Source organism: Vigna unguiculata, chromosome 3, assembly GCF_037176805.1.
Source record: "Vigna unguiculata cultivar grain cowpea cultivar isolate G323 ecotype 2 chromosome 3, ASM3717680v1, whole genome shotgun sequence".
Lineage (NCBI taxonomy): Eukaryota > Viridiplantae > Streptophyta > Magnoliopsida > Fabales > Fabaceae > Vigna > Vigna unguiculata.
Window position 1 is genome coordinate 68,574,716 of NC_140794.1, and position 72,089 is coordinate 68,646,804.

At 29.7% G+C, this 72,089-nt stretch overlaps 4 protein-coding genes, 1 long non-coding RNA gene and 3 pseudogenes across 8 annotated transcripts; 6 read left to right on the forward strand and 2 right to left on the reverse strand.

The window, feature by feature from the left end:
* The first annotated feature begins 1,581 nt into the window (after positions 1 to 1,581).
* On the forward strand, positions 1,582 to 2,235 carry LOC146888033 (uncharacterized). The gene is made up of 2 exons (XR_014993713.1): positions 1,582 to 1,756; positions 1,855 to 2,235. It is a non-coding gene; the product is annotated as an uncharacterized LOC146888033 (long non-coding RNA).
* A 3,312-nt stretch (positions 2,236 to 5,547) lies between these two features.
* Positions 5,548 to 11,451, reverse strand: LOC114179597 (F-box/LRR-repeat protein 4-like). 3 transcript variants are annotated; one of them, XM_028066001.2, is made up of 8 exons: positions 11,033 to 11,451; positions 10,758 to 10,949; positions 10,159 to 10,565; positions 9,706 to 9,891; positions 7,435 to 7,627; positions 6,872 to 6,948; positions 6,631 to 6,766; positions 5,548 to 6,247 (listed from the first exon to the last, which is right to left on the reverse strand). In XM_028066001.2, exons 1-8 carry the CDS (start codon positions 11,282 to 11,284, stop codon positions 5,951 to 5,953), a joined length of 1,740 nt encoding a protein of 579 aa, XP_027921802.1. In that variant the 5' UTR covers positions 11,285 to 11,451; the 3' UTR covers positions 5,548 to 5,950. The 3 variants fall into 3 exon arrangements, with proteins under 3 accessions (XP_027921802.1, XP_027921804.1, XP_027921801.1); XM_028066003.2 differs by having other exon boundaries at positions 6,616 to 6,766; positions 9,706 to 9,819; positions 11,033 to 11,449; XM_028066000.2 differs by having other exon boundaries at positions 6,616 to 6,766; positions 11,033 to 11,448.
* Positions 11,452 to 19,346: 7,895 nt separating this feature from the next.
* LOC114179736 (Alcohol dehydrogenase transcription factor Myb/SANT-like family protein) lies at positions 19,347 to 21,061 on the reverse strand. The gene has a single exon (XM_028066160.2). The coding sequence runs from the start codon at positions 20,644 to 20,646 to the stop codon at positions 19,714 to 19,716; it is 933 nt and encodes a 310-aa protein (XP_027921961.1). The 5' UTR covers positions 20,647 to 21,061; the 3' UTR covers positions 19,347 to 19,713.
* A 3,834-nt stretch (positions 21,062 to 24,895) lies between these two features.
* LOC114177835 (UDP-glucosyl transferase 73CC6 pseudogene) lies at positions 24,896 to 26,612 on the forward strand (annotated as a pseudogene).
* A 5,485-nt stretch (positions 26,613 to 32,097) lies between these two features.
* Positions 32,098 to 33,830, forward strand: LOC114177834 (UDP-glucosyl transferase 73CC6 pseudogene; annotated as a pseudogene).
* Positions 33,831 to 43,490: 9,660 nt separating this feature from the next.
* Positions 43,491 to 45,265, forward strand: LOC114176882 (UDP-glucosyl transferase 73CC6-like). The gene has a single exon (XM_028062067.2). It carries the CDS (start codon positions 43,674 to 43,676, stop codon positions 45,093 to 45,095), a length of 1,422 nt encoding a protein of 473 aa, XP_027917868.1. The 5' UTR covers positions 43,491 to 43,673; the 3' UTR covers positions 45,096 to 45,265.
* An 8,101-nt stretch (positions 45,266 to 53,366) lies between these two features.
* Positions 53,367 to 54,971, forward strand: LOC114179717 (UDP-glucosyl transferase 73CC6 pseudogene; annotated as a pseudogene). The gene has a single exon (XR_014994042.1). The product of XR_014994042.1 is annotated as a UDP-glucosyl transferase 73CC6 pseudogene (transcript).
* A 10,108-nt stretch (positions 54,972 to 65,079) lies between these two features.
* LOC114177257 (UDP-glucosyl transferase 73CC6-like) lies at positions 65,080 to 66,616 on the forward strand. The gene has a single exon (XM_028062531.2). It carries the CDS (start codon positions 65,295 to 65,297, stop codon positions 66,465 to 66,467), a length of 1,173 nt encoding a protein of 390 aa, XP_027918332.2. The 5' UTR covers positions 65,080 to 65,294; the 3' UTR covers positions 66,468 to 66,616.
* Positions 66,617 to 72,089: the final 5,473 nt, after the last annotated feature.

Genomic DNA, 72,089 nt, shown 5'->3' on the forward strand with positions numbered 1-72,089 from the left:
AGATACTTCATCAATCCTTTTTATATTTGTCAAACTAAATCCATTCTATGTTAATTTATTCACTGTTAAGTCATAAGTTCTACGAAAAAAATTGTAAGAGGGATTCAACTAGATTTTAGAATAACAGGAATTAGTGTAACACTTTTTCATGCTTTCTTCTATGTTATAAGATACACACGTGTTGGGATTTTTTTTCCAATGCAGCATTATTTTCCACAAAAAATACATAAATAGCATATTGTGCATTTTATTTATTAATATAACACGATTTTCGTTCAGAATTTGATTTTTGAATAATTGAATTTTGAACATAAATAGTTTTTTTTCCTCGAAATCACTCGAAATTCGATTTCGAAAAAATCAAATTTTAAGCTGGATTTTTAATTTTTTTTGGTTTTTATTTTATTAAAATTAGAAGGAAAAATAAAACTTTTTATTTGTTTAGTTTTAATTAATGGAGAAGGAAAAAATATTTTAAAATGTAGAAATTGATGTAGTTTTTTTAAATAATTAAATGTTTTAAAATATATAATAATATTTTAAAATAAAATACGTTTGTATTTTGAAAAGTGTATTTTTCAAATAAAATAAAATAATTATATGCAATGTATAGATTATTAAATAGATTATTAAGAAGTTTATTTTGAAAATAAAAGAATCAATAATTGATTGAAAATTATTTGTTGAAGGAAAAAATATTTAATTGTATAATAAATCAAACTAAAAATAATTATTTTAAAATAATTTGATTATTTAAAACTTCGCACATCAAATTTGAAATATATAATTAGGACTGTTGCTTTGATTTTTATTTATGGATAAAAATGTTTATGAGAGTTTGTTTAGAGTAAATACAATTTTCTATAAACACTTAGTAAACAAAAATATAAGAGAAATGAAATAAGTGTCTTATTTAATTTATTGAATATATTTTTAATATATGTATGAATTAATTTTAATTTATATAAAAAAATATTATTTTTAATTTCTTTATTTATAAAAGAAACATAAGTCGGATTTAACTGACCATTGTAATTATAGACGAATCTGATACATAAAAGAAAAGAGAAAAAAAAAAGAATTATTTAACTACAAATCATGAATGTTTAATTTACAAACTTTCAACAACAAAAAAACTACAATAAAATATTTTATTTTACAATATAATTTTACAATGAAATCTTTTTTTCCTTCAACAACAAATTCTCAATCAATTATTTATTCCTTTATTTTGAAAATATAATTTTAAAAAAATCTATATTGAACTAATTTATTTTACATTATTTTACAATGAAATCATTTATTTGTTATATAAATAGTAAAATTTTAATATTTGTAACAATAACATAATTGAAATTAATAACAAAAAATACTACATCAATTTTATTGGTTTAAATAAGCATCGTAAAATTGATACCACAAATAAGCTAATAAAAAATTATATTGAAAAAAAATAACCACACACAAACAAAAAACATTATAACATCTTTTTTATAATATTTTATTGATATATATATATATATATATATATATATATATATATATATATATATATATATTCTAAAAAAGCATCAAAATTAGTTTATGAATATTTCCTTTTATTTTCAATTCCCAGAAGTTAGGTTTTCTCTTCCTCTCCCTTCTCCCTTTTCCCTTGAAAGATTTAATCTCTTTCCTTGTTTTCTTGAAGATCTAAAGTTCCAGAAGTAACTAAATGAAGGGTTCTCTCATATTCCCTAATCAATTTCATTATTCGGTAAGTTCAAATTCTTCTTCCTCTTATAAGAGCATTTTTATATTTTTAATGCATGTATTTTTTTTTTTCTGATTGCATGTTGTTTTTTTGTTTTCTAGATGAATCTTCACCTAGTTTTGGATCTAAAATCAAGTCTTCATCGTTGATTGAACCTCTGGTTGCATAAATAGAATAGTACATGGTAAAGTTACGTAAGGAGAGAATAATGATACGAGTCTTCTTTAAGACAAGGGAAACTAGTTATTTTACAAATTTGATGTTTTTGCGTTGAATTATAAAAGAGGGGCATATTTTTGTGGGAATGTTGCTGATGCTTGAGAAACTAAAATATAATGAATAATGTTTATGGTGGTGATGGTGATGGTTTTCTTTTGTATAGAGAAATTGAAGACGGTTTAAGAGAAAAAGAAATTGGTTTATGTTATGAATTTTTGAGTGTTGGTGAATTTGCTGGATTGGATAAAAGGAGTTGTGGCTGACATTGTTTATTGTTATGAAATTGGTATAAAAAAATGCTAGGAATGTGGTTATAGTAGAAGATAAGAGGAACGAGTATGATTTATATGAATTGCATGAGTAAATGATTCTTTTGGGTATGTTTGTTTGAATGATTATGATGTAGTGAGGTGATTTTACTTATGTCCTTTATATTATATGAAGGAAGAGCTTAAATAGATTAGAAGCATATAGAAAATCAAATTAAAAACTTGGCTAGTATTTAGAGTTTAGTTTGATATATGAAGAATGTGTTTTATGACTCGGGAGATTTGTAGTTAAAGGTAGACGGGAGTGAGAATTATATAAAATCAAATTGAACATTGATATTACCCTAAAAATCGGTTTTTGTTACAAATATTATAAATGATTAATTTTAAAACCTTGCTTAAAGTAGTGATGTGTGGTTGAGTCCCAGTAGTTATTTTCATTTCATGAAAAAATACAGGGTGTCAAAGTGTATTGGAGGGAACTTTGGGGGTAAAACTATTCTGACTCAATTAGTGTTTAACTCACATATAGTACGACATTTAGGTGGTGTAAGTTGAAAGAGACTACCACATAACATATTATATGATATGAGAAAAGATTATACTTAGAGAGCTAGTGAGGTTAACCCTATCATGACTTGGCTTAGAGACATTGGTCGTGAGTGATGGAATATGAAAAGAGGATTTGGTAACAAGCATGACACGTGCAGAGTTTCATGAGTCACCTCAATACACTAGTTTTTCGAAAATAGAGTCTAAAATTATTTTTTGTTGTTTGAACAACATTTCACCGATCTTCTGGAAACAAAGTCTAGAATTATTTTTGTTGTTTGAACAACATTTTACTAATGATTGTTTGAACAACATTTCACCCGTGGATGTTTGAACAACATTTCACTAATGGATGGCTGAACAACATTTCATTAATGGTTGTTTGAGTCATTGGACTAATACCTGATATACGATTTGATGATTGTGAATTGTTTACACCTTTGAATTTGAATTTTATTAACTAGATGTTTGGATACAAGTGACACTTAAAATTTATACCCGTTCTTTATTTATAAATTATTTTTTTTACTGAATTTTGTTAATTGAGATGTTTGGATAGAAGTGACATTTAAATTTTATATACTTTCTTCATTTATAATTTTCTTATGTATATTTTTTTAATGAATCAGCTTACCTGAGAGATTTAGCACCTGTAGTATTTTGGGATGGATGTATCTAAACAAATCTTCATTTTTGTGAAACTCTCTAAACTGCTAGTGTTTTATTTATAATGACCTAATTGACATAGTTATATATATATATATATATATATATATATATATATATATATATATTATCACATGAAATTATTATGTAATTTTAGACTACCGCGTACTCATGATTTTAATAAATTTTCATACAGGTATTTAAATGTTTAATTTATATAATAATAATAATAGTAATAATAACTTGATTTTTATATAAAATGAGTTAGAAGCATGATTATTTGGATAGTTTCATTGATAGTCTAATGCTTAGAGATAGACAAATAAATATGTCTCCGTGGGTATAAGTATAGGGATTCCTCGACTTTTTCAATTGGGTATGAGATGTAGATATTTCTGTAGATATTTCTGTCATAATACTCGTCCCTGTCTTATTTCCATCCCCTTTTAAATTATTAAAATATTCACAATTAATTAAGTAACCCTATATATATACTTTATATTTTTTATTTCTTCTAATTATTTGGTTTGTTATGAAACTCATTTGTATCTCCAATATATTTCTCATCTTATCATAACATTTATGTAATTATGTTAAAATGGTGTATGTCTATTATTTTTTTTTTATGTTTCACATTTGAATATTTCTATTATTTTTTAATATTTTTATTTATTATATATTTTTATTTCACATGAGAATGTTTAATACTCTTAATTTAAATGTTTAATAGCATAAATTTTTCATTTACTAGGTAATATAAAAAAAATCTTATTATTATTCATTTTTGTTTCATTTGAATAACTATTTTGTTTTGCTAAAACAATTTTCATTATTTCTCAACTATTGAGTATATATGTTGACATTTGAAAAGTTGTCTTAGATCTCTAAGGTATTTTTCATCTTATCATACCCTTAATTATACATTTTTTTTTTGCGATTTCTTTCAATAGTGTCTCAAATTGTTTCTAAAACACACATTTGTTAATTTTTTATTTGTTGTTTATTTTCATCATGTAGAATACTATTTCGATATATTTTATCTAATTATTTTTTATTTTCTAACTCATTATCAATTATGCTGTAATGTTTTTACTATAATTGTATAAATAACTTTTATTTACTACAATATACAAATTTAATGTAATTGTCATGAATATTTTTTTTATCACCATCTACAATATATTGTAGTTCAAAAGATACAAGATCTATGTCAAAATTTTATTATTATGTTTATTATTTACCTCATTTTGATAAAGTAATGTATTATAACTTTTATTAGTGTATAAAAAATATATTTATTAGAATTTAAAAAATTGAATTAAACAAACATTTAAAATATATTTTAATTTGAATATTTATTTTCCTTTTATATTTTTTTAAAAATATTATTTAATTTTATCAACTAGGTTTCGTCAATGTTTGGAAATTTAATAAATGTTTTGCTTCTCATGAAATTTTATTTGGTATTCTTATATAAAATGTAAACAATTATAATTTATTTCAAAGTTGATATCGAAGAAATAATCTTCATCCTAATATTGAATATTTGATAATATTATGTTTCTTTTACCATATTTTTTTATTATTTTATAAAAATTAATTAAAATTAATATTGAAGTAGTAAGAAAATGAATATGAGTACGAGACTATACCCGTTACCCAATAAAAATAAATATGACACAAAAATTTGATATCCGTTATATTTGAGTATAAGGATAATTTTTTTTGTGAAAATGGGTATGAAATAGCAAACATCCCTATTGCTGATGTTACAGAATCTCTAAATATTTTACATTTATTTTTATTATTTTCTACGTTGAGGACTCATCCCAGTTAAACGGGACTACCAAGAATCCCTGTCACAAAACAAATCAGTAACTTTTAAAAATAGATTTTCAACTTTCAAATTAAACGCCGCCTCTTCTGTAGGTTGTATCTATATTTCAACAAAGTTGCTATGGCACAATCACGTAAAATGTTCGAATAACATAGCATTGCTAAAGTTTATTGATCCTGAACGCTGCTGTAGTAACCAGATAAACTGCGGCGTCTGGATGGGGTTAGTAGGCGAGTATAGGAAGGGAAATATTACAGAAACCATGCACAAATCCATACTTCAACAAAGAATCCGAAATCCAAGAAAAGAACAAGATCTCTCTGAGGACAATTGAGGCTTATTACTTGGAGAAGTAACATGAAATGAAACCTCTGGTTTAGCCTAACAAGATTTCTCCGTAACGTCTTAAATCAAATATCAGTTATCCTCTTTATATAATATACCCAGAGACCATGCTACTGTAAACATTTTTTATCTAAACCTTTGGTTTCTACACTATTGATACTCTCATAATTACAATTCCTGTAAAGGAGGGCACCCTAACTTGCCTCATCCTCCGCACCCATTAGGCTAGACTGAATTGCCAGTAGCATTTTGTTATATTCACAAATCAAATAGAAAAAAGCTCAAGGTCAGAGATATAATGTATATGATCTAAAGGTCCACGCACAAGTAGGCAATTATAGAGCCTGCTCGTCGCTTCGTCCGTTGGCTAACCTTCCACTTCTCAACCAGGACTTTCTTTATGTTGGGACAGCTAGAAACAACGGTGGCCACTCCAGCTGAAGTTATACCAGAGCAATAAACCATTTGACATGACTCCAGCATCGTGCAACTCTTGACAAGATGCGTCAGGCCAACATCAGTAATTTGACGGCAGTGTGAGAGCACTATTTCTTTAAGTAATGTGCAGTTTTCACCCAACTCAGCCATTGCCATATCGCCCAGATTCTGAAATTATAATGAGAAATATTGAAAAAGTACGAGAAAGTAGAAAGGAAGATCATAAATTTCAGTAGGTTATAGTGATTAGCAGGTTGACTAATTCTCATATGTATAATGATATAGTTAGCTATTCCATATGGATATTACATGATTATGCAATGTTTAACCCAAAATTGTTTACATAAAACATCCATGTTAATACATAACTTTGATATATGGTATACGCGGTTCCTAACTGTGATGGAGTTTGTTATGCACAAAAGTGAAACTATGGCGAAATCAAGAAACCAATCCATGCTATTGAAACAAAAAATATTATGGAAACTTAAACACGTGTTTTTGGTATACAAAAAGGAACAGAGACGAGCACATACCTGCAGGACACTCACATCTAAATGACAGAGTTGAGGACAGCCCCTTGCGATGGATATCACTCCAGCATCTCCTATTTGATGACAACCACTAACATTCAGAGAACGAAGGGAACACCCCTCAGCTATTGCAGTAAGGGCCCCATCCCCCACCCTAGCAATTGAAAAACAGATATTAAGGTAGACATTCTCCAGAATAAACAATATTTTGTATGTTCAGAACAATCTAAAGTTCTCACTTCTAATACATTTTACTTACCTGTCGCAGAATCGAATGCTAAGATCTATTAGAGATGTACAATGCTTGCCAACAGCAATGATTCCCTTGTTCCCAATCTAGTAACAACAAAAAGGGAGCAACGAGCAAACATATAAAACTTATCCTAAAAAACTTAATTAATGAACCGTAAAAACTAGGTTGCATTATATGTATCACGGTATATAATAGGGATCTGACATTCACATATATTTTTAAGTACTACCCATTCAACCATTTTTCCTATATTCCACATCTTTTCTCGAGAGGGAAAAAAGCAAGTAACTAATGTAACCATATAAGATGAGGGACAATGTTAAAAATGAGTAAGGCAACGAAATAAATCATGGAAACACGTAGCTAAGATGCAAAATAACAACAGATAGTATGTGGCCTTAAATTAGCTAAGATGCAAAATGACAACAGATAGTATGTGGCCTTAAATTTAAGAGGAACAGTACATTAATTCGCTTGCTTGATTAATTGGAATAATATATCTTGGGAACAAATGAATTGATTTCATTCATGCCAGCTTCTTAAAAACAACATGATCTTGAAGTTGTTACCTTGTAACATCGACGAATATGAAGTTTCTTTATATTCCGGCAGCCACTAGCTATACTACACATAGCATCATCACCGATGCTTGAGCAATCTACCAAGTGAAGAACTTGCAAGAATTTGCACCCCTGCCCCACCTCAAGAAGGCTAACATCTCCTATTCTATGGCAGTAAAGCAATGCTAACTCGGTGAGTTTCCTGTATACATTAAAAAGTTGGGATTGGAATCCTATTGCAAGACAATGGAAATAATTCAAAACTTTTGCAACTTGTGCCGTCAATAAAGGATAACCCGAATATCAGGAGCTAGCATTCCTATGTAAATATTAATAGGAAAGAAATGTGAGTTAGTCAGCTACTGTTAGTATGGATCAAATACCTATAAATTAAGTATGACTTTGTATGTTTCGGACAGACTGGAAGAAGAATAACTGAAGCTCTTGGTTTCTCTCGTCCCTTGATTCTCTCTGTTCAGCTCTCTTCTTCCCTCTTTCCTTCTACTTCTTTCTCCTTCCCTCCTAAATCCTGTATCAATGGCATCAAGAGCCTCACTGTCTAGAACTACTGGCCCAGAATCTTTCAACTCGTGAGCACAAAAACATGATGACAGGCAACAATGTGTGAAAGGGAAGACTGTATCATTCAAATTGATCAGAGGCTTACAGTGGTCTTTTAAACTACAAGAAATGGTGAAGAGAATTTCAAATCTGCAAACTTGATATGCAAAAAGCATGATGCCTAAATCAATCTCAGACATGGTCACTATCAAGAAGATTACTTTCGAGACAGACAATATGATTGTAATAAAAGGGTATTGATGTCCAACCTAATTTACAAAGATGAAATTCCCAAAATTTCAAAGGGGAGATGTTCTCGCTTGGATAATCGAGTCTGAAGGATTCTTTGAGCTGGATGAGACTACCAATGACATGAAAGTTAAGATGGCAGGCACAGGGCTGGATGATAAAGCATATGAGCAAGATTCAGGCTAGGACCAGTACATTGATATCTTGAAGGTCATTTAGAAATTGCGCATGAGGCCAACAGAGAAGATTTGATGCCTATGTGACAACAAGCCACCTACCTGGCAGAATTTAATGATGAATTTAATGCACTATCTTGTAAACCTGGCCTGTTTGAAATGTTTAAATGGCTGGTCTGCAGGAGGAATATGCTGTTGTAGGCTGAGAGGAAAATGTTGACCAAAAGAACATGAGAGTTGCAAGGCTCTTGGCATGGTAATACCTTAGCAATTACACAAAAAATAAGTAGAGGTCCAACAAGAACACGTCAGTGGGAAGTGAGTCCCAGTCAACAGAGAAGTCTCCAACAGATATTCAAAATTCTTCAAAAACGTTGGAAGCTTTAATTGCAGAAGACAAAGCACAAGCCAAAATTTTTACTTTTACTCCAGTAGCAAGGATACTAAAAGGATCATCATTGATCATATGAGCAAGAATGCTGTATGGTCATTTAGTATCCATATACAGCAGCCACAATAGCTCAACTCTACACATTACATTAAAAGGGGTCCTATTTTGGAGTATTTTTTGAAAAAGCTCTTGAAAGCTTTAGAGATTGAACAGAAGTTATCTTCCTCTTACCATCCCATTTAAAGTTTAAAACCCTAGAGGGCTCAGATCCTCTTTTGGGTATGGATTGATAAGTAAATATGAAAAGGAAAGGAATGTAAGTTAGTTTATCAGCTTCTGTTAGTTAGGATTTTATGCTTGTTAGCAGCTGCCAGTGAATAAAGCATGACTGTTGAATATTTTGGACAGAATGGAACAATAATAACAAGTAAAATGTAAGCTTTCTGATCTCTCTTTTTCTCTCTATCCTTTCTGTTCTTTAGTTCCCTCTTTCTTTCTCTGTCTTTCTGTTTCTCTCTCTTACATTAGAAGCCTAAATGTGTAATATCACTATTCCACTAAATTAACTGAAAAGTTACACGTACAACCCAATCCTTCATGAACCAGAACAAGAAGGAACAGACCTCAGTGGATCATCAATAAACACATGCCAGGGTTGGTTAATAAATTGGCATTGCAAATTCATCATCCACAACAAACTTTCTGCCTTCTATGATGCTTTATTGAGTGACCAGTTAAAGAGAGATCAAATGCATTAAAATGACCCTAGCTAGTGGAACTATCAATATGATAAATTGTTTGGCATACTCTAAATTAAATTTATTCGTTCCAGCTATGTTAGATAACTCAACTCAATGGATCCATAACATTTTCACAAGTAACTTAGCTCAGAGAAAAACATACTGGCAAGATCTCCCAATGTATTCTATCCCCAAAGTTCCAATGTTGTGACATCCATTGACTTCAAGATGTGTAAGTTCCTTGCAACCAGTAGCGATTGCTTCCAGACCCTTGTCGCTTAAAAAATAGCAATCAATTAAAGTCAAATTCTTTAACTTCTTACATCCATTCCCAATTGCACGCAACCCCCTGGACAAAAGTCATTATTGTAAAAGAATAGCTAAATAAAGCAAAAAAGAAATCTTACAAGGCAAAAAGAAATATGCAATGATCAGCATTTGAGAAATGATTACCCCCCCCCCCATGTGTGCTACAAACTGATTGCATTTTAAACAATGACTTTCAAATTGGACAAACTTCAGTGAGTCTAAAAATATATAATAATGTAAGGACATAAATTTACGATGAGGGGTATGATGGACAAATAAAGCAAGAATTTGTAAGAGAGCAGCTCACTTATCAGTAAATCTCTGAAAACTGTACAGTGCCAATAACTCCAGAGACAAACAGCTAGTACCTACGGCTTTCAAAGCATCGTCTGTGATATTAATACATTGAAGCTTTAGAACCTTCAAAGCTGGACAACCCTGAGCCACAGCGAGCAGCCCTTTATTGTGGATGAACTCAGAATCCAAGGACAATGTCTCAAGGGAGCAGCAATTTGATCCTACAGCCTCCATCGAGATATCAGTTATCTTAGCACAGGCCGCCACACCAAGAGATTTCAAAGATTTTCCCACACCAACTGCTAACTCAACCAAACCCGAATCAGTCAAGCCTTCGCAGAAGCGCAGATTCAAATCTTCAAGATGCTTGCAACACTGTCCAACAGCAGTCAGGCCCTGATCCCCGACATAACAACCCTAAAGAAAAACCTCAGTAATTATAACTGCAAATAGGGCGTGTATATTTGTAGATATTGAGAGATACTGAACAAATAATGCATTCATACGGAAAACAGACATCTAATCTAAATACCGGTGATTAATTAAGCACTTATACGTGTGAAACGGACACGGAAATGGAATTAACAGAAAAAACTCATGAAAGCTTACTTGTAAATCTAAGGCTTTGAGGGAACTGCATTTCCGAGCAAAGGACGTCAAGCCATCGCTAGAGACATTGGAACACCAGATTAAGCCCAATCTGTGAAGGTTGGGGAAGCCTTCTCCGAGTGAAGACAAACCAGCATCGGATAAACAGACGGACTCGAGATCGCTATCTTCCTCCGCGGTTCGTTTTCTTCCCTGAAGAAAACAACGAAATTCAATGGGAATTGAAATGAAAATGCAAATGCAGAAATGGAACGAAATGAAATTATTGAACGGACGAGTTGGAGGGGAATGGAGAGGCGTTCGTCGATGTAGAGGTTTCTGAGACTGGAGAAGCGGGTGGGGAGGAGGTCGAGGAAGAGGTGAGCGGCGCCGATTCGGAGGGTGGCTCGGGTTCGGCGTTCGAGGCGGAACCAGCGGCGGCAGACGAGGGAGCAGGCGTCGCGGGTGGACTTAGTGTGGAGATGGGAGAATATTTCGACGATTAACTCATCGGGAAGCGAGTTGTTGATCCAATCGTGGCCTCGCATGGTGTGGGTGATCGGTGGAGCGGGGAAAATGGGTTATTGGGTCATTCAGAAACTGAGACAGATGAATGTGTAAGAGAATAGAATAATAGTCATGGAAGAAGATGCGAATGGCATTCTTGGCATTTGCTCATTGCAACAAATAGAACGGCGTAAAAACTGGGCCTCTCCACTCCCAATATGTCCTTGTTTGTCCATGATGGTTGGGAGGTCACTCTAATATAAGTACACCATTTAAGCCATGGTAAGAATATTATAACTATATAAATTATAGTTGTTTTTTATTATTTTTAGTTTGTCTAAAACATTGTATAGTAGGTTAAAATGGAAGTGATCACTTTTTTAAATGGTTTTGGTTACATTGCATTATATGATATTTTCAACTAGATATGAGAGTTGAGTTGTTTTGCATTTATTTAATCTAAGAGAGATGACCATCTCAAAGAAGATTAAGAACGAGAGTTTGGGTTGGTTTTAAGTCAATTTATGCAACAAAACTTACACATAAGCGATCAGATTTGTGCTTAAATAAATGTATAACATAAAATTGCATTGCTCTACATTAAATTGTAATTTAAGTGAAAATATTTTTTTCAAATAATAAAAAAATTGATTTTAAAATTTTGTTTTTTAGTTAAATGAATATAATTGTGAGTATAGTCAATAGTAAACCGGAAATGTAATTAATTTATTGTATTTACTTAAGTAAATTATGTTATATGGACAATATTCATGAGAATGTATAATAAATTATATTATAATCAAATATCTTAACTTCATAAATAATCTAATATAAATAGTCTAAGTCATATCGATTAAAACATTGAATTGTAGGACAGAAGGATAATTATAATATTATTGAAACAATTGTCGAAATCTAAATAATTATGCATAAAATATGTTTGCATATGAATATAACTTTAAACTTACTCTTGATTATGTAATATGTGTTTCTATAGTAAGATTGGACTAAAGGTTAGACTTTAACAGAAATACTTAGTATGAATATTTCGAAAGACTTTAATAAACATTCATCATTTTATTACATAAAATAACAATCAATAGAATTGACTTATAAATTTATATCGATTTGATGAATTAAAATCGATAAGTTGTAAGTTAGATGCATAATATAATATATTTGGTATGAATGATAAGGTTAGGTTATGTACTTAATATATGTTTTTATACATATTACAAAGGTTTTGTGTGTATTTGTATGTAACATATAATTTTGTATGTATTATAAGGTTTTGTACGTATTACCAAATTTTGTATATAATATATATTTTATATGTAGTATAAGTTTTTATATGTGATATACTTTGATATAAATTATATGTTATAAATTTAATTTATATAATGAATATTATTATTATTTATTTCGATTGCATTATAAATAAAGAATATTAATGCAAATATTTATGTAAATGTTTGAATGAATTAAAAATTATAATGATATATTGTAATTAATTATATGGTGATGCGATGAATCTTTACCCATATGGATCTTCTTACATATATATGATTAAGTAAGATGAAATATTTTATATTATATTTCCCAAATTTTCCATAGGAATTGAGACAAGGAACATAATCTAATAATTTTATCTTTTAGTTAGATTAGTCTAATTGAGCAAGACTTTAGTCCACAATAAAGTTTTATGTCACTATATTCATTTATTAAGACATGTTTGTATTGGTAAAACACAATAGTTGTATCATCTAGTGAGTCTAATTTAGTAAGACTTTGGCACACAAATAAGTTTTATGTCACTATATTCATATGTTTGCATATTATTTTGCTATAGTCTCAAATTATGATAATGAGCATGTATTTTAAAAAATAATTTTGCGGTTTCTCAATCTGTGAATCTTTGTGATATCCATGATGGTATTCCCAAACTAAAAATGGGATAATTATAAGTTTTGGTATACTAAAACTATAATCATCCTTATTATTAAGACCAACACTCTCGTTGTTGATCTCTATGAGAAGTGGGATAGGTTAAATTGTCTCTTTGTGACATTAATAAAGACAAACTTTTATACTAGCATTCGGCCTTCTGTTGATCAGCATGACAACGTCAGATATTTGCTAAAGGTTATTGATGAACAATTCATCACATCTGACAAATCTCTTACCAAAGCTATTGTCATGTGTTTTTCATCCTTAAAAATCACTGGGACTAAAGGAGTGTGTGATCAATCATGTATGTAAGGGACATCGTGACTAAACTAAAGGTCTTAGAGGTTACCATGTTTGATTCCCTTCTAATACATTGTATTTTTTATATTTTGCCTTATCATTATACTCCTTTTAAAATTGCTTATAACACATAAGAATAAGTGATCTACTAATGAATTAGTGACGATGTGTGTTCAAGAGGAAGGAAGATTGCTAATGGAGGAAGGTCAAACGGTGAACTTGACTACTTTTCTTAAGAATAAGAAGAATCAAGTTAATCATAACCATAATGGAAAGATGTTTGTTAAGGCAGGTACAAAGAAGGAGTCCAAGTGTTTCATTTGTAAAAGTATGGACACACAAAGAAGGATTTCACAAAGTTTAAGAATTGACTAGTAAAGAAAGGTAACTATTTTTCCTTTGTTTGTTATGAATCTAATATGTCTAGTATTAATCATCACAATTTATTTTGGAACTACAATCCATGTTTGTAATGTCATATAGGTATGCAAAATCTAAGGAGACCAATGGAAAGTGAACATAGTATCTATTCAAGAAACAAGATGAACTCACATGTACATGTGGAGCGGGAGGCAGGATGTTAGAAGGGCAGGCGGGGTCACGGCCTCCCCTCCCCAAATATTTTGATTTTTTTTACATTATTTACATTTTAGAATTTTTTTAAATTATATTCATTTTTTAATTTTTTTAAAATTGTATATATCTTTTAAAATTAAATAATATTATATTAAAAATTAATAAAAATTAAATTATGTATTTTTTTATTTATTTTATAAAGTATAATAATAAAACATAAAATCAAATATATAAAGAAACAAAATTATTAAGATATTTTTTATTTTCTCTTCTATTATCTTTTGAGTTTTCATATGTTGTATTCATCTTTCATTTTTTTTTTGTTACTAAAAAAAAGGGTAGACAAAAACTCATGATTTCTCTCCTAATTTTTTCATATCTTCTAATTCATTCTTAAATAAATAAAAAATGTAACTTTCTCTTGTCTCATTTAATAGTAAAATTTTTGTTTAACATTTAGCATTATTTTTTATCTCGTGACCTTTTTGTATATTCATTTTTTATTAATATAGAAGAAGAAGCAATGTACTATGCAATTTTTCATAATCGATTTTTAATTGTAACTTGATTATCATAGTTTTTTTAGTAATTATGTTTCTCAACTTTTGATTAGATTATGATAAATTATTTTTTAATGTCAAACTTCTTTTTTAAATAGGTATATTTATGAAAAACAAAAGAATAAATTTATTTTTAAAATTGATAAATAAACTGTCGGTGAAGATGAAAACATGATAATATGGTTGCTCATCGCATAATAATGAAATGAAAGCTTGTGAAGACTTTTTGAATCAAATGTACGTTAATAAAATGGAAGATAAATATTTTGCAGATAATATGGTTATTTACATAAAAAAAATGAAAATTTTAATTATGATTCAATTATATGAGCTCAAAAATATGAAAAAACGATAAACATTTTTTTATATGTGTAATTTCTTTGATAGTTGTAGATATACTAGATTATGTATTCATTTTTATTGAATTAATCCCAATAATATTAAATATATAAATTTTAAGTTCATTATTTTGGCTCCTTCAAAAATTCTGGTGAAGATCCGCCATTGATGTGGAGGCCATTGGGATATGCAATTTGGTTTTTAATAGTGGTTTTATTTTGTGTTTAGAAAAGGCCTTTTGTGTTCCTAGTTTTAATAAAAACTTAATTTCCATTTTGCAATTTGCACATTTGGGTGTTTCTTTTAATTTTATGAAATATGGTTTTACTTTGTTGAATAAATCAAAAGTTGTTGGTTTTGTGAACTATACGATGGTATTTACTCCATTAAATTACAAATTACACTATTTATAGTTAAATGCATGTTTCTGTTGGGTTAAACAATGTGTTGTGAATAAAAATTCCTCTATGTTACAACACCGGAGATTGGAATATATTTCCATTAAGAGAATCAAGCAATTAATAAATGATGAAGATGAAGTACTTAGTACTTTACATTATGCTGACTTTAAAACTTGTGTAGATTGCATTAAGAGTAAGCAAACTAACAACTCCAAAAGAGGTGCTAAAAGAAGTTCAAACTTACTAGAAATTATTCATACAAATATTTGTTGTCCAAATATGGATGCAAGTAATTTGAGATACTTCATCATCTTTATAGATGATTTTTTACGATACATGTATCTTTACTTACTTCGTTCTAAGGATGAACCTGTGGATGCCTTTAATGTTTTCAAGGCTAAAGTAGAGTTACAATGCAAAAAACAAATTAAAATTGTGAGATCAAATAGAGATGGATAGTTCTAGTATAGTGGACAAGCACCTAGTCTATTTGCGAAATTTCTTCAATAACGTGGGATTGTTGCCCAATACACTATGCTTGGTTCTCCATATTAGAAGGGTGTGACATAAAAAAGAAATCGTACTTTAATGGATATGGTGAGAATCATGAGGAGTCATGCAAAGCTTTCGAAATTCTTGTGGATTGAAGCACATAAGACAGTTGTGTACATAGTGAATTGAGTTCTCACTAAGGTTGTTTTAAGAAATCCTTTGGTTAAGGTTTAGGGTTTAGGGTTGTGCACATATTTGTTTATTTTGAGAAATTTCGTTTGACCCCGAATAAACATATGGTTTATTCATTATAGTTAATTGTTTTTGATAAGAGACTTTATATATTGTGATACATGGGAGATAATACTCATTTTTGGAGGATTTGTTACCATGATTAGGATGTCAACGGGTAGGGTACGAGTAGTGGCTCTCTGGTACCCTATCCGCAGGATAAATATTTGCCTTATCTGTACCTATATCTGTGCGGGTATCCGTTATGTGAGTACCCGCATATTTTTTTAATATCCACATGTACACATGGGTATTTACAAAAGAAAAATTTAATATTTAACAACATATTTTAATCATAAATTCAAATAAAAATACAATGCACAACATTCATAAAATTCAAACAAAGTGCAAATAACTCATTTAAATAGTATTGAATGACAATTTACAAAGAAATAGAGATTTTTTGAAACCAATTGATAAAAAGAAAACCCATTTAAGATCAATGTGTTAATGTTTTAATCATGTCTTTAAAAAAAATTAATTTAAATCAGAGTATAGCGGGTACAAGGGTATGAATACTATGGTACATGTATTTGTCTCGTTAATATGCGAGTATAAAAAATATTCATACCCATTACTCGCAGGTATCCATTTACAATATTCATCTCCTACCCGTTGCAGGTTTTATCTGCGGATACTTAAGAATAAATTTTTTTTTAACCTCCCTACCACAATCCTTGTATTGATTGGTAATGAGATAAATAGACCAAGTAGGAGAATGTTGGAAATTTTCTAAATATGTGATATGTGAGATAATATAAAATATTCACATAGTCAATTACTTTCATAAATGTGGTTCATTTGTCAACCAATTTTATAATTGTTGCATAAATATTTGATATAGTAATCCCATATAATTGACAATAATGTATTATGACAACTTTGAAAAAAATCTATATAATTGACAATATAGTGATATGTGTTTTTGGTCATTAAATTTGCTTATACCATCAAAATTAGAGAATGAGAGTTTAAAATAAAAAATTATATCAAAAGATTCTCATGACAATTTCAATAACAAAATATTAGTCCTTAATTCTTTTTTATATTAGTTCTGCATAAGACCTTTATTGAATTTGTTATAAATTAGATAATAATTGGGATTGTTGTAATAATAGTTAGTTTTAACTATTGAAGTTATTTTATTATTTATTGAATTTAAACATGATTTTTATTAATATTTAAACTATCGCTTAAAAGTTAGGCCCATGGTCAAATCTCAAGAAATAAAACAGAACAAAAATATATTGTGGAGAAATCCATTTGGAATAGATTTTGGATGTAAACAATAAAAAAAGGCATATTAGATCTATTTGGAAGTTTTCTTTTTCATTTAATTTTATTAGAAAAATCTCTTTAAATATTCTTAATGGGCACTTTGAAATTTCTTACAACTCTTTTCAAAATATTAAGTTAAGAAAAAAAATGATAAAATATTCTATTCTACAAATATTCTAATTTTTATTTTTTCTTACTTGTTGACTTTATTATTAATGTGGAGCCAATTAAAATTTATTTTTCTTTTCATGTTAAAAAAATCACTAAGATGCCACTTTTGTTAAATTTTTTTTTTTAAAGAAAAAAATAATTAAAATATAATTCTCATGTTTATCAATTAGAAATTTATTTTCATAACGTCCTTCATTTTAAAACATTCATCTTTCATTTAAACTCAACTCAAACATATTAAAAAGTTTGACTGAAAATCAATTTAATCAATTTAACCCAACTAAACTCATTATTCACTGGGTTAAGTATTAAAGTATTAAAATTTGTTTCTTAAATTCATTAATGATTAACAAATACCAACTATAGTATTTTTATGTATTGTTAAGTTGAAATACATATTACATGACGTTAAAGTGTTAAGGAATTATGTTCATTAAGAACTTTACATTACTTGTGTAGACAAAATATATCATCTATATCATCACCCTTCCATGGAAATCATATTATTTATTATAATGAAAAAGAGTAATTAATTAAATTATTAAAAATATAAAAATATTATAAGAATCAATATTAAAGGTAAACATAATTGTATAGGTAAAATATCACAAATAATTTTTACGAAACTTAAACAAAATTTTATAAATTATCAAAAAAAAAAAAATAGTCTATTACATTTCCAATTTGAAAAAAAAATGTGTTCATTCAAAATAAATATTCAAGAAGTGTTAAACTTAGTTGAAGTATAAATAAAATAGTTGACATTTGATTAGAGATTAAATAAATCAAGTTTATAAAGAATTTAAAATAAAACCATTTGGGATGATAATATACATAGGAATTCCCCCATTTATTTATTTATATATTAAGGGAGTTGTCTTATCACACAAATTATTTCCTCATTTTACTCTTACTAATAGTTTTTTATAATATAAAATTTACAAAAACACCAACTAAAAATATATTAAATCATAGTGGAGAAAACAAAAAGATAACTAATTGTCAGTAAAAAAAAAAAGACCCAAAAATAAAAACTAACCACCGCATTGTATATAATCATATTTTAATGCATGTGCTAGTCACTTAATATTACCCAAAGTACAAAATCAAAATATTACTGATAAAAAGCACTGACATTTTTTGTCAGTTGTATTTAAAAAATAATTCAAATCATTATTAAATATTATATAAAAAATAAAATGTTTAAAACATTTGTTAATTGATCAACGTAAAACAAAGAAAATATTATATGTAAAACACATACATACATAAAAAAGTTGATGTCAATAAAATATAAAGATGGAAGATATTTGTAATCCTCACTTAATGAAATATAAAACAGTTAATGAATTTTTTTTTTTTTTAACACTAGAGAGCAAGTCTCTCCAAAGAATTCAAACTGAACGGGTTTTCTTCTTCTGATGAAGGATGTTGTTTTGAAATTTCTGACTGCAACTTTTTATCAGATTTCTCATTACTTCCCTAGTTATGTTATAGATACTTGTATTGAAGTATGCTTTCATACCCAATTGCACATATTTACTTTATATTACTTTTTGCTACAAGACGCCCCAAAAGCACGATGAACTGCTACAGGTTTCAGCAAACCAACAAGTGATCTTGCCTAAACCAGAATCCCCACAAAGAAAGAACAATGTAGACAGATGCAAGAAGCAGATAAACCCAGGAAACAGACAAGAATGAATATTCACCGGAAATCCAGAAACCTGTGCTCAGAAGACAATCAATGACGAATTCATGATATTCTTATTTTTAAGATTAATACTACCATTCAAACAGAACAGTTGTTGATGTTTTGAACAGAGACAATGACTTGCCCAATAACTCTATGAGTTACTCTTAATAAATCCAAAGTACACAAACCAAATTTGCAAGAGATTCTGTCATCTGCTTTTATTTAAACATAGGAAAAAGACGGCAAGAAAATCAAAAACTACAAAATGAATATCTAAAACTACATCCTTCATTCATCCAACACCAACCAACCTAACACCGTGACCCTTAAAATTACAAGAAGAAAAAATGGTAACAGCAATGCAATATCTAAACAAACAAACAATACTGGAAACCTTCTTATTGAGACCTTAACCTTAGTTAGGGCTGCTGAGGGGAAGACACAGTCTTGGCCTTCTTCTTTTCTGAAACTGCCTTGGCAAAGGCCTCAACAATCCGTTGTTGTGACTCCAGAATCATCTCAGTGCGCTTCATTTCCATCTCCATGCGCATGCTTTCAATCTCCCTCGCCATCTCCATCTTCATCTGTTCCATCCTCACAAATCCATCGCCTAAAACCTTAATCGCAGCCACCACCTCCCCAACCGGGTCTCTCTCTCTCTTCTTCCCAAAATTAGAATTAGGGTTAGGGTTTTGATTCAAATTAGGGCTGAATTTCTGATTCCCAACCTTCCCAAACATCCTGGAGCCAGACCCGGGTTGAGCAGGGGACATCCCGGTGGGAATTCGAATCCTAAATCCACCGGCACCACCGGAGCCCGGAAACCCATTCCTGTACAACTTGTTCAAGCTCCGAGTGTGGCCGTTGTGGTTGATCTCCTGGTACAGATCTTGATCGTCCTCGTTTTCGTCATCATCGTTGTCACTATCGGAATCGTGTTCGGGTTTGACAGGAGAGGGACCTTTCTCCATGGAGTCCATGAGCTTGAAGTGGACCCAGGAGGAGTTGAATCGGGAAACGGGGAGGGAGCGAGCGCGTTGGATCTCGGTGCGGTAGCGCTTGCGGAGCTTCTCCATTTTGTGGCGGCACTGGACGGGGGTTTTGGGAGGGGAGGCGTTGGGGCAGCGGTTTGCGACGGCGTCGGCGACCTCTTGCCAGTGGGTGGCCTTGAGGTTGCCGCGGCCGAGGGAGTACCACTTGTCGCGGTAGGCGTCGATGAGGGCGAGGGTTTCATCGGGTGACCAGCAGGGAGGAGGAAGGCGGCGGGAGGAGGGGGGCGCGGGGAGGGGAAGGGGGATGAGGGCTAGGGGGACGGCGGAGGGAGGGTCGGGGGGTGGTGGAGGAGAGGCCATGGAAGAGGAATGAAGGAGAATGAGAGGGGAAGAGGGGTGAGATAGAGTGGGGGAAAGTGGGTTTGGGTTTGGGTTTGGGTTTGGTGGTGGTGGCGTTTGGTAACATAGTGGGTGGTGGTGTGCGGCTGGTTTTGAGATGTGGACAGGATAGGACGAGGGAGGGCACCACCGATTTGGTGGGGGAAGAGGCTAACGTGCGCCGCTCTCACTATGCGCACCCACTCACTTCACTTTGCCCTGACTTGGACGGTGGTGATTGGGTTAGCATTTTGTTTGCTCCTCCAACACCGCACACATCACCTATCACATATCTCATAGGTTAGCTTAAGGTTACTCTGCCACTACTCTCTGTTCATCTTTCACTCACTAATGCACCAACTTTTCTCAACTATTACTTTTAATCATCATTTCATTCTAATGATTAAATTAACTAACCATAGACTATACTATACCCTACCCTGCACACACTACTAACACCACTCTCCAAATCAAACTTGAATTGCGCCTCTCTCTACACTACAGAAATTTCTATTAGCACTCCCCTAAAGAAAAGACAGGAAAAAACAATAGAAGGTGCTAGAATAAACTATTCCAGAAAGATAGAAATAAATTAAGGTTAATGAAATCATTTTACTGTGGAAGGACAGAATGAACTTAGTAAGTAGGGAGTGAAAATAGTAAAAGCCATTTAACAATAATGTAGGATATGCTCAAGCCTATTTAACTTTAAAAAATGAGGGTTACTGTAAACAATTTGGATCAAAACCTTTTGTAAATAATATTTAATTGATTTTTTTATTGTTTAGACTAATACGCTAATTTATTTAGAAAATATAAGGGATATAATAATGTTATTGAATGAGATCTTTATTATCTAATCACCATGTTTACACTTACCCATTTAATAATATAAAAGATAAATTACTCTTAATTTTTTTGTTTATTCATAAATTCAATATGGTTCCTGTGTTTTTCTTTTAAGTGTTTTGTTCTCTTAATTGTTTATATTAAAATCTGTTCCGAAGGTAACATATAGTAACGCTTACAAAATTGTCACTGTAATAGTTTAATTTAAATAAATAAAAACTGAGTATACTGACTTTTTAAAAGCCTCTAATTATATAAGTTAGTAATTTTCAATTAAAATAATATTGGAAAAATAATGATATTCAAATTATATACCATATTTTATTAACCTAATAATTTTATAATTTTTATATATAGCAGATTTCCCCTGTTATTGCCAATAATAAGTATACTATTAATAAAAAAGTAAATTTTAAAAACAAAGTTACTACATTATTAAAGAAACATTTTTTATGACTATTATGTGTATAATTTCTTTTAAGAAAATAGTAAATAAAAGTTACTAATGCCTAATGATATATAGAGGGCATATTTCTTTCATCTATCTTTGTCCCCCAATTGTTCATGTAATATTCTCAATGTTTTCTCCCGTATAAGACAATATGATTTTTTTTTTAATTTTCTAATATATTTTTATTTACTCTTTTTTTAATGGTTGTGAAATTAAAAGTCGAGGGAGTTTATTTGTAAGTCTATATTATTTATATAATGGAAAGAGTGGGATTGAGAAGAATGGGCGTTGATTTTGTGAAACTTTGACTCTTTTAGATTTTTTTTTTTACAGTATCTATCTATAATTCTTTTAGTACTATCAAAACATCTTTAAATTAAAGTTTGAATTAAAAATTTAAAATTAGAAAATATTTTTAAAATATATTAATAAAATTTGCATTCAAAATTCAAAATAAAAAAAATTGTAAAATGATTTTTTCTTATGGATTGTTACGATGATTTTTGAACAACTTTTACATAATAATGATAAAATTTAAAATATTATACAAATAATAAATAAATAATTAAATATTCACATCATTAATAATCTGGAAATAAAATAAATAATTAAATATTAAAATTAATATTACATTTAAAATTACGATACATTTATGTCAAAGTTAATATTTCTTAGTCAAACGTAAACATTAAGTTAATGTCTCTTTGTTTAAATAATATAACTGTAATGCAAACAAAAATCAAGTGCTTTAAGAGTAATCCCATGTGTTGCCATTAAAGAGGCTGAAAATTTTGTCTCTCTAGATCTTTCAGCACACCCATACACCCACATCACGTGGAAGTTTGATGTTAACTCTAGTTTAAATATTTTTTTTCTCTCTCAACTCTCTGAATCGTCTTTTAAGTATAAAGAAATTTCACGTTCAAAAGCAGAAAATATTTTGAGAATGCGTGGTTATTCCGAGCAATACTAGCAAACGTAATTGGATGGGATCGAAACATTGATGCTATTGGCAGAACTTTATTATGACTAAGGGAAGCATGCCTCCCAAAAGTATTTAATTTTATGTTTTATATGTAATTTATATTATATATATATATATATATATATATATATTAAGTTTTGAAAATCTTTTATCATTTTATTCATATATATATATATATATATATATATATATTATATATGTATTTTTATTGTTTAAAAAATAAAATAAAAATTAATTTGATGGATGTTCGTTAATAAAAAGTAATAAGATTTTGTCTCTGTACATAATATTTTTTTTCACTAAGTTATCAAAAAAGTATGAAATTAAAAAGAAAGATAAAAAGATAATCGAGAACGAGATCGAAAAATATATTATCACAATATATCTCATAAGTCAAGATTAGTATTATATTATGATTTATATATCTTTAAATTTATGATTCTCTTATTCCTATTACGATATTTTTTCCAACTTAAGCTTTTCCCAAATTAGTATGAACCCTAATCCAGATTTTAGGAATTCTTTTATCAAATTGGCATGAACCGTAATTATAGTTTTCTCAAATTAGTATACTTCTAAATTATGAAATTTAGAAATTTTGTATTTTTAGTTTAAATTTGAAAATTTTTATGAGTGTATCTAGATTGCATTACAAATTTTGTTACATATAATAAATTAGTTGAATAATCTTAAATTGAAATATAAATGAAAAAAATTAGAAATTGAAAAGTATGTCCATGAATCAATGTGGAAAAACAATTTAATTAAAGGAAATGAAAAGTTTATTTATTTGATTAAAAAAATAATTTTATATAAAAAAAAATTATTTTGGCATCTCTAAATTTTTTATTCAAGTTCCACCACTGATTGGCATACGTCTGTGGAGATCAACAACTCCCTTTGTCGTCGATTGAGGGGCTTGTTCCGATAGACCCAATAAGTCCAAACATCGCTTAGGAGTTGAGGTCAAATGCAATTTAAACACTATCGGACGGAGCTGGATTAGGTCGGAACATTGGAGACGTTTGACAACTCTCTTTGCCCTCGATTGGGGGCTTGTTCCGGTACACCCAATAAGTTTCACATCGCTTAGAAATTGAGGTCAACGCAATTTAAATACTACTGGACAGAGCTGGATCAGGTCGGAACATTGGAGCCTTTTGACAACTCCCCTTGTCGCAATGACAACAAACAAAAGTCAAAGACAAACTCTCTGTAAAGTTAGACTTTATCTTTCTGGTCCTGTATTCACACATGCACAATTATATATATATATATATATATATATATATATATATATATATATATATATATTGAAAATACCAATTTTAGACGATTTAAAAAAATGAAAATGTTTAATAAAAGATATACAAATTAATTTTACACGATTATGATTATTTATCGACTATTATATTCTTTAATTTTTTAATATAATTTAAATGATTAAAAGTTGTATTTGTTTTATATATGCATATTCCATATTATAATGACCTTTTCCACAAGAATAAAATTGAGTATACAATTATGTATAGATGTTCAAAACAAATATATTCACAAATATTCAAAAAAATTAAACCTTCATAATAGTCAAAAGAATGACTACTATCATTAATATTTTCATGATTTTCATGATTGTGAATGTTTAAAATTATTACATTGAGTTATAAACATTGTGAAGTTAATATCTTTCAAATTTAATCATATTTATTATCATAATTTAAAATTTGGTATCTACTTTTAATTTCTTAATTTATTTTCAATTATTATGAAAAAAAATCATTCGTCTAAATCATAATGGCATGCGTTGCACGAGTTTAAGAAACTAATATAATTATAAGTTAAAATGTTATTCTAATCACAGTTAAAGAAAAAAGTAAACAAAATAAAATAAAATAATCTTTTGTGCACATGGAATCTTGCGTAAATAACCACGACCCAAAAAAAATAATAATAATGGAATCAGAGAGTGAGGAGGAGCTTCCTTCGTGTTGAGATGCATTATATCAAAAGCACTGTTAACAAGAAAGGGTGAAAGCATCGTGTGTGAAGTTTGACAGAGCAATAATGGAAAATCAACACCCACCACTCAACCTTCACTTCATTCCTTTCCTGGCACCCGGCCATCTCATCCCTCTCTGCAACATAGCCACACAGTTCGCCGCACGTGGCCACCGCGTCACCGTCATCACCACTTCCTCCTACGCCCGAATCCTTCGCAAATCCAGCCCCTCCCTCCTCCTCCATGTCGTCGACTTCCCCGGCGGCGAAGAACTCATGTCCGCCGCCAATGATCTTGAAAGCGCCCGGAATTTCTTCCACGCCAGCATGCTCCTCCGCGACCCCATCAGCCGTTTCCTAGAGCAGCACCGACCCGATTGCGTCGTCGCCGACTTCTTCTTCCACTGGGTTCACGACGTGGCGAACAATCTCCGCATCGCCAGACTCGCCTTCAACGGCTTCTCCCTCTTCACCGTGGCCGCCATGGAGTCCGTGAAATCAAACCCCGCACTTGTTCCCGACAGCGGCCCCTTCGTGATCCCGGATCTTCCCCACCGCATCACCTTGTGCTCGAGACCACCCAAGGGGGTCTCCGCCTTCATGGAGAGGCTTCTGGAAACAGAGATGAAGAGCGACGGTCTCATCGTGAACAGCTTCGCGGAGCTCGACGGAGAAGAGTACATCCAGCACTACGAGAAAGGCAAGGCCCACAAAGCCTGGCATCTTGGGCCAGCGTGTCTGGCCGCGAAAGGCGGCGAAGAGAGGGGCGAGAAGAGAGTGGTGAGCGAGGAGGAGTGTGTGAGTTGGCTGAACTCGAAGCAGGCAAAGTCTGTTGTATACGTATGCTTCGGTAGCATGTGTCGGTTTCCCGATAAACAACTTTACGAGATAGCTTGCGGGCTTGAAGAAGCGGCGCATAATTTCGTATGGGTGGTTCCGGAGAAGAAGGGGAAGGAAAAAGAGAGCGAGGAGGAGAAGTTGAAATGGCTCCCGAAGGGTTTCGGACAGAGGAACGCAGAGAAGGGACTCATTATCAGAGGGTGGGCCCCGCAGCTTGTGATCCTGGCCCACACTGCTGTCGGGGCCTTTCTCACGCACTGCGGTTGGAACTCGACGTTGGAGGCTGTTACAGCTGGAGTTCCCATGCTGACGTGGCCGGTGTTAGGGGATCAGTTCTACAACGAGAGGTTGGTTACTGAGGTGCGTGGGGTGGCGGTGGAGGTGGGCGCCACCGAGTGGAGAGAGACCGGTTACGGGGAGAGGGAGAAGCTGGTCACCGGAGATTGCATCCAGAAGGCTGTGAGGAGACTGATGGACGGCGGTGATGAAGCTCGGGAAATCAGACGGCGTGCACAGGAGTTTTCGGATAAGGCTAAACAAGCTGTTCGCGATGGAGGCTCCTCTCACAATAATTTAACTGCGCTCATTGCTCATCTCACGCGCCTCAGAGACACACGCTAATCCTTATGCCTTCACACTGCTCACCACAATAACCTATGCTTGTTTGTTAGTGCTTCTATTATCAATCTTACACGTGTCGTTTTATCACTGCATTTAACTTTGTTGCATTCTTATCTTATGTACTTTAATATGGGAAAAGCTATTTTTGTTTTTCTTTCACTATCCTTGACAATAATAAAATATTAAATATTTAATTAAGGGGAATTGATACTTTTACAACCTCTGAAACTCATATTTACTCCTAACGGTTATTTATACTATTTTTCATTCAACAATTTAATTTATTATCTAAATTTAATATTTTATTATCGATCGCTGATGTTAAATAATTGTATTTGTAAGAGCTGGTCTCAAAATCATTTTTTCTTAATTCAATTACTGAAAATAAAATTTATTATAAGATAAAGGTATAAATTTAAGTAGTTGAGGATAAATAACTACTCCTTTATAAATTGTTGGTATTATAAAAAAAATGTAAGATCATCACTCTTTCTTCTTCAGTATGCATTTTATGCTCTGTTGCAAAGGCTTAGGATTAGTTTCTCATAAAAATTACTAACAGTACCATTTCGGAGTTGAAAAAACTCTTAAAATGGAGTGATTCAAAATTTGAAATTTATATTTTGTACACGTAGATTGATATTTATCTGGAAAATTGAGTATTTTGTAAACAAATGGTGTTGATCGTCCGGACTCGATCTGATTCATAAAATTTTATAAATGTAGAAATTGAACCTAAGTTTCCTTTTTGATAGTTAATATTTTATATATGAGAGATATTTTGATCGGTTGGTTATAATATTTATAACTTTTTTTATAAATAAAGGTTAATTCTTCTCAGAGTTACGAGAGCTATTTTATGACTTTAATATTTTTTATTTTACAGTAGGTTAAGAGAATATTTTATGCTTGTTTCGGTGAGAAGATTCAGATTTTTACGATAACAGTAGTATATTAAGGAATTCCCACAAAACTTCGATAAAACACTTTAGGGGGTTTTCTATTTGTATTTTTTTTTTGTTTTTCTGTAATTTGGGTCGTTTGTTTTTGTTTATGGGTTCTTGGGGTTGAATATGCCAAGGTTCCATATTTGGACGAGGACACGTAACTTTATACTCTTGGGCCAATTTTTTTTTTTATGAGAACTCAAGTTTGGGTCTTTCTTCCTGTACCTCCAAAATTATTTTTACACTTTAAAAAAAAAATTAAATTGGAAAAATATCCTTTGATCATATAAGTAAAGTCACGAACATCACACCCTTAAAATAAATTTCGGATGTCGACTTTCGAAGTCAAAATATATAATCGAAAGTTAATTTCCAAAAATCAAAATATATAATAAAAGTCGACTTCTGGAAGTCAAAATATATAACTGGAAGTCGACTTCGGAAGTCAAAATATATTATAGGAAGTCGACTTCCGGAAGTTAAAATATATTACTGAAATCGATTTCCGGAAGTCAAAATATTATTTTTAAATATTACTTTTTTGTTTAATTATTTTTAATACATTATATAAAAAATTATATATATATATATATATATATATATATATATTTATTTTTTAAATATATATTAAAAATACATAAGAAATAAAATAAATTAAAAATATTTAAACTTTATATTAAAAAAAATATTAATTATGTTTTAACTACTTTTAATTTTATTTAAAGTTTGTGTTTTCTAAATTTTAATTTTTATTTATTTCTTTTTATGTTTTCATATTTCTTAATATCTATATATATATACTTTTATTTTTATGTAATGTACTGAAAAATAAAAATAAAAATAAATAAAAATAAAACAAAAAGTATTGTTAAACTTTAAATAAAAAAATGAAAAATGAAAAATATATTCTGTTTTTATTTAATTTTATTCAATGTTTAATTTATTAAAATTTTAATTATTTTTTAGTTTATAATTTTATGCTTTATTAATTTGTTTAATATATAATTTATAAATAAATAATATATTTATTATATATATATACATATTATTTTTTATTTAAAATATTACATTTTCAAATAAAATAAATTAAAAAAATCCGTTTGTATATATACATTATTATTTATTTATTTTAGTTTTAATTTTTTTTATACTTTTGTTTTTGACATTTTTAAAACTTGTTTATATTATAATTTTTTATTTTGTTTAATATGTATTTTTGAATATATATATATATATATGTTTAATTTATTTTTTATATAATATATTAAAATATAATATTTTCAAATAAATTAAATTAAAATACATTTGAATATATATATATATATATATATATTTTGACTTCCGGAAGTCGACTTCCGGTAATATATTTTGAATTCCGGTAGTATATTTTAACTTTCGGAAGTTGACTTCCGATGATATATTTTGACTCTCGGAAGTTGACTTCCACTAATATATTTTGATTTATGGAAGTCGATATTTTTACTTCTGACAGTAGACTTCCGATGATATTTTTGACTTTCGAAAGTCGACTTTCGGTTATATATTTTGACTTTCGGAAGTGGACTTCTTCAGGTTATATATTGTGACTTCCGAAAGTCGATTTCGGTTATATATTTTAACTTTTGGAAATTGACTTCCAGTTATATATTTTGACTTCCGAAAGTATTCTTCACCGAAAGTCGACATTCAGAAACAATTTTGGTAATATGATTTACGTGGTTTTGTTCAAATGGTCAAAGAATATTTTTGGAATTTTAAAAAATTTTGGAGGTGCAGAAAAAATAGAAGAAAATCCTCAAGTTTTATACTACAAAAGTCCTAAGTTAAAAATTAAACAAGGGGATATGAGAGTGTAATGGAGTTGGAGGCTTGCAACAAGCACGAGCCTGTGTGTACATAAACAAAACCTCTAACTAAAAGGGTCATTATGCTATTCCTATGACACATGTTTATTGTAAAATTTAGATTGCAACTTCCCTTTAACACCTTTGGAAGTGACCGAAATGAAATCATGACCGAAAATATTACTCATCGATTTAGTTATTGATCTGATTACCAATTTAGTTATTGATTTAGTCCCTATTTAGCTACAATAATTATTTTAATTAAATGAAAAATTGTATACATTTTAACCAAATTTGCAATCGAACTAGGGTTTAAAAAACTCTTTTGTTAAATTGATTTTGTTATTATTATCTATCAAATTCGTGATCAAAATTTTGATTGCTAATTTGGTATTCAATAATTTAAGATGACATAGTTTTGATTACTAACTTTTTTACGACTATGACATAATTTTGATTACTAACTTTTTTATGACTAGAATTTTCACTTCCATCTAGTGTTGGTAGTTAATTCGGTCACTAGAAATATTTGCGATCGATATTATTCTCTTAACAACCAATTTTGTTAATGACTAAAATGTATTATTTTAGTGAGTGAACTTGTTTGATAACGTGGTACACATCATAAAAAACTGCTCATTGCAAAAAATGTTGAATTGAAAATTATGTCCTCATCTCACAATTTCAACTTCTTTTTCATAACCAGCAACACGATTTCTCATAACCAGCAACACGATTTCTTAGTCATAAATAAATAATTGTATTTTTTTTAATTTGATTATTATCGTAATTTTAAATGTAAAACTATACTTAAAAAATTTACAGTCCACCTTCGTTTGCTCTCTTACTTTGTAAAAAAAAAAAATATGCAACACGTTTTACACTCATTTACCATTTTATTTTTCGGTGTCATGTTAAATGTATAAGTGTATAATTGTGTGTTTTCTAAACGATTTTAACGGTAACCATATAAAAAAGGCTTAAATAATAATTTGGTCATAATTTTTGTTTAGTTTTTTTAATTTGATCCAACTTTTAATATATTTTTCTTCAATCTGGTTATAATATTCATCAATTTTATTCAATTTGTTCACTTTTGTTCACACTGTTAAAATAATTAACGGATTGTAAATAGTAACTTTCGCATGTCATTTTGTGATTTTTTTTTTTGACTATTTTATTTTTATATTTTTTTAAAATTATTTTTTTTATTAAAAAAAGTCCACGTGTCATTTTATGATTTTCTTTTTAATTTTAATTTTCTTTTTTTTAAATTTAAAATTTTTTATTTAAAAAGAAAATCTACGTGTCAAGCCAATGTCATACCACGTGTGAGGGTTAGTTTATTACATTCAATTTGGTCCTACTATTCATTATTTTTTTTCAATTTGGTCATAATCTTTCTTTTTTAAATTTAACATTTTTGTTCTTCTCCAAATTACGACAAAATTTAATTTGTATATAAATGTTATATTGATATTCTTATTAAAATACATATTTTTATTAAATATTTTTAATTTAGAGTTAGATTTGGTTTAAAATTAAAACGAAAAATTTCGAAATAGACAATAACACCATTAATTTAAAATTTTAAGTCTTTTACAAATTTAAAAGTAGTGAATAACACCATTAGCTTTTTAAATATTATCTCAATTTGGAGAAGAACAAAAATTTTAAATTTTTAAAAAATATTAGGACAAAATTGAAAAAAAAAGAATATTAGGACCAAATTGAATATAATAAACTAACCTTGACACGTGGTATGATATTGGCTTGACACGTGGATTTTTTTAATAAAAAAATTAAATTAAAAAAATCATAAAATGACATGTGACATGATATGAGTTTGACACGTGGACATTTTTTTAAATAAAAAAAAAAGTTATTTAAAAAAAGTTTAAAAAAATTTAACAATCACAAAAATGAGACGTGACAATTACGGTTCACAATCCGTTAACTATTTTAATAGTGTTGGCGAAAATGACCAAATTGAATTAAATTGACGAATATTATGACGAAATTGAAAAAAAAAATACAAGTATGACTAAATTGAAAAAACCAAATAAAAACTATGACAAAATCATTATTTAAGCCTATAAAAAAATGTTGATGTCAAATGTATAAGTGTGTAATTGTGTTTTTTGAAACGATTTTAACGTTATCTTTATAAAAAAATGTTGATGAAGAAAATTTAGAATGATGTATATTGAAGTTTATGGTGTGTTTGGATGAGACAATTCAAGAGAGTGATTCATTTATTTAGAGAATTCGAAATTCTTTGTAATAAAATGTTTTGTTTGGATAAAAAAATTAGAAAACATTTAAAATACATGCATTTTTTTGAAATATTTCAATTAACTATATTAGAAAAAATTCAAATACCCTAAAAAAAATAGAATTTGAAATTTTTCTCACAAACCCTCACACAACCTCACATTTCAAAGATTGTATGCCATGAGAAAAAGTGAACGTTAAATTCACAATTTGCTTTGAAAAATGTAGCAGCAAGCTTCATGCGACTTTCGAACAAGTCGAAGAAGAGATTGCCCCTACAGTGTATTTTCCACTGTCGACACTGAAAAGTCATGATAAATAGATGAAAAATATATTTTGAATACTAAACTTTTTACGATTTTCTTTTATAACATGTGTTATTATTTTAAGTGATTTTAAAATATTAAAAATAAAAAAATAAAAAAATCACTTAAAAAATATTATTATAAGATAAAATTAATTATAAAAAATTTAGAAGTAAAAAAATATTTTTCTAAATTGATTCATCATGTGTGGATGAAAAATTATCAAGTTTTGTTATTTCAAAAGTGTATTTTCCACTGCCGACACTGAGGCAGATGATAATATCTAATCTAATGGCAACCGTCCCATTGCTTCCAAAGAAAATGGACCTTGGGTAACACGCATATTTTGTCCTGTCCTGTTTAGGGTTAGATTCCCAGACACCGAAGCTTCATCCACAAAAACTGCTTATGGCTCGTTCAAACTATAAAGTGGGTGCCAGAGAGTGTTGTGTTGAGTTGAGTTCAGGCAGAATGGACGTAAAAGACTACCCACTCAAGCTTTACTTCATCCCCTACCTCGCAGCGGGTCACATGATCCCTCTCTGCGACATAGCCCAATTCTTCGCCTCACGCGGCCATCACGTCACCGTTATCACCACCCCTTCCAACACCCAACACCTTAAACCATCCCATAACTTCCGTCTCCACACCCTCCAATTCCCTTCCCAAGAAGTAGGCCTGCACGACGGAATCGAAAACGCGACCGCCGTCACCGAAAAATATAATTCCTATAAAATATACACGGCCACCATGCTGCTCCGCCAACCCATCGAGAGTTTCCTGGAGCAGGACCCACCGGATTGCGTCGTCGCCGATTTTCTATACCCCTGGGTCCATGACTTGGCAAACAAGCTTCGCATCCCCAGGCTCGTTTTCAACGGATTCTCCCTCTTTTCCATTTGCGCCATGGAGTCCGTCAAAACGCTCAGCATCCATGCCACCGGTCCCTTTGCCATTCCCGATTTCCCTCACCACATCACCTTGAGCTCATCTCCGCCCAAGAACGCACGGGAATTCTTGGAACCCCTACTCGCGATGGCGCTCAAAAGCGATGGTTTCATTATCAACAATTTTGTGGAGCTTGACGGGGAAGAATACATCAGCCACTACAAGAGAACTACTGGGCACAAGGCCTGGCACCTCGGGCCAGCGTGTCTTGCTCGCAGAACCACCTTGGAGAAAGCGGAGAGAGGGGCAAAGAGCGTGGTGAGTGTGCAGGAGTGTGTGAGTTGGCTTGACTCGAAGCAAGTGAACTCGGTGGTGTACATAAGTTTTGGTTCCGTCTGCTATTTCCCGGATAAACAGCTTTTCGAGATAGCATGCGCTATAGAAGCGGCGGGTTATGGATTCATATGGGTGGTTCCGGAGAAGAAAGGAAAGGAAGAGGAGAAGGAAGAAGAGAAAGAGAAATGGCTACCGAAGGGGTTTGAGGAGAGGAATGGAGAGAAGGGGATTATTATCAGAGGCTGGGCTCCGCAGGTGCTTATCCTGAACCATCCCGCTGTTGGCGCGTTCCTTACGCACTGCGGGTGGAACTCCACCGTGGAGAGCGTAGCTGCTGGGGTTCCCATGATTACGTGGCCCGTTCACAGCGAACAGTTCTACAATGAGAAGTTAATAACGCGGGTGCGGGGGATTGGGGTGGAGGTGGGCGCAGACGAGTGGAACTTCTCTGCTTTCTTCGAGAGTAAAAAGCTTGTGGACAGAGCTTGCATAGAGAAGGCTATGAGGAGAATCATGGACGGCGCTGATGAATCCTTGCTAATCAGACGGCGAGCAAAAGAGTTTGGGAAAACTGCCATACAAGCTGTTCAAGAGGGTGGTTCATCGTACAACAATTTAACGGCTTTGATTGATCATCTCAAACGACTGAGAAACTCCAAGTTAGAGTGACTCCGTTTAATACGATGTTCCTCAAACTCTTCGTCAAGAAGTATATATGCATTGTATCCCAAATAATTTAAAAATACTTCTTTCCCTATAGTTCTCCTGTGTTTTTCCTAAACATGTTGCAAATTCCATTAAATACAATTCTTTGTTACTTAATTACTACTATTCACTTGCAATGACATATTCAAACAAATTTACTGTTGCCTAAGATCTTTTAGTACAATTATGAAAGAAAAAACAAAAAATAATGCAATATAAGTTATTATTATCATTATTAGTATTATTATCATTATTATTATTATTATTATTAATTATTACTATTATTATTATTATTATCATTATTAATACTATTATTATTAATTATTACTATTATTATTATCATTATTACTACTATTATTATTAATTAAGAACTATAATAATAATAATAATAATAATAATAATTATTATTATTATTATTATTATTATTATTATTATTATTATTATTATTATTATTACATACACATTTTACTTCTACTTAAATCATGGTTCAATTACTTTACCATTTTATTTGTTTGTTGGTTATTTATCTTTACATTTGATTTGAATAATATTTCAATTCAAAAGAATAGTTACTAAAATTAGTAAAATAATAAAACTGAAAAATAACCTTTTTATTTCAAATAATTATTTAAGTTTAAAATATAACAGTTAAGAGGATAAAATTTAAAAAACAAAAAAAGACACCAAAGATATTTATCTCTTTGTAAATCTATAACTATATAAGGAGGATTCCTCTTTTGTGTCCACATTTTATAATTCTAACTTTACCCTTTACGATATAATTATTTGTTAAATTTTTTAAAATTAATGTTACTTTTACAAATTTTTATAAAATTATTTATTTATTTCCTTCTTTTTTTTCTCTTATTCATTAACAATTATTTTCTCATATTTTCTCCATACATTTATTTTTGATAAATACAATATTACAATATCATTAACTACTTATATAATATCATGCATGTTCAAAAAATGTGTACACACAGGCGCTCGCGCCTAATCGCGCCTGTGTTTATGCTAGTGTAGTGTTATTATTGTTATTACTAGCAAAAACTCAGGCGATGTCGCAATGTGTTCGCATTTTTTAATTTTTATAAGAATTTGAGTTAGATCAAGAATATTTACTTTCGAAATATATATATATATATATATATATATATATATATATATATATATATATATATATATAAATTTTAAAATAGTTGTTAAATAGAATAATTGTTAAAAAAAGAGTTTTTAAAATAACGGTCAAAATAAAAGAGATTTTAAAAAAATGGTTAAAAATAAACTAATTATAAAATAATTAATTTTTAAAATAATAATTAAAGTTAAAATTGGAAAATGAAAAGTAAAGACAAAAGAGGGAATCCTCTTTATATATTGTTATAGATTATTATTATTATTACTATTACTTTTATCACTATGCGATATTATTTTAGTGTTATTATTATTATCTATTATCTATTGTCAACACCCAATTTTGTCCGGTGAATGCATTTGTTTTGTTAAATAAAAAATAAAAATGAAATAAAATAAAAATATGTTAGGTTTTTAACTTTAATTCTATCCTGAAAAAAAAAAGAAAAAAAAAGAAAAGGGAAGCAGAATCTAATTTGTTTTAATTATCACGCCCTTTTTATGAGTCCAAATGTTTTATACATATTTTCACCCCATTATTTGCTATCTACACTCTTCACATGACATGTCAGAAAATGACGTTTTATAATTTCTTTTTTTAGATAATGGTATAATATCAGGAACAATATTTTTTATAATAATTTGAATAAATATCTTGCATTTACATGATGTGTCTATTTGATTTGTCAGATACAGAAGGTATTATTTTAATAATTAGACGCAAATATTCCCGATAATTAGAAGAAAATATTTCTGGTAACAATTAGAATCGATTGTATGAATAATATTATAATTTGATCACAATCTTTATGTGATGGAAAAGATTCTTGTAATTACAGACAATATTTCGTTAATAATTATAATCAATACCGTTGTGGATATTATGCAACAATTTAATTGGTATAATATGTTTTCATCATGACCAATCCATTCCTCAAATATTTTTATTATAATTAAAGATTAGGATTGTAGTGGTAGCAAGGTGCCTATATAAGCACAAAACTTATCCAATGGAAGACACAGAAAAAAAAATCTAAAACCCTTCTATTTTTTATTACTAGAGCACCCACGCAAAAGGGGCCAACTTAAGGTAAATTATCTTTGCTCCCAATATTATTCATGTACTGCTTAGATTCTCTTATAATATCAAATGTATGATCGATTGACATGTTGTATGACTAAATGTGTGGGGGCTTGGGGTCTCGACGTTAGATGATTTTGGATTTGGATTTGTCACTGATATGCTCAACCCTTCTCTCATTTTGTTTGGAATGTCATTACCTTGGTAATTAAAAAGATTTTTTTAGACTTTAATTATCTCTAAAAGAAATAATAATAAATAAATAAAAAATAAAAAATTATTATTTCTTTTATATAAATATTGAATACATGTCAAGTGTCGAACTTGCTTGATAATCAAAATACTCGTTCATAGGCTTTTAATTGTTTTTCTAAAAATAATAATAATAATAATAATAGTAATAATAAATAAAAATTATAAAATTGTTTTTTGAATATTATGTCAAGTCTCTGATTTGCTTGATAATTAAATCTTTTATTGTAGAATGTTGATTCTCTTGATATTAATAATATATATATATATATATATATATATATATATATATATATATATATATAATTTAGAAAATAATAATAATATCAAACAACATTTTTTTTTATAAAGAACTACGTTATCCATGATTTTCCAAAATTAAAATACGTCGTCGAGCCAATAAAATAAAAACTTAATTTTGTTTTTAATCTTTATTATTTTGTAGGTGTTTTTATTTTGTTTGATTTTTTGAGAACAATAAATATTTTAAACATCAAATTTTATCTTACATACTTAATTAATTAAAGAGGGAACCGGGGAACTGTCTTAAGACAAATGTTGTGGGGTGCTAATACATTCCTCACATGTAACCGATTTCCGAATCCAAATTTGGTTTTGAAGACTATTTTTTTAAGGTTTTTGTATAGTTTGATTTTTTAAAAATATATTTTCGCTGTCCCGCCACGATCTCGGTTGCAATATCTATTATTATTATTATTATTATTATTATTATTATTATAGTTAAACACACATTTTACATTTATTTACCACAAGATCATATTTCAATTACTTGCACTTTTTATTTGTTTTGTTGTTCATTTTATTTTTATATTTGTGTAATTATTTGTTGTTAATGTATATCTTTATATATAATTATAAATTATTATAGTTCACATTAGTCTTAGTGTTAGCATTAATATTAATATTTATAGCATAATAATTATTATTATTATTAGTTCATTATTATTTTTATTATCATTATTACTATTTATAATGGTGTTATTATTATAAGTGTTGTTTTTTAATTATAGAAAATATTGTTATAATAAATAATATTGTTAAATAGAGTTTTAATCTTTTAAAATTTGTATAATTTATAATTTATAGTATTATTAGTATTAGTATTTTTAATGGTTAAATAAATATAATAACAATTATATTATTATTCAAAAAAAATTTAAAAAAAAAATGTTCACACGAATCATAAACTATTATAATTATTTCATAAAATCAATTAACTGTATTATATTGTGATATCAATTCTATTTATTATATTTTATAAAAATGTTCACTTTTAATGTCGTCCTCCTTCACGATGATATATTCCAATTTTGAGAAAAAAAAAATTTAACGAACCTTAATTTACAAATTCATGATTAAACCGACCCATAAATAAATAAAAAAAACCTCGGTGTTCTTACCTTGTCAATTACAATTAGAATTGTAACGTGTTTGTATCTATGTGATTAAAATAATCAAGAATAAACCCCTCAATAAAAAAAGGGTTCACTCGACATTCATAAGTAATTTAGAGTCATTAATTTGTTATATCATATTTAATAATATTTACAATTATAAGAGTAACTCAAATAATCTTTAAATTATTTCGAGTTTAATTTAAATCTCTAAAATTAAATCTTTAGTTTAACCACGTGTTATTATTTTCACTTAAGTTTTAGATTAGACATCAGGATAAATAAAAAGACGAGTCAATTTTAAGGATTCAAATGGAATTTAAAAAACATGAGAGGGTTATTTGAGTTTTATTAATTTCACAAAGTAATAGTTAACGACGATGTCCCTCGAGGCTTTATTCTATGTGCTCTTTAATTTATGGAATAAACTTATAATGAAAAATAATTAATATTTTTATATTAAATTGTTTGCAACTTTTAATAGATTTATTTTTAGATTAAATCATTCCATAAATCTATATTTTTGTAATGAAATTTTAAGTAGGTCCCCTCATTTTTATTTGACTCAATTAAGTCTCTATTTTTGAAAATTCGTTGCATTGAAGTCATCTTTGTTAGTAGTACACTAACACTGGTAATTCTATGTCACGTATCAGCACTTGATTTTTTAGATTTTTTTGATTTGTTTTTAGAATTTTGTTTTTTAAATGTCACGTGTCATTATGACATGGTGCCGTGACAGAGACAATGTGATGTGGCGGTGGTAATGCCACGTGTTATTATTCGATGTGAAAAGTCTCAATGTAGATCTTGTATTTGTTATTTTTTCTCAATTTGGTCCCAATTTTTTTAAAAATGAATCAATTCCATCCTTATATCAAATTTAATTTTTATATGAATTTTACATTGGTATTTTTATTAAAATTGATATTTTTGTCAAAATTAAGTTTATTTAAATGTATATTTTGCATTGAACTTTATTTAAATATTGTTTCAAATATTTATATATCAATAATTTATAAGCAAATGTTAGAGTTGGTTTAAAAATAACAATTTTATAAATTGAATTGTAAAATTTTAGATAAATATATTTATTTAAAATTGTTATAAAATTATTTTAAAATTTTATATTTGAATTTATAAAGTTTTTGCAAAATATACATTTAAATAAACTTAATTTTGTTAAAAATATTAATTATATTAAGAATACCATTTTAAAATGTATCTAAAAATTAAATTTGATATAGGGATTAAATTAATGCAATTTCAAAAAAATTGGGACCAAATTGAGACAAAATAACATATATAGAGACTATATCGAGATTTCTCACATCCAATAGTCAATAGTGACACGTGACACGTGACACTGCCATGGCCATAATCACATTGTCTCTATATGGCATAATGTCAGATTGAAACGTGACAATTTTTTTTATCTTTTAAAAAAAAAGTTATAGAAAAAAAATAAAAAAATTAAAAGATACGTGCTGACACGTGATACATAGTTAATAACATTAATGTACTACTAACGGAAACCATCTAATTGCAATGAGTTTTCAGAAATAGAAACTCAATTTAGTCAAATATAAATGAGAGGATCTATTTGAGATTTCACCCGTAAAAATAGAGATCTTGAAATAATTTAACCCATTTATTATTTTCATAATTGACATATTACCATTTTCTCTGTTTTGAAAAAAAGGTACAGTCGAGACAAAAATTAAATAACATAAACCTAAATAATATTTTTTCTAATAAAATATATGATAAATGATACGCTGGACTTAGAATCTTATGGTGAACATTTGTTCTTGTGGAATTGATAATTGAGATAGATATATAGAATCGTACAATCCAGTCTTTGTTTTCGACGAAAATTAAGGGATCGATGATTTGCGCTGATAGCTCTTAAACCAATGAAAAATTACACAAAAATCAAAGTGAATTACTTTTAAAATTTTTCGTATTGACGCGAAGATTCGAAAAGGAACAGTGACATTCAGAATAAATAAATAAATAAATAAATAAATAAATATATATATATATATATATATATATATATATATATATACTTATTTTGTTAGATTTGTCTATATGTTTTATTTTTATGTGATTAAATTTTATTATATTTTTATAATAATACAATGGATAAAATAAAATATATATTATTACTAAATTAATAATATAACAGTAGATAATAGTAATATAAATAATAATAATAACAATAATATAAATATATAATAACAACAATTTACATATCAATTTAACATAATTTATATTAATTATACTTTATTTAATCATTCTTTTTTTTTATATAAATTAATTTTTTAATTTATCAAATCTGTCACATCTCTCACAAAATCTCAAAATTTAATCTTCAAATTCTTTTATCCATCCATTCAAATGTCTTAATTCAAACAACACACAATTATTTTTTCATCTTTTCAAATCCTTTCACTCGTTCTCTTTCAAATCCGACTTTTTTGTATTTTGGGATTTATTGGAAGTAAAATTTGTATAAGTGAGTTTCTTATTTTTCATTTTGAGAAAATGGATAGTCGTCAAGGTGGAAGATGACATTGAAGGTGCAATCATCCTTTTCCCGACTGATTTCTTTATTTTTTTAAAAAGGTAAATATCATCATGTTAGATGACGTTTTGTTCTATTTAGAAAACATGAAGTCGTCCTCATACATGACGACTTCACTTTTTCAATTTTTTTCTTTTTATTGTTTTGTTTTTTTAAATTGATAACTGAAAATTTAAAAAAAAGAAGAAAAAATAACGAAATCGAAAAATTAAAAAAAACAATAATCAAAACTAAAAAATTAAAAAAAATAATGAAAATTGAAAAATTTGAAAAAAAGGAAAAATAATGAAAAAAACCATTAAATCTGAAAAAAAAAATAAAAAAATCTGAAATATTTTAAAAAAAATAATGAAAAGTGAAAATTTTGAAAAGAAAAATTTAAAATAATTAAAACTGAAAAGTTTGAAAAAAAAGAGAGTGAAAAGTGAAGGCATGTTAGATGACGACTTCACTTTTCAATTTAAACAAAGTCATCATTTTCAACGAGGACATTACTTCAAAAAAAAAGATCTGCAGGGTGGAGGACCACTTCATCCTAAATGTCGTCTTCCTCCATACTGACCCAATTTGTTTAAAAAAAAACGAGCCATATTTTACAATTTTGTGGTCAAAGACCCTGAAATACAAAAAAAAAAAAAAGCCCTTCAAATTACCTATCACATCTAAACACACTCTAAAGCCCGGAAGATGAAGAGTTTAAGGAAAATCCCAATTAATATGTAGACGTGTTGTTCAAGTAATATGAGTATAAAATCCAACAACCATTTCTTAAACACCTCTTAAATACTTCTTGATAGTGCATTTAAGAGTTCATTTAATTTCTTATGTTTTTCTACACAAACACATTGTCTCTTGGGCTACTCATTTCTCAACTTGTTCGTAATAGGCATTATTTTTGTTACCAAACTCTCAATACAATTATAACTTTATACTAAGGATGACTTAGTCCAAATCATTTGCGCAAGTGAATATTTTATAAAATTATCTAAGTTTTTCGATAGATTTTATCAATTGATCTTTACTTTCACCTATGGTTTATTGTTTGGAGTTTTAAAAAAAGTCAAACCCCCTAAAGTGTAACATATTAAGGAATACCCATAAAACCTAGATAAAAGACTTTAGGGGGGGTTTTTATTTGTATTTTTGGTTTTCTTGTAATTTGGGTTGTTTGTTTATGTTTATGGGTTCTTGGTTGAATATACCAAGGTTCCATATTTGGAGGAGGATATGTAACTTTATACTCTTAGGTCAACAATCTCTCTATAAGAACTCAAGTTATATACTACAAATGTCCTAAGGAAGTTAAAAATTAAACAAGGGGATACGAGAGTGTAATGGAGTCGGAGGCTTGCAACAAGCACGAGCCTGTGTGTAAAGATCAACAACAACTCTAACTAAAAGGGTCATTATGCTATTCCGATGACACATGTTTATTGTAAAATTTAGATTACAATTTTCCCTTCAAAAAACAAGTTTTGTTGAAATTGAAATAATGACTGACAATATTAATAAGATAAAAATAGTTTAACCCACATCTTTTGACTCATTTTTAACACATTCATTCAATTACCATTAGATCATTTATTTTGATTATTTCAAGTGATGTATTGTGATAATCAAAATGGTGAGTTAAAAATGAGTCAAAAAAGTGGATTAAAGTATCATTGTCATATTAATAATCGATTCAGCTATTGTTATATGGTCACTGATTTAATTACATATTTCAGTTACATATTTAGATACTGATAGTTATTTTAATTAAATGGAAATCAAATTTGTAATCGAATTAACGATCAAAAACATTTTTATTAAATTAAATTTGTTAATTTTAACTATCGAATTAGTTATCAACAATTTAAGGTGATCAAATTTTAAAAATCGATTAACGATCAAAATTTAAATGACTTGAGATGTTTACCGACTATAATTTTTACTTCCATTTAGTGTTGGTAGCTAATTCAGTCGTTAGAGATATTTACGACCATTAGGAATGTTTGCGACCGTCGGTGAATACAGTTTCTTGATAACGTTGTGCACATCATAAAAAACTGCTCATTACAAAAAAAGTTGAATTGAAATTCATGTCGTCATCTCACAATTTCAACTTCTTTTACATAATCGGCAACACAATTTCTTAGTCATAAATAAACAATTGTATTTTTTTTAATTTGTTTACTATCGTAATTTTACATGTAAAAGTATATTAAAAAAAATTTACAGTCCACCTTCGTTTGCTCTCTTACTTAAAAAAAAAAATATTTAACACGTTTTTACATTCATTTTCCACGTTATTTTTCGCTAGCATGACAAATATATAAGTGTGTAATTGTGGTTTTTTTGAAACGATTTTAACGTTTACCGTATAAAAAAATTGTTGATGTCAAATGTATAAGTGTGTAATTGAGCTTTATAACGATTTTAACATTAACTGTATAAAAAAATGTTGATGAATTTAGAATGATGTATGTTGAAGTTAGAGTTTTATTACATGTGATTTCAAAGACTGTATGCCACGAAACTGCAGGCTGGAGTGACGAGAAAAAGTGAATGTGAAATTCAAAGTTTGCTTTGAAAACTGCAGTAGCAAGTTTTGATGCGGCTTTAGAACAAGTCGAAGAAGTGATTGCCCCTACACTGTATTTTTCACAGCCGACACTGAAAAGTCATGATAAATGGATCCATTATGGAAGAAAATTTATCAAGTTTTGTTATTTCGAAACAAACGCTCATTCCCTTGTAATGCACTCTTCTAACAATGCTACAAAATTTCTTGTATAATTGGACATTTCTTAAATTAATACGTCTGAGAAAATCCACTCCGTCGGCACTAAACCTTAGCACTTTGGCTAATAGAAACAAATTGATCGGAGCTAAAGCTCCTTATGAATGAGACTGATAAAAAAAATAAGGTTTCACAAATTTCATTTCTATCTAACAGCTTACGCACTTATTGTACTGTCAATAAATGACATTTAAAAATTACATTATTAATTGAAAAAAATTATATTATTATAACATGTTAGTGAGGTGGTGAAAATATGATATAAGAGATGAGAGATGATGTTAAATTACGTATGTTTGTCTCCCCGGCAGAGTCGGTTCGGCGTTGTCGCTATGAAGGTCTGCACATCAAGACAACATGATGACCTGTATATGATTTCTTGATTCCACGTGCTTCCTCGTAAACATCTTTCCATTCTCCACTTTGACTCAAACAAACTTTACTACGGTTAAACCAAATTAAAAAATTATATGCAAAAGTGACTTAATTGTATAAGACTTGCATAGTTCACAAGCTGTATAAGGAAACCCATTGCTTCCAAAGAAAATTGACCTTGGGCAACACGCATATTTTGTCCTGTCCTGTTTAGGGTTAGATTCACAGACCGCAAAGCTTCATCAACAAAAACGGCTTCTGGCTCGTTCAAACTATAAAGTGGGTGCCAGAGAGTGTTGTGTTGTTGTGTTGAGTTGAGTTGAGTTCAGGCAGAATGGACGTAGAAGATCACCCACTCAAGCTTTACTTCATCCCCTACCTCGCAGCGGGTCACATGATACCTCTCTGCGACATAGCCCAATTCTTCGCCTCACGCGGCCATCACGTCACCGTCATCACCACCCCTTCCAACGCCCAACACCTTAAACCATCCCATAACTTCCGTCTCCACACCCTCCAATTCCCTTCCCAAGAAGTAGGCCTGCCCGACGGAGTCGAAAACCTGACCGGCGTCACCGACATCTACAATTCCTATAAAATCTACACGGCCACCATGCTGCTCCGCCAATCCATCGAGAGTTTCCTGGAGCAGGACCCACCGGATTGCGTCGTCGCCGATTTTCTATACCCCTGGGTCCATGACTTGGCAAACAAGCTTCGCATCCCCAGGCTCGTTTTCAACGGATTCTCCCTCTTTTCCATTTGCGCCATGGAGTCCGTCAAAACGCTCAGCATCCATGCCACCGGTCCCTTTGCCATTCCCGATTTCCCTCACCACATCACCTTGAGATCATCTCCGCCCAAGGACTCGCGGGAATTCATAGAACCTCTGCTCGCGATGGCGCTCAAAAGCGATGGTTTCATTATCAACAACTTCGTCGAGCTTGATGGCGAAGAGTACCTCAGCCACTACGAGAGAACTACTGGGCACAAGGCCTGGCACCTCGGGCCAGCGTGTCTTGCTCGTAGAACCGCTCTGGAGAAAGCGGAGAGAGGGGCAAAGAGCGTGCTGAGTATGCAGGAGTGTGTGAGTTGGCTTGACTCGAAGCAGGTGAACTCGGTTGTGTACATAAGTTTTGGTTCCCTCTGCTATTTCCCGGATAAACAGCTTTACGAGATTGCATGCGCTATAGAAGCGTCGGGTTATGGATTCATATGGGTGGTTCCGGAGAAGAAAGAAAAGGAAGAGGAGAAGGAAGAAGAGAAAGAGAAATGGCTACCGAAGGGGTTTGAGGAGAGGAATGGAGAGAAGGGGATTATTATCAGAGGGTGGGCTCCACAGGTTCTTATCCTGAACCATCCCGCTGTTGGCGCGTTCCTTACGCACTGTGGGTGGAACTCCACCGTGGAAAGCGTAGCGGCTGGTGTTCCCATGGTTACGTGGCCCGTTCACAGCGACCAGTTCTACAATGAAAAGTTAATAACGCAGGTGCGGGGGATTGGGGTGGAGGTGGGCGCAGACGAGTGGAACCTCTCTGCTTTCTTCGAGAGTGAAAAGCTTGTGGACAGAGCTTGCATAGAGAAGGCTATGAGGAGGATCATGGACGGCGCTGATGAATCCTTGCTAATCAGACGGCGAGCAAAAGAGTTTGGGAAAACTGCCATACAAGCTGTTCAAGAGGGTGGCTCATCGTTCAACAATTTAACGGCCTTGATTGATTATCTCAAACAACTGAGAAACTCTAAGCCAGAGTGACTCCGTTAAATACGATGTTCCTCAAACTCTTCATCAAGAAGCATTATGCATTGTACTCCAAACAATTTTAAAATACTCCTTTCCCTATAGTTTACCTCTGTTCTTCCTAAACATGTTGCAATGACATATTCAAACAAATTTACTGTTGCATATAAGGTTTTTTGGTACAATTATGAAAGAAAAAAACAAAAAATAATGTAATAAGAAATGATAGGTTGACACCCACATTTGACCACCTTTTTTACCAACTTAAAAATACCTTGTAACTCAAGACAAATTAACTTATAATTTATGAAGGTAATAAAAAAAGTAGTCAAATATAGGTGTCAACCTATCATTTCTCTAGCGCAATATAAGTTATCAGGTTCTTATCTCACAATTAGAATTTAGGTTCTTACCTCACAATTAGAATTGTAACGTGTTTGTATCTATATGAATCAAATAATCAAGAATAAACCCCTCAATAAAACAAAGGGTTCACACGACATTCTTAAGTAACTTAGAGTCAGGCAAAAAGCTGACTTTCGTATTTATTTGCCATACAAATGGACAGGACAGGGATTAAATTCACAACTCATTTCATTTAAAAAGAAATTAGTAAAAGAAATAAAAAATACACGCAAAATTAAACTTCGTTTGGAAAAACAAAAGCTTAAATTAAAATAAAACAAATGTCAATTATAGATTCATAAACTGATTTGTCATCCTACATTATGGTGATATGTCTAGCCAATAAATTTGATAAGGTAATGTTTTTATTCTTCAATAAAGTAAATAATCAATTTATCTTTTAAAACTATATTTGTTATATGATATTATTAGTATTTAGAATCATAAGAGCAACTCAAATAATCTTTAAATTATTTCGAGTTTAATATAAATCTTTAAAACTAAATCTTTAGTTTAAACACGAGTTATTATTGTTAGGGATGTCAACGGGGCGGGTAGGGTACGGGTAGTAGCTCCTCCGCATCCTATCCGTCGGATAAATATTCGTTCCATACCCGTATCCATATTCGTCGGGTATCCGTTATGCGAGTACCCGTAAATTTTTTTCATATCCGCAGGTATCCATGGGTACCCACGGGTATTTACAAAATTATTTAAAAAATAAATATTTAATCATAAATTCAAATAAAATAAAATAAAATACACCACTCTCATAAATTTAAAATAACGTTCAAACAAACGCAAGTCCATACAAGTCCAAATATTCAAAAATTAAATAAATAAACATAAAATGATGTTCAACACAATGAAAATTCTTTAATCAGTGCTTTGATCAACAAGTCAACTTTCTTCGATTGATTCTTGAGAAAAAAATTAGGTCAAAATGTTTTTTACTAATATATATATATATATATATATATATATATATATATATATATAAGTATTTTTGTGAATTAAAGTTTAGCGGGTACGGATATCCACGGATACGGATACTATGATACTCGTACCCGTCCCGTTAACATGCGAGTATAAAAAATACCCGTACCTACGAGTAGCGGATATCTTTTTTTAATATATGTTTCGTACCCATTGCATTACGAGTTTTATCCACAAATATCAGTAGGTACAGATATTTTTTACATCCTTAATTATTGTCACTTAGTTTTAGACTAGACAAATCAAAAAAACGAGTCACAGTGTAATAGTAAACGACGATGTCCTTCGAGGCTTTATTATATGTGCTCTTTAATTTATGGAATAAACTTATAATGAAAAATAATTAATATTTTTTATATTAAATTTTTTGTAACTTTTAATAGATTTTTTTTATCTAACTCATTTATTATTTTCATAATTGACACATTATTATTTTCTCTGTTTTGCAGAAAGGTATACTCGAGAACAAAATTAAATAACATAAACCTAAATAATCTTTTTTTCTAATAATTAACATGTGTTTAAAATCAACCAGTTAAAATTTGACCTACATGGTAGAGTTAAGATAATTGTTTATTCTGCCGATAATTTCGTTTTAAAAATCTCATATTAAGTTGAAGGATGACAATTATGGCTGTGTGTCGTTGACTAAATAGAAACATTAAGTGGGTTATTTTGACTGTATTTTGGTTCGTTCCCCAATCTGTAAAAATTATATTGACCTACACACTAACTAATTACAAATTAAAAATCATTGGTTTTTCAAAAGTGACAGAAAAAGTTTGTTATTTAAAAAAAATAAAAAATAAACATGATATTATAAATTTACAAAATTTATGTTCATGCCAAATGGATCCGCAATCTAACATGATAGTAGGGTATATTAATAATGGTGGCGGCACGAGTGCTATTCGGTAAATCAAGTGGCAACTTCGTAATGTTGGATATTACCCACATTTTTTCACAAACATGTGGTGGAAAATTATGGGATGTGCCATGGAGATAAAACAAAATCACATTAGTTGTCAAACACAGACAAGAGTTGCTTAGTTCAACAAGTATGTCTAAAAAAATCTTGAAAATTTCGCTTCCCCGATAGGACTTATCCTATTATTGATAATGACATTTTTTAATATATACATACATATATATATATATATATATATATATATATATATATATAAAGGAATTTGGATGTGAAGAAGAAGATTGATTTGAGGATTGGGAGAGGATGAATTTGAAAGAAAATGAAAGGGTGAAGTTTTAAAAATGAAAGTGAGTGAATTTAAAAATAAAATTTGTGATTGATTTGATTATTGTGATAGATTAAAAATTAAATTTAATTGAAAAAAATAAAATTATCAAATTGTCTTTAATGTTGAAAGTAATATAAAATTATATTTAGATGATTTGGATTTATTTTATAAAAAATATTTAAATGAATAAATAAATAATATATATACTAATATAAAAATAATAAAAATACAATATATTTACTTTTTCAACTTTTTTATTTATTTTGTGGAGTGATTGTTTGAAATTCGCATAAACAAGAAAACATGTAGGTGAATCAACTTGAATTAAGAAAACAAAAAATAATAGTGGGTATTATGATAATTTTATACAAATCACTTTCAAATCTTCACATATGAGAGAGAATGAGAAAACAATGAAATCCTATTATTCCTTTTTTTTCCTCTCTCTTAGATCTCTACAAGTGAACACTTTAATTACCCTAAAATCATTTATGTCTCGTCCACTAAGTGACACAGTATTAGAGAAACTTGTAAAATCCAACTTAAAAATCATGTAATATAAGTTTATAAAGCTTTCTAAAATTTAGTATTTCATGATGAAAGTAAGCATATCAATGATAGATCTAACTTTCTTCACAATCTTACCAAAGATGGAACGTTGAGTTAAATCATTGCAATTCTTAAAAGGAAAATAATACTATAACAACTAAATTTTAACTATTTTTTACAACCTAAGCTGATATTCTTTTAGTGCTTTTGAAATATAAAAAATAAAAAAATAAAAAACAACTTAGAGGATACCAACTCAGATCATAAAAAAAGGTGTCAAAATTATTTATTATAGTATATTTTTCCTTCTCAAAATCAAGTATAATGATTAAAATTTGAAGCAATCGAGAAAGTAACAAAATTACTAGGAATGTTCTATGTGGGTAGGGATGGCAACGATGAAGGGCAAGGATGAATTTTAATATCCCATTTTCATTCTCATAAAAAAATTCATCTTCATCCTCATATCCAAACCCAACGAGTATCAAATATTGTTGCATCTTCGTTCCCACCGAGTAACGAGTATATTCTTGTACTTATACTCGTACCATTTTTCTTACTATTTCAATATTAATTAATTAATTTTTATAAAATAATAAAAAATTACGGTAATGAAACATAATAATATTCTCAAATATTCAATATTAAGAGGATGATTGTTTCTTCGATATCAAATATTTGGAAAGAAATTATAATTGTATACATTTCAAATTAGAATATCAAATAAAATTTTACGAGAACCAAAATATTTATCAAATTTGCAAACATTAATGGAACCTAGTTGATAAAAATTAAAAATATTTTAAAAAATATATAAAAGGAAAACAAATATTCAAATTAAAATATATTTTAAATGTTTACCTCAATGTCTTAAATTCTAATGAATATCCTTTTTATACATTAATAAAACTTATAATACATCCTTGATCAAAATCACACAAAGAACAAATATTAAACTAACAGTAATCAAATTTTAACATAGATCTTGTATCTTTTGAACTTCAATATATGTTGGATGATGATAAAAAAAAATCATGGTAATTACATTCAATATTTATATTATAATAAATAAAATTTACATTACAAAATTTTTATACATATTAGCTACGGAAAATTTCATAACTAATTCATAGCTAAAAGGTTTTATGAAAGATTACCTATCAAATTGCTAGAAGATTTTTCATAGCTAAATCCAGGTAGCTAATTAGAAAGGGATATAATTCCTAGCTAATTCATAACTAATCTTCGTTTTTCCCTCTTAATTCATAGCTTAAGTTCTGGCCCAATTATAGATTCCATACTAATTTGCAATATTATTATCAAATGTGAAAAAAGAATACCAATTTTTTTAGTGTTGTCCAAAACTTTCTAATCCTCTTATGTGAATCATGACATCAAGCTTGATAGTCCTATTGCTCCTACCTACAATAGACTTTTTTTTTTTCATTTTTCTGTTGTCATATGTCTACTAATCCATCCCACATTTTAGTCCCAATGCCTCTTAGTCCAAGACCTTTTAAGTCTTAAATATTGTCTGAATTTACCCTTTCTTTCACCTTTTTTCTTGCCTTACATAATTTAAATTATAATAAACTTGTTCCTTCCAACATCAATTCCAATATTCAACTACAACAAACTAGGTAAAATATCATCCTAAGTAAATTTCCTTTCTAAATTAACCTCATCAACATCTTATTTTAATTTCATTCCTAATCGTACTTTATTACTTTCATTAAAGGTGAACACAATAGAATCATATAACTATTATTATCTCAAGACAGTTATTTAAAACAAACAAACACATAAAATAAAATATGAGTATATATTTAAATGAAAAGATATTGAAAGGTGCATATATATTTAAATGCACATAGATCTATTTATAGGTTGGTGCAGCATATAATGTAAATGCATTAATTTGGCAGCATTTATAAGTGACATTTTGAAGAGCATCATTGTTTCTTTAAACTTGAAACTAACTTGTTATAAATTTCCATTTAAGATTATCCTGTACTGAGTTCTGGTTCAAGCAAAATCTTTTTATATATCAACTAAATTGTTTTCTAAGTTTCCAAGTGATCTGTTGTAATGCTTATCCTTCACAAGTAGAAAGACATTTATTGCCATAGAGGAAAACAGTTGGCACAGGTGGAAGGAGAATGATATAATTTTGTAAACATCCTTAGTATCACACACTTGGCTGTACTGCTATACGATATAATATGAATGCAAATTATGCCAAAACTATAGCACAATTATTTTGAAGTGCCACTAAAGACTAGTTAAAAATGATTTGATTAACTTACACTATTCGTATATAATTTGATCAAAGTTTCAAATAATGTATCAGTGTAAACTAACAGCAAATTATGTACGTATGAAAAATAAATATACATGCATTGGATCTAGTTATACTTCACACAATTGTACACTCCAGAAAAATTTGCCAACAGATACCAACTGGAGAAGAGGTTCTCGAAGCTAAGTTTGTCTCAAAATTAGTGTTGCCAACATAATGCTATGGTATAATTGGAATGCGGTGAAAGAGTAACGAAGAGAAAAGAGAAAAGAAAATAAAAACAAGAGATCGGAGTTGGAGGTGATTTTTGTTGGACTTAATCAAAGGCCACAATAGTGGAAGATTGAAACCTTAGACATCAACCAACATCATGAATAAATTGAAAGGTGTTATGAGCTCTTAAACAAAAAAGTACTATCATAATGAGTGAGTGGAATACTGAAGATGAAAAAGCAAATAAAAGAGTATGTTATCGATTTGGAGCAGGCGATCCCACAATGAGATGAAACTAACACGAACAACGATGGGAGGTGAAATCAACGGTGAAGAGTAATACGACAATAAGGAGGTAATGTGTGAGAGGGAGATGAACGAAAACACATTCTACATTTACTTCAACACGCATGCGATCAGTGGCGGAACTTGAAAGAAAAATTTAGGAGTGCAAAATTAGATTTTTTAAAATTCATTATATGTAACTCTGAGAATTTTAGATAGTTATTTTTTGTAGTCTTTAATTTTTGAATTCTCATGAAATTTTTCAAGTTTAATTGTTGTACATGCATCACAAGTCTACTTCTTGAAAAAAAAAATAAATTATTTTACTCTTTATCATAATTTTTCTAATATAAATTTACCACATCTCACCTATTTAGAAAAATATGAATTTGTTACCACCTAGACACTCATTTACTCTTTATCATAATTTTTCTAATATAAATCTACCACTTCTCACCTATCTAGAAAAATATGAACTTGTCACCACCTAGTGTTACACAGTAGACAAATTTATAACATGTAAGAGGAAACCATATGTTTTAAAAAAAAAGGTAAAACTAAATCAATTTTAAAGAATGAATTAATTAATCTAAAATGTTCTTTAATTCATCAATTTTACTATGGTGTAATTTTATTTTGAAAAAGAAGTGATATTGAAGGTAAAAATTGAGATAGAAAAGGAATAAATGAGAAAGAGATAGAGATACAAAATAGAGAAATAGAAAAAGAAGAAAAAGAGGAGAAAGTATGTATTAAATTAAAAAAACTTAAAAAATTAATATAAAAATATATAAATAAATAATTTAAATATATATGAAAAATTAAACTAAAAAACATTAAGAGAGTCATGGTTCCTTATGTCATTAAAAAGGTCCCCTAATACTCGTGATAAAAAGAAGATAAACAAAAGATTATTCAACATGTTTTATCTACTGGTCAAGTATATTTCATTTGCTACCAATTAATGAATATGTATAATATTCATAAATATTATGAAAAATTAAAACTTAATAATTAATTTCTTCATAAATATTCATAAATAATTATTTAAAACTTAATAATTAAATACATAAAGCAAACTATATATGGAAACTTTTTTCATAAATATTACTACTGTTTATGTATAAACTTAATAATTAATTTTTTGTTTGATGATTTCAATACCAAATACTAACATTCTTTTTATAACATTACTTTCTTTTAATTAATATTTCATATAAATATTAAATAATAAATAACTATCTATTTGTATTATTAATATTTTTACTTTTTTTAATTAAAAAATTAGTGATAGATGTATGTTTTAACTAATTTGTAGCTATTTTACTACGAATTAACTACGATCTCATTCTTTCACAATTTTTTCACAAATTATAGAGAAATCAATGAAATAAAGATGGTAACTAATTTCTTTAACAAAATGAAAATTTTCTTGTAGTGTTATTTATACAATTATAGTGACAAAATTACGATTGATAATGAATTAGAAAATAAAAAATAATTATATAAATTATATCAAAACAATATTTCATATGAAAAAAATAAACAACAAATAAAAATATTAAAAAATTATCAAATGTGTCTTTGAAATAATTTGAGAGACTAATGTATAATGAAGAGTATCATAAGATGAAAAATACCTTAGAGATTTAAGAAATTTTTTCAAAAGTCAATGATTGAGAAATAACAAAAATTGTTTTATTGAAACAAAAAAGTTATTCAAATATGAAACAAAAATTAATAATAACAGAGTAAAGAAAATAAATGTTTTATATTACCTAGTAAATGAAAGGTTTATGTTAAACACTTATAAACTAAGATGGTTAAACATTCTTATGTGAAAGGAAAATATATAATATATAAAAATATTAAAAAAGAATATAAATATTCAAATGTAAAACATAAAAATATTTAATTGACATATATCATTCAAACATAATTATATAAATTGTATGATAAAATAAAAAATGTATTGGAGATGAAAATGAATAGGATTACAAACTAAATAATAAGAAAAAAATTAATAGAAAGTGTATAGTTATATAAAATTATTTAATGAATATTTTAATAATTAATGAAAACGAATAGACCTGACTGATATTTACATTTCCCTTCCAATTATTAAAGTCGAAAAATTCTCCATAATACCCATATTCATGTAGCTGTACTCGATCAATATAGAAATTTCCCGCAACGGACGAATTTATTTGACATTTATATCGTATATGTGGGCCTGCTGTGCTTCCCATTTACATTATATGAAGATTACAAATGTGGGCTGTTGATTGTTTTTTCTTTGGACCACTCTTAGGGGAAAAGATTCTCCAGCGGTGATAGTGAGAGTATAAAATGGTAGTAATATGGGAGGAAGATATGCGATTGAATTCCATGGAGAAAACGATGCCACTCAAATTCTACTTCATTCATGTCCTAGCAGCAGGTCACATGATTCCTCTATGCGACATAGCCACCCTCTTCGCCTCTCGTGGCCACCATGTCACCATCATCACCACCCCTTCCAACGCCCTAACTCTCCGCAAATCCCTCCCCTCCCACCCCTTCCTCCGCCTCCACACCGTTCAATTTCCCTCCCAAGAGGTTGCTCTAGATCTCCCCGACGGCATCGAAGTCACCGACGCTGACCAACTCGGCAAGGTCTTCCACGCCACCACCACGCTCCAAACCCCCATCCAGAACTTCGTGGAGGAGAACCCACCTGATTGCATCGTCGCAGACTTTCTATTCCTCTGGGTCGATGACTTGGCCAAAAACCTTAAAATCCCTAGACTTGCCTTCAACGGCTTTTCCCTCTTCACCATCTGCGTCCTACAGTCCTCCCACTATCCCAATTCTCTTCTCCCTCACCCCATCACCCTCAACGCATCACCGCCGAAGGAGTTGCCCGAATTCTTTGATAAGATGCTGGAGACGGAGCTCAGAAGCTACGGCCTAATCGTGAACAACTTCGCGGAGCTCGACGGAGAAGAGTACATCCGCTACTATGAGAAAACGACGGGGCACAAGGCTTGGCATCTTGGGCCGGTCTCTCTCATATCGAGAACCCCTGAAGAGAAAGCAGAGAGGGGCATGAAGAGCGTGGTGAGTATACATGAGTGCGTGAGTTGGCTTGACTCCAAGGCAGAAAACTCGGTGGTATACATATGTTTTGGGAGCCTTTGTCATTTCCCGGATAAACAGCTTTATGAGATTGCATGCGGGATTGAAGCGTCGGGTCATGGGTTCATATGGGTGGTGCCGGAGAAGAAGGGGAAGGAGAAGGAGAGGCAGGAGGAGAAGGAGAAGTGGATGCCGGAGGGGTTTGAAGAGAGGAATGCAGAGAAGGGGATGGTTATCAGGGGGTGGGCTCCACAGTTGGTCATCCTGAACCACCGTGCCGTTGGAGCATTCTTGAGTCACTGCGGGTGGAATTCCATCGTGGAGGCGGTGAGTGGTGGCGTCCCGATGATTACGTGGCCGGTGCATGGAGAACAATTCTACAACGAGAAGCTGATAAGCGAGGTGAGGGGAATTGGGGTGGAGGTGGGCGCAGCAGAGTGGAGAGGCACAGGGTTTGGTGAGAGAGAGATGTTGGTGTGCAGAGACAGCATTGAGAGAGGTGTGAGGCGGATAATGGACGGTGGTGATGAAGCGCAAGAGGTGAGACGGCGTGCACAAGGGTATGGGGAAAAGGCGCGTGAAGCCGTCAGAGAAGGAGGTTCATCTCACAACAATTTAACGGCCCTCATTCATGATCTTACACGGCTCAGGGATGCCAAGCTTATCTCATCATGATTCAAGACACTGTCAAACTTCTGAAAGGAAGAAGTTTTCGTGATAAGATACTCTTTAATAATTAACAAAATATTATTAAATAAATTACTTTTTTAATTTGCATATAATAACACTAAAGTAATTTATACTATAAAATCTCATGAATAAAATGCAAATATATCATATATCACCGCATGTCATAATATTAATATTAACATTTTCTGGGCAATATAAATAAATAAATATGAATATTTCGGCGAATTCAATGATTTCTAAATAATTTGTTAAATTGTTTAAAATCTACATTGGGATTTCTTGTCAATTTTACATTTTCGAGAAATGTTCCGGTGGATTTCAGATCTACATAAAATTTACTAGAAATACTTTCTGCATTCTCCTATCCGCATTAAATCTTCATGGAAACGTTCAAAGTAATTTACTTACAGATTTTTCTGACAACATTTTAATTAAGTTGATACTGGATATCATTAACTTTAAAATTAAAAAATCCAACACATTACAAGCAAAATTTAGTAGTAAATAAATATTAATCATGCATGTTGATACTGGATATCTTAAACTTTGATATATCCTAACATATCTTTTAAATCACTGCTAAAATATTTAGAAAATATGAAGAAAAAAAAAAAGAGGAAAACATAATCCGCTAACAATGAATGGTAAACTTAAAATTAAAAATCCAAGAGATTACAAGCAAAACTTAGAAGAAAATAAACATTAATCATGCATGCACATCATATATTTTAACTAGGGATGTCAAAAAATTTCGTATCCGCGGGTATCTGTAGATAAAACCCGCAACGGGTAGGAAATGGTTATTAAAAATGGATACCCGCTACCCGCGAGTATGAGTATTTTTGATACCCGCATGTTAACGGGGCGGGTACGGGTATCATAGTATCCGTACCTGTGGATACCCGTACTCGCTAAACTTTACCCTTCTATATATATATATATATATATATATATATATATATATATATATATTAGTAAAAAATATTATGAGTCTTCATTCAATAATGGTGGTCAGATTCTTACCCCACAAATGAGTAAATTACTTCCATATACTGTGGAGGCATTGATGTGTCTCTAAAACTGGTTATGGACCAACATGGAAGGTAATGAAATTAACACTTTTACTTAGATATTTTAATTAAGTGATTGTTAGAAATTTGTACTGAACTTCTTATGTTTTAAGGCTCTTCTAGATTAAAATTGGATAAACATGAAACTTATAAAGTTAGTAATTTCTTTAATATTTTATTCAAAAATAAACTACAATATAAATTGGTAGTGATTTTTTATTTGTTTGTTTTTCAAGAATCAATCGGAGAAAGGGGACTTGTTGATCTAAGCACTAATTATGGTTAAATATTTATTTTTTAAAATATTTTTGTAAATACCCGTGGATACCCGCGAATATGAAAAAAATAGACAGATACCCGCATAACGGATACCCAACAGATATGGGTACGGGTATGGAGCGAATATTTATCCAGCGGGTAGGGTACGGAGGAGCTACTACCCGTACCCTATCCGCCTCGTTGACATCCCTAATCTTAACCATATTAGTTAACCTATGATCACGTGTTTCTTGAAAAAAATCTAATTATACATGTTTCTTGAAAAAATAATGTAGGTAAAATATCAATATGCTATGCCTGATGTTATGAATGAATCAAAATAACATAGAAGTAGATGAAATCTCTATTAGAAATGAAAAAAATAGTTATACATGACAAACTCTTTATTCTAAAATTTTAGGTTAAATATAAAGTTAATATCTTACACAAAGTCGACTCATATTTTATTATTGTTGAATTTTTTTTTATGAATCTTTATCTCGAATCCAAAAGTAATATAACTTTTAAAACTATTGACATTTAAGTGAGTTTAAGGCACATATTGAGTAAAGAAAATTAAGCATACCATACAAGAAAGAAGACTCATAAACTTATTGTTTGAAAGTTTTGGAAAATGTTGTTTAATCTTTATGCGAATTTGACTCAAATCTCATTGTCATAAATCTCTAGACAATTTTTTCTCGAATGACTCATCAGAGGTGTAGAAGCCAATGACACAACTTGGTGACCAACTATCTCAATTGAGTACAAATGTGAAACTTTTTTATATTGAAAATTTTCCTAATAAATTTTAAACAAACATTCCCCTCTTGTGGTAAAACGATGGTATAAGTAAATGTTATTACGAAGGTTGAGTAGGTAATGATAATACTAATGTTACTATGAAGGTTGAATAGACCATGGTAATACTCTCCGCAATATTTTTAATAAGACTTAATTATCATTTTGGTCCCCTAATTTGTTGGGTTGGTTCATTTTGGTCCTTTTATTATTTTTTGGTTCAATTTGGTCCTCTAATTCTTTAAAAGGTTCAATTTGGTCTTTGCCGTTAAGTCAACTTTAACACCGTCTCCGTACATGCCACGTGTCATTTTGTGGAATTTTAATTTTTTTTTTAAATTTTTTTAAAAAAATTAAACTGTCACATGTCATCTTATGGTTGTGACACGTGTCAATTTGAGATTTTTTTATTTAAAAAATGTTCTGCCACGTGGCAGGTCACGTGTGCCATGTGTCAAGCTAACATTGATTGTTTTCAATTTAGTCCCTCTATTTACAATTTTGATTTAATTTAGTCCCCCAATTTTTTAAAATGATTCAATTTTGTCCTCTCTAATTTGATACCAAATTAGTAATTAAGCTTAATTACAACTTATATATACATATTAAAATAATTTTTATTATATTTATATATTAAACTACTCCATCTAACTATTCAAATTATTATTTTTCTTACATGTATAGAAAAATTCAAGTGTAAAAAATTACAAGTGAAAAATATAAGAAATGAAATAACTTGAGTATTGAGGGAGTGATTTGATGTATAAATGGTAAAAAATTATTTTAACATGAATATATAAATTGTAATTAAGCTTAATTATTAATTTGGTCTCAAATTGGAGAGGACAAAATTGAATCACTTTAAAAATTAGGGGACTAAATTGAATCAAAATTGTAAATAGAAGGACTAAATTGAAAACAACCAATGTTAGCTTGACATGTGGCACAATCGTGACCTGCCACATGGCAGTACATTTTTTAAATAAAAAATCTCAAATTGACACGTGTCACAACCATAAGGTGACACGTGGCAGTTTAATTTTTTTTAAAAAAAAATAAAAAAAATAAAAAAAATTTAAAAAAAATTAAAAAAAAATTAAATTCCACCAAATGACACGTGGCATGTACGGAGACGGTGTTAAAGTTGACTTAACGGCAGGGACCAAATTGAACCTTTTAAAGAATTAGAGGACCAAATTGAACTAAAAAATAATAAGGGGACCAAAATGAACCAACCCAACAAATTAGGGGACCAAAATGATAATTAAGCCTTTTTAATAACATCAAAGTTGTATGTTAATAATAAGTAAGCTTACTATTTTTTCATTAAACACCAATTAAATAGAAGGTTTGTTTAAGTTGAATATTTTGGAGTAATTATAGTAATTACATCATGCAAGAGTGTGAAGTAGATGTAGGAGACTTAAATTTACATTGGAGTTGGTAACATCCAAAGTAAATTTCATTTTCTTTCATTACTCTATTCTATCTATCTTGGGTCAAGATTTTCTCTCTTCATCTCCTTTTTCTCTTTGTTCCTAATGGTTTACCAAGATACTTAATATGGTATATGTCGAAAATATTTTATGAACTTTTATATTGAAATGCAAATGTAAATAATGACTTTTAATGTTAAATTGAATATAATGTTATATAGAAATTGATTTTTATAGTGGATTTGGGTTGCACACATGATGTACAAAAGTATAAAATAATGCATAATCCCGATTATTGATGAAGCTATCCTAGAGGGAACAGTAAAGGGACAACTCTCATTAATAAATTGTCATTTGTTACTTTAAATCCTAGGAATCTCTATAGAAGATTCGTTTTCCGTATTTTATAATTTGTGGGTTATAACTATGTAGTTGAGTGTAGAAAAGAAATACATAATCCATGCAAGTGAGAAAGCTATACAAGGATGATATTATGATTCCTATTTTTTTAACTGACATCCTTTACTCTTTGATGTGACTTAGTGTAAATCATTGATTAATGTACCACTATCTTTTTTTTTTAAATAATCAATGGCTCACACTAAGCCACTTCAAAATGTAAAGAATGAGAGTCAAAGTATATTTTTTCAAGTAATTAAGTCCGTGGTTGTGGCAGATATCAGTAAAAAAATGCATTTAATGTGGTTATTTTTAGGGTTTTCAACCATTTTGACTCCATTAACTATGTTATCGACTTACTGTAGTTTTTGAACAAATTTGGGAACTAAACACTTACCTTATAAAACCCAAATTAAGCCTATGTTTGGATCTATATATTTACTGTTAAAGTGGAATGACAATGATGGATTTGTAAGTTGTATAAGCGTTTGTTTTTTAATATTTGATTTGTTTGGACTTGAAATAGTTGATTTACAAGGATAGAGAAGTTGAGAGATCCACACATACAGAAGAGATGTGGGTGGATTTATTATACATGATGAGCAGTGGCGGATCTTGACGAAAATTGTTGGGAAGCCAAAATAATACATAACAAATTTATATATTTAATTATTGTCATTAATAAAATAAAAATAAATACATAATTTAGTATAACAATAACTAAAAAAGAAATCACACATCTAAAATATTGTCAAAAAATAATTCAATAATAACCAAACCACACTTAAAATTCAGTTATAAAAACACAAAGTACAATTTTTTTTTTCTATTTTCATAAAATAAAAAATTAATATACAAGAGGCTGATTAAATAAATGATTAAACTAATATTTTACTATCAAGTGAGATAAGACAAAATTACGTTCTTCTTTATTTCTTCAAGAATGGAAGAAAACCGCTAAAAGATAAGAGCAAAAATAATATATCTTTTTCTCTTTAGAAACAAAAGAAGATAGGTGAGAACAATTTGTGAGTGCAATTTGTGAGAAACTCAAGACATATAATGGAACTACAATTAAAATTCGGTTATAAAAAAAACACACAGTATAATATTTTTTCTTCTATGTTTATAAAATAAAAAATTAATATAATAGAGGCTCATTAAATAAATTACTAAACTAATATTTCACTATCAATTGAGACCAAAGAATTACCTTTTTCTTTTCTCCCATGAGAATGGAAGAGGACAGAGGAAAAATAAGAGCAAAAATAATATATCTTTTTCTCTTCAAAAATAAGAAAAACAGGTGAAAATGAAATATGAGAACAATTTGTGAGAAACTCAAACCATAATAAATAAAAAAATAAAAAAATATCTTGATAAATCTTTTTATTCTTTATTTTTTATTATGTTTAATTTATATTTTACTATTTATTAACATTAATTATTATGTTTATAAAGAAATAAAATATTTGATTTAATTATAATATATTTTTTAATATCTATAATATAAAAAAATTAAACTATATATAATATAAAAAAAAATTAAAACTTTTAGGGGGGCCATGGCCCCTCCCTGCCCTAACAGTGGTCCGCCACTGATGATGAGTGTGTGATTTACATAAAATTCTTTTCTTTTAGGAAAATTATATTTTGACTATCATTTTTTGAATACTATGCTTTATTTTATGACGTTGTTTAGTGTCTCTCATTGAATTTTTCAAATGAAAAGATAAAAGATGAGAATAAAAAAAAAAAATGAGAGTTATAATATCATTGTCCTTACTTTTATTTACTTATAAGGGAGAGAAAGCTTGAATTGATTATTTAAGTGGTAGGAATCATTAATTGATTCTAGAAAGTGATGAAATTTGATAGGTTGTATATTTATGGAATCAATTATGACTGATTCATCTACCTGATGAGATTATTTTATAATAACTATAATAATAAAAATTAATTATTATTATTATAATAAAAATGTTGATAATAATTGTAATAATAATATTCAAATTATTATTTAAAAAATAAAAATAAAATTTATTTCAACAATTTTTTTATTATTTTAATTTCATTTTTTCAATTTTAACTTTTTTTAATTATAAATAACAACTTCAATTCAATTTTAATATAATTTCTACAATTTACATTTAAATTTATATCACCTTTATTCTTAAGGATAAAATGACAATCATCTAATATTATTTATTAAAATATTTTTTAATATATCATATCAATCACATCAAACACAAACTTTCATTTCACTCCATTCAAATCAAACTATTTATTCCTTAAAACAGACAACACCATAATTATCTCTTCATCTCCTCAAATTCATCTACTTACTCTCCCTCAAATTATTTCTCCAATCCTAACACACTCTATATTCTAATAGATGATAAGTCCAATAAATCTAAGTGTTTTAAAAATAGACAATGATATTTTAACTACTAAATTTTGACAACTTTTTCTCACAATATGAGGTGACATCTTTTAAGTGGTTTTGAAATATTAAGAATGACAAAATAAAAAAAATGGAAAACCACTTAGAAAATAACACCTAAAGTTGTAAGAAAAAATTGTCAAATTTTAGTAGTAAAAAAATCATTTTTCTTTAAAAATTCTTCTTACAGAATGGAGGTTTGGAACATCCACAATAATTCTATGTAATTACAAATTATATATTCTACCCACCAAGAGTATGATATAAAGATTATAATAACGACTAAACAATAACAACTTCAACACACTCATGCTCATAGCTATATATGCTTCAAATACATTGTTCTTGAAGCATGAGTGATGAGTGAAGATAAATTAATTAAGTTTCCGGAAACTCAGAAAATAGGTTCTTCCTTAGGAAATTACAAACTTAAATAATCGTTTCAAACCCTAAAATTCTAATAGAATGTCGATTTTGATTAATCGAATCAAAGCCACAACGAATTTCAAATTTGGAGTGGAAGATTGAAACTTTCGATATCAACCGACATCATGAATAGATTGAAAGATGCTATGAGCTCTCGAACAAAAAACTATCGTCATATTGAGTGAATGGAATATTGAAATTTGAAAACAAAGAGAAGAATAGGTTATCGATTAGAGTAGGTGAACCCATAGTGAGATGGAGCTAACACGAACAACAATGAGAGGTGAAACCAACGGTGAAGAGTAATATGACAATAAGAAGAAGATGATGCGTGAGAGAGAGATGAACAAAACACGTTCTACATTTAATTCAACACTCATGCGATGAAAAGAAGATAAACAAAAGGTTGGTCAACATGTTCTATTTACTAGTTAAGTGCATTTCATTTGCTACAAATTAATGAATCTATATAAATATTCATAAATAATTATTTAAAACTTAATAATTAAATACAAAAAGCAAACTATTTATGGAAACTTTTTTCATAAATATTACTAAAATTTTTTCATAAATATTACTACCGTTTATGTATAAAATTAATAATTAATTTTTTATTTAATGATTTCAATATCAAATACTAACATTCTTTTTATCACATTACTTTTTTTTAATTAATATTTCTTATAAATATTAAATAACAAATAACTATCTATTTGTATTATTATTATTTTTTAAATAGCTATCTTATTAGTGATAGATGTATGTTCTAACTAAGTTGCAACTATTTTACTATGAATTAGCTACAATTTCATTCTTTCGCAGTTTTCTCACAAATTAGAGAGGAATTAGTGAAAAAAAAGTGTAGCTAATTTCTCAAGCAAAATGGAAAATTTCTTGTAGTGTTATTTATACAATTATAGTGACAAAATTACGATTGGTAATGAGTTAGAAAATAAAAAATAATTATATAAAATATATCAAAACAATATTTCATATGAAAAAATAAACAAAAAAATATTAAAAAATTATCAAATGTGTCTTTGAAAAAATTTGAGAGACTAATGTATAATGAAGGGTATCATAAGATGAAAAATATCTTAGAGAGTTAAGAAAATTTTTCAAAAGTCAACGATTGAGAAATAACGAAAATTATTTTATTGAAATAAAAAAATTCTTAAAATATGAAACAAAAATTAATAATAATAGAGCAAGGAAGATAAATTTTTTATATTACCTAGTAAATGAAAGTTTTATATTATCAAACACTTAAATTGAGATCGTTAAACATGCTCACCTGAAAGGAAAATATATAATATATAAAAGTATTAAAAAAAATAAATATATTCAAATGTGAGACATAAAAAATATTTAATTGACATATATCATTTAAACATAATTGTATAAGAGTTATGATAAAATAAAAAATATATTAGAAATGGGAATAAATGTGATGACAAACTAAATAATAAGAAAAAAATTAAGAAAAAGTGTGTAGTTATATAAGATTACTTAATTAGATATGAATATTTTAGGTTAAATCATTTCAGAGGTCCCCATTTTTGTAGCGAAATTTCAAGTACATCCCTCATTTTCATTTCACTCAATTGAGTCCCTATTTTTTAAAATTCGTTGCAATCATTACCTTTTCGTTAGTTGTACACAATAACGGTGTTAATTATGTGTCACGTGTCAGCACATGTTTTTTTTTTTAATTTTTAATTTTTTATAATTAAAAAAAATAAAAATAAAATTGTTACGTATCAATCTGACATTGTTCCACGTGGCAGAGACAATGTGATGTGGTAGTGACAGTACCACGTGTCACTATTGTATGTGAAAAGTCTCAATGTAGTCTATGTATTTGTTATTTTGTCTCAATTTGGTCCCAATTTTTTTTAAATTGAATCAATTTCATCTCTATATCAAATTTAATTTTTATATAAATTTTACAATGATATTTTTATTATATTTGATATTTTTAACAAAATTGAGTTTATTTAATTGTATATTTTGCACTGATATTTATTTAATGTTAGAGTTGCTTTAAAAATGAAAACTTTATAAATTCAAATATAAAATTTTAAATATAAATTCTAACATTTGTCTATAAATTATTGATATATAAATATTTGAAACAATATTTAAATAAAGTTCAATGCAAAATATACATTTAAATAAACTTAATTTTGTTAAAAATATCAATTATAATAAAAATACCATTGTAAAATTTATATTAAAATTAAATTTGATATAGGGATGAAATTGATTTAGTTTTAAAAAAATTAGGACCAAATTGAGACAAAATAACAAATATAAAGACTACATTGAGACTTTTTACATCTAATAGTGACACGTGACACCGCCACTGCCACATCACATTGTCTCTGCCACGTGACACAATGTCAGATTGACAAGTGGAAATTTTAATTTTAAAAAAATAAAAAAAACCACGTGTTGACACGTGACACATAATTAATACCGTTACTGCATAGTTAACGAAAAGGAACTGATTGCAACCAATTTTCAAAAATAGAGACTCAATTGAGTCAAATCAAAATGGGGAGACCTACTTGAGATCTCGCTACAAGAATGAAGATCTCTGAAATAATTTAACCAATATTTTAAGGGTCTTGCTAACTAGTGTCCTAAGGATAATTAATATACATTAGATTCTACAAAAGTACATAGATAAATGTGGTATTAAATAAAATCTGATCTAATAACAATTAATGCACCTTTATTTTATTTAAAGAACAAAAGTACCCATAAATATTATACAAATGTGTTTAATGTTTTTTTAACGTTCACAAATAAAATTTAAAAACTAATTAAATAATAAAATAATTATATTTTAATGTTGCTAAAAATTAAATATAATTAAACATAAGAAATTTTAAATTAACAGAAAAACAAACAAAAAGAATAGTGTTAAACATTGAAAAATTTTACAAAAAAAAAAACAACCTAAGAAAGTTTAAAGTAACATAAAAACCAACAAAAAAAGTAGTGTTTGAACATTTAAAATTTTTACAAAAAAAATAAATTAAAGTGTTAATTTGATATTTAATTGATTTTTCTTTTTTTTCTTTTTATTAAAGATTTTAAAAATTCTAAAGTCTTTATTTTATATCATAAAATTATTGTCTAAAAATCTAAAAAAATATTTTTATCTTTATAAAATTTATTATGTTCATTTATATTATTTTAATTACTATACTTAATTATTTTGACACTTAATTATTTCAGCTTTCTAAGTAGAAATATGGATATCATGATAGAAGAAGGGAACATGACAAATATTTACATTTGCCTTCGTGTTGTAAAAGTAAAAAGGTTTTCAAACTCATATTCATATAATTATACTCCATCAATCTGAAATTTTCTCATCAAAATTCAACAACTTCGCACAATATCCAACGGACTGACTTTATTAGGCATTTATATCCTACATGTGGCCTGCTGTGCATTCGCATTTACATTATGAAGATTACAAATGTTGGCTGTTGTTTGTTTTTTCTTTGGACCACTCTTACGGGAAAAGATTCTCCGGCGGTGATAGTGAGAGTATAAAATGGTAGAGATATCGGAGGAAGACATACAATTGAATGTCATGGAGAAAACGATGCCACTCAAACTCTACTTCATTCATTTCCTAGCAGCAGGTCACATGATCCCTCTATGCGACATAGCCACCCTCTTCGCCTCTCGTGGCCACCATGTCACCATCATCACCACCCCTTTCAACGCCCTAACTCTCCGCAAATCCCTCCCCTCCCACCCCTTCCTCCGCCTCCACACAGTTCAATTTCCCTCCCTAGAGGTCGCTCTCCCCGACGGCATCGAAAACATCTCCTCCGTCACCGACGCTGACCAGCTCGCCAATGTCTTCCACGCCACCACCACGCTCCAAACCCCCATCCAGAACTTCGTGGAGGAGAACCCACCTGATTGCATCGTCGCGGACTTTCTATTCCCCTGGGTCGATGACTTGGCCAAAAACCTTAAAATCCCTAGACTTGCCTTCAACGGCTTCTCCCTCTTCACCATCTGCGTCCTACACTCCTCCCACTATTCCAATTCTCTTCTCCCTCACCCCATAACCCTCAACGCATCACCACCGAAGAAGTTGACCCAATTCCTTCATAAGATGCTGGAGACGGAGCTCAGAAGCTACGGCCTAATCGTGAACAACTTCGCGGAGCTCGACGGAGAAGAATACATCCGCTACTATGAGAAAACGACGGGGCACAAGGCTTGGCATCTTGGGCCGGTCTCTCTCATATCGAGAACCCCTGAAGAGAAAGCAGAGAGGGGCATGAAGAGCGTGGTGAGTATGCATGAGTGCGTGAGTTGGCTTGACTCCAAGGCAGAAAACTCGGTGGTATACATATGTTTTGGGAGCCTTTGCCATTTCCCGGATAAACAGCTTTATGAGATTGCATGCGGGATTGAAGCGTCGGGTCATGGGTTCATATGGGTGGTGCCGGAGAAGAAGGGGAAGGAGAAGGAGAGGCAGGAGGAGAAGGAGAAGTGGATGCCGGAGGGGTTTGAAGAGAGGAATGCAGAGAAGGGGATGGTTATCAGGGGGTGGGCCCCACAGTTGGTCATCCTGAACCACCGTGCCATTGGAGCATTCTTGAGTCACTGCGGGTGGAATTCCATCGTGGAGGCGGTGAGTGGTGGCGTCCGGATGATTACGTATTGTCCGAACCCTTTCCGTTTTGATAGAGAATCTTCGTATTGATTGGGTATAGGTATGGATATGAGTATGAAAAATTTCCAATTTTGTCAATTGAGTATGGAGATATGAATGGGGATATACATATTCCTGCCATAATATCGGTCCCGTCATATCTCCATCATCATTTAAATTATTAAAATATTCATAATTAATTAAGTAACCTTATATATATATATATATATATATATATATATATATATATATATATATATATATTTTCTTTTAATTATTTTGTTTGTTATGAAACTCATTCGCATCTCAAATATATTTTTTATCTTATGATAACCTTTATGTAATTATGTTAGAATTAGAATTATGTATGTCAATTAAAAAAAAATTCTAACATTTGAATATTTCTATTATCTTTAATAATTTTATTTATTGTATATTTTTCTTTCACATAAGAATGTTTAATACTCTTAATTTAAGTATTTAATAACATAAACTTTCCTTTACTAGGTAATATACAAAAAATTTAATAAATATTTTGGTTCTCATAAAATTTTATTTGGTATTCTAATCTAAAATGTAAACAATTATAATTTATTTCAAAGTATTTGATATCGAAGAAGCAATCATTCTCCTAATATTGAATATTCGATGATATTATGTATCATTTACCATAATTTATTATTTTATCAAAATTAATTCAAATTAATATTAAAGAAGTAAGAAAACAGGTATGAGTATGGGTACAAGATTATATTCGTTACCTGGTGGGGATTGAGATGAAGATAAGACAAAAGTTTGAAACCAATTAAGTTTTAATACGGGAATGAGAATAAATTCATTTTATGAAAATGGGTATAGAATAGCGAAATTCGTTTCCGTCCCTTATGTTATTATCATATATCACCGCATGTCATAATATTAATATTAACATTTTCTGGACAATATAAATAAATAAATAAATATGAATATTTCGACGAATTCAATGATTTTTAAATAATTTGTTAAATTATTTAAAATCTACATTTTGGGATATCTTATCAATTTTACATTTTCGAGAAATGTTCCGGTGGATTTCAGATCTACATAAAATTTACTAGAAATACTTTCTGCATTTTCCTATCAGCATTAAATCTTCATGGAAATTTTCAAAGTAATTTAATTGCAGAATTTTCTAACAACATTTTAATTAAGTTGATACTGGATATCATTAACTTTGATATATCCTAACATATCTTTCACTGCTAACATATTTATAAAATATGAAGAAAGAAAGTAAAACATAATCTGCTAACAATGAATGGAAACTTCAAATTAAAAAATCCAACACATTACAAGCAAAATTTATAGAAGTAAATAAATATTAATCATGCATGTTGATACTGGATATCTTAAACTTTGATATATCCTAACATATCTTTTAAATCACTGCTAACATATTTAGAAAATATGAATAAAAAAAAAGAGCAAAACATAATCTGCTAACAGTGAATGGAAAACTTAACATTAAAAATCCAAGACAATACAAGCAAAAATTAGAAGAAAATAAACATTAATCATGCATGCACATCATATATCTTAACCATATTAATTAACCTATGATCACGTGTTTCTTAAAAAAAAATCTAATTATACATGTTTCTTGAAAAAATAATGTAGGTAAAATATCAAAATGCTATGCCTGATGTTATGAATGAATCAAAATAACATAAAAGTAGATGAAATTTCTATTAGAAATGAAAAAAATAGTTATACATGGCAAACTCAGTATTCTAAAATTTTAGATTAAAATAAAGTTAATATGAAGTCGACTCATATTTTTTTATTATTGAATTTTTTATGAATCTTTATCTCGAATTCAAAAGTAATATAACTTTAAAATTATTGAATTCTAAGTGAGTTTAAGGCACACATTGAGTAAAGAAAATTAAGCATACCATACAAGAAAGAAGACTCAAACTTATTGTCTCAAAGTTTTGGAAAATGTTGTTTAATCTTTATCCGAATTTGACTCAAATCTCATTGTCATAAATTTCTAGACATTTTTTTTCTCGAAAGACTCATCAGTAGAGCTGTCAAAACGGGTCACCTGACCCAACCCGGCTCAGTCCACGACGGGTTGGTCACTTAGTGGGTCAACCCAACCTGTCTCACTTATTAGCGAACCAACAAAATTAGAACCCGACCCGACCCACCACGGGTTGGCGGGTTAAATGGGTTGGCTCAATGACTCACTTAATTAAAAAAAATATACAATTATTTTTCTTCAATCCCAATAAAACTAAATTATAATTCCGATTAAAATCTAAATAAACTTCAATACAATCCAAATAAAATCTCAAATTATGTTAAACTCTAAATACAAACCAAAATTACAAAAACATAAATTACTATCTAATATCAAATCATTCTTGTCACTTATCAAACTATAGTATTAGAGTCTTCAATGGATAAATCCACAACATTTTCATCTCTTGAAGCATCTTCTTTATCCCCATCTACAATAAAACAAGAAAAAAATAATGTTAACTAATAATATTAAAAGATTAAGTATTAAATAATTATATTAATTTTACCGCACTAACAAAAATGTTACCTGTTAGTTCAAAACCATGCAACTAATTAATTTTGTGTTAAAATGAGTGTCTCAACATTCTCTGAAAGAATGGAAGAACGATATTAGGTTAGCACACGAGAACCAAGACTAAAAGCAGACTCACTAGCAACGGTAGTGATTGGAATGCTAAGCACATCACAAGCCATCTTAGACAAGTTTGGATAACGATCTCGACGATCCCTCCAATAGCTCAATACATCCAACTTATCAAAAAAATTTGGATCAAGATTCCCTTCATCTAAATAAATATCCAATTCAGACTTTCCAGTGTCATTAACATGTTGGCTCAAATAATCAACATATTCCTAAGACAATATGAAAAATATTTAATATGTCATTCATAAGTAAGAAATAAAGCACATTGTGTTTAAGGAGAAATTTGAGAATTAAAAACTCAAATCAAATGCATCCATCACTTGCTCATCACGTCCAACAATCAAATGTTAAACAAATTCAACTATCATATTTACGCATTGCGAGTTTCACCCTCTCTTTGTGTTCATAAATTTTTTTGAAATATTAGACACAACTATATTCCTACTTGGAACTCTTACTTCTGGATTTAGATATACAAACAATTCTTTAATCCACTTATATTCAACAAAATTATATGGAAGCCCATGTTGAATAATAGCCATTGAAATAAGGTCATCTACAACTTTTTGGTCAATTTCCCTAGATCTTAATTTTCCAGTATGATCAATTATCATTCTTCCCACGTCATTGTTTATTAATTTCTTTAGGACCGTACACTTCAACAAATGACGTAACATTGTTGAGGTTCCTATATTTGAACCACCAGAAACATACTCTGTATCATTACATTTTGCCTTTTCTTTACCTTCTTTTATACCAATTTTTGTAAAACGATCCCAAACCTTAGAAATAGTTCCCTTAGGTCTCTTACTTTCTCTACCGAAATTTGTACCCTCATCATCAATCTCTTCTACGATTGGTGGCAAAGAATCATTCAAATTATCATTAACACGTTGATCATCTACTGTTTCAGAATTCATTTTGTTCTGTAATCACCACAAACATTAACTATATAAACAAACAACCAAAAATGTCAAGTAGCATAACTTTAAAACAAAATAAAATATGAAGTGAAAGTGAAGGAAAAAGATAAGAAATAGAAATTAGAACCGTGAAAATGATGAACAATCAAATAATGTGAAGTCCGAAAACAGCAGATTCAAGACGATAACAACAAACTAAAAAATACAATAATGAATTAAAGAGAATAACAATTTAGATTTGAGTTTTATTTTTTTAATACTACATATAATATATATATATATATATATATATAATATATATATATATAATATATATATATATATATATATAATATATATAATGTGACATCCCATTTTTAATAGATTAATCTACGAAATAAAGCATCACAAAATTTTGATAACGAGAACCCATCAGATAAACATGAAACGCATGAAAGGTAACTATTACAGTCATCCCAAAAGTACTTCAAAAGGAAGAATAACTAGGCATGAAACCATGCCACAACCAAAGGAAGACTAACAGAATTCAACAGTTTCGCCAAAGGGAGTTGCCACCGGGCAACCATTACAAAAGGCCCTATGGCCATGAATCTGCCCCTAAGGTCATCACGACAGAAAACTAGATCGCACCGCTGCGTTCCCCGGATCCATCTCGAGCATCCCTCTCATCTGCTCCCACCAGAAGGTGATCATCGCAAAAGAGAAAACATAACAGGACATAAACAGAAATGCAAGGGTAAGCTAGTGTAACTTGAAACTTATCATATTGTAAAAGAATAAGTGCATAAACATTCACAGGCATACAACACAGAGACATATAAGTCATGTTATGGCAAACAAGCAAGACACTATGACTCAATTATCCGGATACATATACTAAGATCGGATTCACTGGACGCTTGCACTTGTGGTGGCCTCTACTGCTCTGCAGAGCCATTGCCAATGGGTTTCACCCTACCACACACAAGGTTAGCCTTTAAGCGTCTAAGGCCATTATCCTGCCAAAGACTAGGGCCTCCCGCTACTCTCACCACTTGGGTCAATTTGCTCTACTTGAGACTCACTGACCCCTCAGAGTTTCGGGATGCGGTCCTTACTTGAATCCTTATCTTAATATATACACTACACGCCACCATAAAGTCTCCCCCACGAGACTCATGGAATTACGCCTATTTCACACCAATCTCATGTTTCATATCACATAACCACCACTTGTTACCTCAACATTAATTTCTTATGCTCATTATCAACCATCCAAACACAACTTCATGCATTACTCATGCTATCATATAGATTTTTGTGCATACAACTCATACAACTCATGGAATCACACCATAATCTTGCATGTTCGAGATAAATAGCCATACACTAATCCAAACATTCAAACATACTCGTGCACATTATATTTAGAAAGAATAATTTAAACGGTACATGCAACAAATCACTCAAACAGCCAAGGAAACATAGCACCCTCTCGCGAACTCGCTCAGGCGAGACGCTGGCCTTCACTGACACAGCGGACTCTCGCCCAGGCGAGACGCGCTACAGTGGAGGCTTCACGACTTCTCGCTCAGGCGAGGCCTTCTCGCCTGAGCGAGACTATACGTCGCTCAAAACGGGAATGGGTCGCCTAGGCGAGTTCTCGTGGCAGTGAGCACTCTGATACTCTCGCTTAGGCGAGACGAGCTCGCTTGGGCGAGAATAACAGATCTCACTACTGTCAGCACACAAGCAGCGGCGAGAATGGCTAAGATCATCGCCCAAGTACACATGCAACTCAATTTCATTCAACAAAAGCACACTATGCACGCATATAAACATAAAAACGACCAAAAACAGCCAATAATAATTTAAGACCGATGAATCTAGCTTCCCTTACCTTCGTTTGAGCACCAAAAACAACCAGACCCTAACTATGTAGCACAACAGCTCCAAGAACTATGACAGTGAGCTGAAACTGGAAAAAGGGGAGAGTTTTGCTAGCTCAAAGACGTGAGGATGGAGAGCCCTAGCAGAGAACTTGGCTTGAGATGAAGAGAG

What these genes read in the sequence shown, in the direction of transcription:
- LOC114179597 (XM_028066000.2), bottom strand. Translation starts at nt 11,284, where the DNA reads ATGCGAGGCCACGATTGGATCAACAACTCGCTTCCCGATGAGTTAATC. An exon ending in ATATTCGTCGATGTTACAAG is followed by an intron (nt 6,949 to 7,434) that starts GTAACAACTTCA and finishes TGTTGTTACTAG; the next exon opens with ATTGGGAACAAGGGAATCAT. An exon ending in AGCATTCGATTCTGCGACAG is followed by an intron (nt 6,767 to 6,871) that starts GTAAGTAAAATG and finishes TTCAATTGCTAG; the next exon opens with GGTGGGGGATGGGGCCCTTA.
- LOC114179736 (XM_028066160.2), bottom strand. Translation starts at nt 20,646, where the DNA reads ATGGCCTCTCCTCCACCACCCCCCGACCCTCCCTCCGCCGTCCCCCTA.
- LOC114176882 (XM_028062067.2), top strand. Translation starts at nt 43,674, where the DNA reads ATGGACGTAGAAGATCACCCACTCAAGCTTTACTTCATCCCCTACCTC.
- LOC114177257 (XM_028062531.2), top strand. Translation starts at nt 65,295, where the DNA reads ATGGTAGAGATATCGGAGGAAGACATACAATTGAATGTCATGGAGAAA.